At 40.5% G+C, this 72,089-nt stretch overlaps 3 protein-coding genes across 7 annotated transcripts; 2 read left to right on the forward strand and 1 right to left on the reverse strand.

The window, feature by feature from the left end:
- Positions 1 to 15,078: 15,078 nt before the first annotated feature.
- Positions 15,079 to 16,950, reverse strand: LOC141629579 (uncharacterized). Its single transcript, XM_074442555.1, has one exon. The coding sequence runs from the start codon at positions 16,948 to 16,950 to the stop codon at positions 15,079 to 15,081; it is 1,872 nt and encodes a 623-aa protein (XP_074298656.1).
- Positions 16,951 to 22,413: 5,463 nt separating this feature from the next.
- On the forward strand, positions 22,414 to 31,631 carry LOC141633279 (uncharacterized). Of its 2 annotated transcripts, XM_074445717.1 has the most exons (3): positions 22,414 to 25,313; positions 31,351 to 31,404; positions 31,523 to 31,631. In XM_074445717.1, exon 1 carries the CDS (start codon positions 22,443 to 22,445, stop codon positions 23,520 to 23,522), a length of 1,080 nt encoding a protein of 359 aa, XP_074301818.1. In that variant the 5' UTR covers positions 22,414 to 22,442; the 3' UTR covers positions 23,523 to 25,313; positions 31,351 to 31,404; positions 31,523 to 31,631. The 2 variants fall into 2 exon arrangements, with proteins under 2 accessions (XP_074301818.1, XP_074301819.1); XM_074445718.1 differs by lacking the exons at positions 31,351 to 31,404; positions 31,523 to 31,631 and adding an exon at positions 25,974 to 26,143.
- A 2,378-nt stretch (positions 31,632 to 34,009) lies between these two features.
- LOC141633280 (N-terminal acetyltransferase B complex auxiliary subunit NAA25-like) lies at positions 34,010 to 43,746 on the forward strand. Of its 4 annotated transcripts, none has more exons than XM_074445719.1 (18): positions 34,010 to 34,254; positions 34,370 to 34,526; positions 34,642 to 34,760; positions 34,846 to 35,014; positions 35,093 to 35,211; positions 35,653 to 35,723; positions 36,685 to 36,820; positions 37,059 to 37,234; positions 38,672 to 38,874; positions 39,372 to 39,502; positions 39,723 to 39,799; positions 40,288 to 40,362; positions 40,487 to 40,679; positions 41,013 to 41,132; positions 41,223 to 41,361; positions 41,772 to 41,809; positions 41,903 to 42,166; positions 42,668 to 43,746. In XM_074445719.1, the coding sequence occupies exons 1-18, from the start codon at positions 34,108 to 34,110 to the stop codon at positions 43,364 to 43,366; spliced, it is 3,033 nt and encodes a 1,010-aa protein (XP_074301820.1). In that variant the 5' UTR covers positions 34,010 to 34,107; the 3' UTR covers positions 43,367 to 43,746. The 4 variants fall into 4 exon arrangements, with proteins under 4 accessions (XP_074301820.1, XP_074301821.1, XP_074301822.1 ...); XM_074445720.1 differs by having other exon boundaries at positions 34,018 to 34,254; positions 41,013 to 41,126; XM_074445721.1 differs by having other exon boundaries at positions 34,028 to 34,254; positions 34,850 to 35,014.
- Positions 43,747 to 72,089: the final 28,343 nt, after the last annotated feature.

Genomic DNA, 72,089 nt, shown 5'->3' on the forward strand with positions numbered 1-72,089 from the left:
AAGTTCCAATCAGGAGCTACAAATATTACCAAAAAATGCACAGGTAAAAATTAAATATCCTAATTTCGTTTAATATAAATTGCAAATTAAGAGTACAGGAAACCTACCACTCTCCAAAGGAGGATATCTCAAATAATCAAAGCCTGACCCCAGGCTCTCAGTCCGGATAAACAGGAAAGACTTCGCCCAGCTTTTATCATCTCCAGAGTCCAGGTTAGTAATTAATGGAGACATTTTTTACTTAATTCTCAAATTAAAACGACCAGTAGAAGGATTTTTCATATGATATACTGCCTTGATATCATTAATAGTAATTACAAGACTATGCTTAGCACATAAATTTTCAATAGAATGGACAAGTTTTCAAACCATTGGCATGATTTGGAAAGGTGATACTTCCATAGCACGAATAGTATCAATCATTAAAGGAGTAAAAAGTAACTTACAACCTGCTTTGAACGCCCATTCATAAATACAAAACCAACCAGGTGACACCCAATTGGCTCTGACTGGACAAGACTCAGGAATCCAAACCTCAGCCGAATCAGGAATTAATTTTTTCTCCCTTAAAACCCTATCATAGTTCGTTTTCAATAAGTTTTCTTCAGGGAAATAAGGATCCAGAGATTGAAGAGCAGAAAAAATAGAGTCTTGATATTTAAAGGCTATAGCACGAGCAGGAGGATCAATTTCAAGCACCTCTTCCTCATGGATATCTTTGGGTTTAGGCTCAGCAGCAGCTTTCTGGGAAGCAGGACGCTTTTTGGCTCCCATATCCTTCGATGTTTTGTTTATAATGATGAATTTTATGAGAAATTATAAGTTAGCAAACTGGAATTCCTGGGAAATAGGGGAGAATTCTAGAGAAAACTTAGCAAGAAAAGTGGAAGAAATTTGGTGAAAAATAAACTCATCACAAATACCGTATTTATAGAGGAGGAGCAACGGTGCAAAAACCCTAGAAAACGCAAAACTGTCAGCATGACATCATACAGTTAGCCGTTGTAGTGTTTAACGGTCACTAGAAGTCTAAGAGTCCTTGAATAAATCTGATTCTTTTCATTTGTTTAGCCCGGTCAATAGACATCTCACACCTAGCCTGATCCAGCACGGGTAAAATGTCAAGGGGCAATTGTTAGGCCCAAATTAGCCTGGTCTGATTGTAACCTAGCCTGGCCTTATTAGGCTGATTGGGGCAACCAAAGTCCGGGCAAGTACAGTTATTATTTGACAAGAGAAGAACACCAGAGGATAAATAAGTTGTTAAGGTCCAGGAAGAAAAGCCTGATAATGATATTAAAGTAGCTTGATGGAACTCTCCACCAAGACGGCTGATCAGCAAGCAAGCAAGACAGTTATACACATGCCCTATTATCACGGAAGACCTAGTCCAACTCTAAGAATAGTATGTTTCCACGTACCATATCATGCAAAGGAATATAAGCCGAAGTTTGTTGAAGAAGATTGGGTCAAGCGGATAAATAGGATATGTGCCCTATTTTGTAGCTAACAACTGAAAACGGTCAAGAAGAACGTTGGGTAGCATCCAACGTTAATTTTTGAAGAGTATAAATAGCATTATTTAACATTTGTAAAGGATACACATTATTCTCTACTGAATACTCATACTTACATACAAGATTTGTAATCGGCTTATCAAAGAAATACAATAACACTACCTATATTCAATCTCCATCTATAATTCTTCTATAATCTTATCCCTAATTTGCAGAACTAGATACCCTAATTACTTTATAATCAAGCCGGATCCTTTCAGGGAAAGTCCTGCTAAAACAACTTAGATGTTGAATTTTTTCTATCTCATGCTTAGTTGATAATTATATATTTATTTGTGTTGAAGGGATTGTTAAATGATGTTGCCAAGTTGTTCCCTAAAACTGAACATAGAAATTGTGCAAGACACATATATCAACATTGGAAGGAGACTGCAAAGGCGATGAGCTAAAGATGCATTTTTGGAATGCTGTTAATGCATATTGTATTGCTGACTATAACTTAGCTCTGAAAGATATGGCCATGGTGTCGCCAAATTCAGTGGATGCTTTCAAAGTTTTAAATCCTACCTTTTTTTGTAGAGCTTTCTTGAAAATTGACACTATGTGTGACATAGTTGTGAGCAATATGACGGAAACTTTCAATGGTTGAATAATTAATGCCAGGGCAAAACATATCTTATATTTGCTTGAAGATATCAGATGTCAAATAATGGAGAGATTGTGCAAGAAAAGAAAAGAAATGCTGAAATGGAATATCATTTGTCCAAGGGTTCAAGAGAAACTAGAAATTGAGAAGGATGAAGCACGAAATTGTACTGCCAAACTCTCTGACATGATGTTATTTCAAGTGTCTCATAAGTTGGATATTCTGAAGGTTGATGTGGAAAAAAGACGTGCACATGTAGAAAATGGGATTTGATAGATATTTCATGTTGTCATGTTGTATCTTGTTCATTCTACCTAAGGCACAAGGCTGAAGAATATGTGGGTGATTACTTAAGAACAACAACATATGCTAAGAGTTATCAAGTGTCGATAGCTCCTTGTGTCGGGGAAAAACATTGGCCTGAAAAAAAAACCCATTAGAACCTCCTATAATTAAAGTGGGTCCTGGAAGACCTAGAAAGAATAGGCGAAAGGATCCATATGAGGATCTTAAGAGACCTGGAAAGTTGACTAGACATGGACAAGCGATGCATTGTAGTATTTGCAGAAGCTCTACTCATACAAAAAGAAAGTGTCCGGATAAAAACAAGGTGCCTGATCAACCTGCAATGAAAAGATGTAGAGGAAGACCAATGAAGCCTCAATTTCACAAGAAAATCAAGGTGATATACATAATCAAACCGATGTGTCAACTAGAAGAGAAGGCAGGGGCAGGGGAATCGGGGGTAGGGGTGCTTGATAAGGCTAAAGTCGTATCACCTTAATCAAAGTAAACCTAAATTACTACTAACTAATAGCTAGTGGTAACAAGTGTCGAATCCACAGAGAGAGGAGGTAATTATTCCAGTTTGTTAATATTTAAGTTTATCTTAAAGTAACCAATTTATGGGGGTTTGTTGATTTTGTTTCTAACAGCTAATAGCAAAGTAAATAAAGGATGAGTAACAATAGTAATAAAAATTATAGGGATTCGGGTTCACTAGGTAGTCATACGGGGTGTGATTTAATTTATTGATAGAGCTAATTATGTTGTTTAAGGTTATATGATCGGTCGATTCAATATTCCTTTAGATCAAATTTAACATGCAATCGCTATCATTAAATTATCTCTATTCAGTTATCGTGGCCTATATTGATTCTAACTCAGTTGGTGAAAGTCTCAATTCGCTATACTAGTCAAGTAACCCTGGCCAGTAATTAATTTACTAGATGAAGAACAATAACATGAACAACAACAAATAAGCAATTTTAACTATCAATTCATTAGTTTAATCCCCTTCTAACATCCTGGATCATCTTTCACCCTAGATTAAAGGTTTAGCTACTCATATACTAATAATAATAACAACAATAGCAATAATAGAAAGCATAATTAAGAACATAAAAGATGAACAAGTAATTGAAATAATAATTATTGAAAGATTAGAACAATACCGTAATTAAAGGCAATAGATCCGAATGCTAAATTAATGTAAACTAATCTAAAGTATTCTAAGAGAATTTATAGAGTAATTCAACTAAACCTACGGAAAATAAAGCGTTCATAAACTAGGGTACGAATCTAGGTATTTATAATAAATCATAACCTACGTAAGGAAAATTGCGGAAAATATAGAAATAGGGAGTTCCTCGATCGAGCCCCATTGTACTCGATCGAGTACGTGCTTCCTCGATCGAGCCCAGCTCCAATTGATCGAGGCACCACTTGTTTCTGCTCTTTTCTTCGTGTTTTCTTCTTAACTTCTCTCCCTTCATTCTTATGGATTCCCGTGCCATACTTCGTGTATTCCTCCATGCCTACTCCGCGATGCCCATTTCATTACTTTGCTCCTCAAATGCATCATTCCTGCATTAAACATCAAAAAGCGGAAGTATCGACATTCTAACATAAAAGTCATGTAAATAATATAATCTAGCACGAAAACCGTATCAAAAGAAATTAAGGGGAGGCATAAATATGTATACAATTATGACTCATCAAACTCCCCCAAACCATCTCTTTGCTTGTCCTCAAGCAAAGTAACATACAATACAAAAGGCAATCATACAAATGGTGAATAAACAACTTAGAGCTAATGTTGATGCAGATACAAATCCCAAGCTATCCTAATCTGTAACAAAGCAATGACCAAAGTATACCAATAAAACAAATTCAAAGGTATGGGAAATAGAAAACGTAGCTCAAGTCTGAAGTCACCATACTATAGACAAATGCCAAATACCTTTCGATCTTGCAAGACAAATTAGTCGGATTCTTGCGGATTTGACTCATGCACTCATAAGTATGTAAGGGTGAGTTATATGTGAAGATAGAAAGAAGTAGAAACACTCACTCGACTTATGAAACATGCATGCAATGTAATGTGATAGAGATTTCCCCAACTAATATGCAATCACAATGTAGACAAAAGTACATGTATCTAGGACAATAAGGATGGCAAATGGGTTAAAAGGGATGGAAATGGTTTGTGCCAAAGCACGTTATGGATATGTGGAGCTAAGACGGTAGTCGCAGCGCTAAACCAAAATCAAATATTATAATAACAAATGAACCCAACTTAGATAAATGATCTCAACTTTTTAACACATGAGAGCGAACGAAGTACTCTCCAAAAATGCATTAGACTCTACGACCATCCTTCTGATCCTTTTATAAAACCAAATGAAGCAATCTCTTTTCTTTTCTTTTCTTTTCGATTCCTCTCCTTTTTTTTTTCTTTTTTTTTTCAACTTTTCTTTCTTTTTCTTTTCTTTTTCTTTTTCTTTTGCTTCATTTTTTTTCTTTTTCCAACACAAGGATACAACACAATTGCTAAATAATTTTACTACACCCACAATAGACAATAATAGTCCTAATCCCAACCATAGTAGTAAAGTAGACATGATAAACAAGCAACTGCGAATGTCCCAATAAGGTAGGCAAATTCTTGAATTGTAGCTCATAAGATGTAATTTAAGATTGGCTACAAGGGGTCAAACGGGCTAACAAAAAGGATAATTGTAAGGCTTATATGAACTGTAAGAACCGCCTATCCCCATGTACTTAGTCAAATGAAAGCAATAAAAGCATCAAGAAATCAATATCACACTTATGCAATTTGATATTACATATTCCACAAGGAGAAACCACACTCAAGCCTAATTGACAAATGAGACCAGTTTATTAATGTTCCTGGCCTAGGAAGCTCTATAGATGCAATACCCGACATTTTTGGGACCCGTACTTAAACCTGGGGATGCGTGAGAGGACCTTTAGACCGATAAGAGATCACTCGAAAGGGAAGGATAGCCTTACACTAGACCTGAGCCTAGACCGAATGGTGTTGCAGCGGATCGAGTAGGTCCACTCGGTCGAGTGAAGGGTATACTCGACCGAGTGAGTCCACTCGATCGAGTGGAGTTATGCTCGGCCGAGTGAGTCCACTCGACCAAGTGGACCCGGCACTCGGTCGGGTGCCGCTGTTTTCAGAACACGGGATTTAATCCCTTTCACCCCTAACCCGAAAATCATTTCCACCTTTCTCCTTATCTCTCCAAACTCCCTCCCCTCTCTCTAAAACCCTCAACAACCCCTTCTACTTGGGATTCAAGCTTGGATTAGAAGATCTACCACCTTCCTCTTCATCTCCTTCACCTAGTAAGTAAAGATCTCTCCTTTTCTAGTCATTTAAACCCTAAATTTTTGGGGAATTCGTCATGGGTGATTAATTAGCAATTAGTATGTGTATTTGGGGTAATTAAGGGGTAATGATAAGGGACTTTATAGTGTATATTAGTATAGGATGTATTGTGATAGTTATTATGTGGTTTGTATAGGATGAGACGGTTCCCTGAGATGGTTTCGGTCCGGATTCGAGTAGCTTGAGAAGATTGCTAAAAGGTAGGTTAATCCTACTCGGTTTCAATGATGTAAAGTTGGCTATGTTGATGTTGTAGTTAGTCTTGCATAATTAGGGCATTTGCATTATAACATGCTTAGTGGTAATCACATCATTAAGAGGATGATTATGATATGTTGGTTGTGGTTCATGTATTGGTCATTATTATATACGTTGGAGGATTCGTTGTCGTTGTTGTTATTGTTTTGAGACGTAAGGCGGTTGGGAGACCGTCTTACACTTGAGTCGCCTCTTGGAGCTTCCCACTCCAAGAGGGATGTTCACATTAATGGCTTGAGTTTGGAAGGGCGCGTGTGGTTGAGACACGACGTCTGACAGAGGATACGGTTGGCTTCCGGACCCGGTACGTCTGGGCGTGTCCCGGTACCTATTTGTGGTTATCGCTATGTCTGGGCGTACCGGTGTAGTTGTCGGTATACCTGGACGTGTCCCGGTCCCGTGGTGGTGGTCATTTGGTGTTATGATATTCACATTAGTAGTCATATTGCATGTTCACACATAAGCCGTGTCATCTTTTATTCATTTATTGAAACTGACGTTTGTGTGTCTGTGTTTTGTCACCTGTCTCTTTTGGGGTGGCCTGTGTTGATCCATATGATGTCCTTTGGTCATATGGGGAGAAGGTTAGATACAGATTGTTGGATAGTGCACGGGAGATGGGACGAGCTTGATGAGTCACGAGATGAGTATCACTAGTTAGATGAGTATAGTAGCCATGAGTTGTATTATTAGTTACTGGTTTGTAATCACTAAACTTGTTATTTATAATAAATGTTCCTTTATTGTATCTCCGATTCACCGCCTCGGGAAACCTAGAAGGTAACATCTCCCAATTACCTTGGCCGGGTAAGAAGGGGGTGTTACAAAGTGGTATAAGAGCGACGATTTTGGAACCTAAACCAATGAACCAAAATGAACCTAGGTGTGTCTAATAAAATGAACCCGACTTGAGTGTGATAGGAGATCGGTTTTATATGAGTGGGCGCCCTCTTATCAAAACTAGTGCCTATTATCTCAGTTGGTCACTATGTGGGTGGTTAAAAGTATGGGTGAACGCTATGTGGGAGTTGTATAGGAGTATGCTTGCATGAATGTGTGATTCACGTTAATTTCTCGTATGATATAGTGCTTACCATGATACATGAAAGTGTGGAAGTTGAGTGCTAGGTTGTTATGAGTACTATGCTTAGAAGTAGTAGTATATGTTGGTATACGAATAATGACTTGGCTTTTGAATCTTTGCACCGTGTGCTAAATGAATGCATGTTAGTGTTTTGGTCAGATTTTACCGACTAAAGATTTGTGAGTCAATGCGGCAATTCTAATTAAAATACGATATTAAGGACTGAAGTAGATTATAAGTAAGAATACGGAGAGAACGAAATTAAACAACTAGTGCGAAGGAAAAACAAACGAAAAAGAAAGAGAGACAAATGAAACGAGCAAAATGGTGACGCGGGAAACCCAAAATGTGGGAAAAACCGCGGGGGGAATGGTATCCCACCAATGATCCACTAGTAGTAATAGTATTCGAGGGTAAACCTAGCTGGAACAATCAGGAGGAATAGCAGTAATCTCCAAATGACTAAGTACAAATGACACGAATGGTGTATATGTTTCTAAGTGTGTTAATTATTAATTGTTTGCAGGTGGTGAATGATATTTTTTCGAGTGGAGTGAATGAGGGATGTCCTTGAATCTGATGTTTGTTGCTCTTTTATAGCTTTTCTTGGAGTGGTTGCACGTGCTCCCTACATATGCTCAATCATATGCTCCACTCCCTACGAAATAGGAAGTGGTTGCTGACTTTGTCAAAGTTGTTGCTGATCACCTCAATGTTCCTGCTGACCATTTCAACGTTCCTGCTGGCTGTTTGTTATTTAATTCAAACGTGGCCTTTGCATCACTTGAATGTCCATGTTCATCCCCCCCCCCCCTTGTTCTTCCTTGCGTCTAGCAGCCTGCTGCCTCGTTATTGATCCGTGTGCCTTTATTTTATCCAATTGTGAGTTGCCACGTCATGATGAAAATGAGAGGGTATTTTTACCCATACAATTACCCCCAAGCAACTGCCAGGTTCTGTTCTTGCTCGATGAATGTTGGGAGTTGCTTCCCTCCTGGATGCTGCATGTAGTGGTGATGTCATAGCATGACGTCAGCCCACTTGCATTCTTATCCACTGAGACTGACCGTTTGGGGTCTAATCAGTCACTTCCCCTTAATAACTCCCCACTTCCCCCACGTTTCCTTTCCCTTGATTCCCCCCAACCTAACTCCCTCCCTTAACTCCCTACAGTTATAAATACACCCATCCCCCTCCCACTTCCCTTATTCTTGTCTTTATTAACCTTTTTCCCTAAAATCCTTTACTCTCCTTCCCTTCTTATAATCTCCCTATCCATCAGGTAAACTCCTCACTTTCTATTATCTCTCTTAATTTTTTTCGCCTTTAAACTTCGCAATTATGGTCAAAAAGTCTATCCGCCGTACAGTTCCTCCTCCTTCTCCCCATGGGGGTCCATCTGATACTGCTCTCTCTCCCTTACGATCCTCTGGGATCCTCGCAAATCACTATCTGTGCGATTCCAACTTTGCTGACACCCCCCTCGAGGAGGTGAGAGAGAGGTTTGGCCTTGGGCAGAAGGTCGACATTCACATTCCTCAGCCTGGGGAGGCGTCGGATGCCCATAATCCCGGTTGGGCATGCCTGTACGAGTACCCTTTTACCCAGGGTTTGTCTTTTCCCTTCCCTCCTTTGGTGCAAAGGATCTTGCGCCATTATAGGTTGGCGATCTGCCAGCTTGCGCCTCATGCATGGCGCGTTCTGGTCTCGCTCTGCATCCTTGGTGAGGATCACGCTCTGGGGATTGGTCTGGGTGACCTCGCCATGCTCTATACTTTTAGGCCATTTGTTGTCAGGCTTATCACCTTGAGGTCCTGCGACCGCAGCAACCCTAGCGTGATCCTTCCTCCCAAAGTGAGGGATGAAGGCTGGAATACGAAATTTATCTTTGATAAGATTGACTCTCTTACCCCCACCCCCGAGTACTTATTTGATAAGTGAGGGGCCTCTAAAGGTAATTTTAGTTTCTGGGTGTCTGTTATTTTTCTTTTACCTTAATGTTCTTACTGGTGTACTGCTGTAGGTTTGAAGCAGCCAGTTCCCTCAAGAGATCACAGTGTGGTTAGCCGTTTATTTGCTCTCCCTGTTGCAACCCGTTCTTACCCTGGTGTACTTTCTTCCCCTGTTGGTGCATCTGCCTCCGAGCCTCTTGACATTAGTGAAGGAGAGCAAGTGGAGGAAGAAGATAGAGAAGAAGAGAAGGAAGAAGAGGAAGTTGGTACCTCCACCAGTCAGCAAGAACCCCCAGCTGCCGAATTCCAGATGTCGTCTGGTAAGGCTTCATTTTTTATAGGCTATCGTTCTTGCTATATGGTCATTTACGTTTGTGTTCTAACTATGTTCCTGTACTAGGGAATACTCCTGTTTCTTCTCTTTCCCTGCTGGATAGAAAGAGGAAGCAAGTTGCTTCTGCTTCCTTTGGTCCTTCTCCTAGGAAGGGGCCATCGCTCCCTGCTAAAAAGGTGCCGGTTAGCACGTCTGTCCCTGTTGAGGTTGCTCCTCTGGCTGCAATGGCTCCTAGGCCACCCCTGCCCAATACTTCCACTGTAATCCGCCTTCCCAAGGGGTATGGCTCCAGTGGGGTGCCTCTCTGGCCTCACATGGAACAGTTCCTGCTCCCTGCTGCTGTCCATTCTCTGGGACATACCCCTCTTCCTGCTGTACTAGATGAGGCTCTTGGACGCGCCCTGCAAGTACCTTTTCTAATTTCCTTTATGTTTCATTGGTCTATTTTGATCATGCTGCTGACTGTTCCTCTTGTAGGTTTTGCAGGACGGCATGTTCCTGCGCAGGGAGGTTGCCAGATTGATGGGGGGAGGTGAACAACCTCAACGTCAACCTGGGGAAGGTGGAGGCAGATCTGGCGCTGGCTAGGAGGGACAAGGTGGGTGCCGAGAAGAAGATGGCTAAGGAGAAGGCAGCTGCCCAGAAGCAGCTGGATGCTGAGAAGAGGGTGGTAGAAGGGCGTATGGAAGAGGCTCACAAGGAGGTGGAGCTGCTGAAGCACCTGCTCTTGGACTCTACATTGGTTTCCGCCTGGGAAACAAAGATCAAATGCATCAAGGAGTTTGAGGCGGGTGAACACTCCAACTGGGACCTTGCTGAGGAGGAACGGTTGTTCAATGCTGCATATCCAATCAAGCCGGACTTCAGCCTCATCAACGACTTGCTGGGTGGTGATGATGGAGAGACCAGTGCTAGGACTGAACAACCACCTGTCGCGTCAGTCGAGGAGGTCAGGGAGGAAGCCCTCGTCGCCCAGGGAGGGGAAGGTCCATCTGGAGGAGAAGCTACTGTGGAGCCCAACATCCCTGTAGATGTTCCTGCTGATGTCGCCCCAGATTTTGCAGCTGCTGCCTAGTTTAGGCATTTAAATTTTAATTTTTTATCTTGATTTTTTGTTGGGCACCCTGTGTGGTGGCCCATTGTAATCCAACTCTTTGGTGCCTGGTAGTTTTGGGCACCTTTTAGTACTTTTGTGTTTGCCTCGTAGGAGGGGCAAAAATACTTTGTTTTTCAAGTTCCCCCTACTGAGAGATGTTTATGAATTTTCGTTTTGTTCCTTCTGTTGTTTTGCTAGCAATTCTTTTGTTCTTTCTTTTTGTGTGTCGGCTTCGTACTTGTTGAGGTGTCTATGGTTGTTCAGGGAGCTTTCTATCCATTAGGATACTCGAATCCCTCTGTTTCGACCACGCGCACATTGGGCACTTCCTGCAGGAGGAATAATTTGCTAGTTCCTGTTCATCAGTTAGCCTACTAGGACATTGCCTTAATATTCAACTTACCATATCCATATTCAATCCAAAAACAACGATAAACCTAAAAATGGAAGCAATTTCATAAATCCAAAATAGTTTAGGGAGCACGAAGTGTGTTCCCCCAGAGTTTTACAACAACTTAAAAGAAAGGGAGTTTCATTTTGGCCGTTTGAAATACTAAGTACGCTGCTTCCACATTTTGCTCCTTGTGACGCCTGTGAAGTTGACACCAAGGGAAAATAAGAAAAAGATTTTGACTCAAAGGATTTGAAAGATACGTTGTAAGTTATCATTCCCTTAGTAGTACCTGCTGAATTCAGGAGACTTAGCACGTGTGTACTGAACGAAAGACCTTGTCTGGTGACTTAGTTGTTCCTGCTGTCAAAAGAGATGTTACTGTTAGACCAATGCAGGTGGTACAGTCAGGCGGTATGAAACAAAATGATTAGTTCTTTGCGTATTTACCTCATGAGAGAGTGAGTTGTGGCTCCAGCAAGTGGGTTCTGGGGTTGTTCCCCTTCAAGCGATAGCTGCTTAATAAAAGACACTTTTAGCAAGTTAGTTCATGTTCTAAGGTTTCTGGAGTACTGAATGCTAGGATTCAAGGGTCTTGGAATGTACCTGTTGAAGGTGGAACTTCTGGGTCCTGCACCTGGAACCTCGGACATAATACTTTTTAAGGTGAATGATGTTCCAGGATCTAGGGACAACTTCCCCATCCATAGTCTCCAACTTGTATGCCCCATTACCCACGATGCCTTTTATACGGTAGGGACCTTCCCAGTTGTAGGTGAATTTACATGCACTCTGATTCTTGGTGTTTGGGAATACCTTCCTGAGTACTAGGTCCCCTACCTACAGCGTTCTCAACCTTACGTTTTTGTTGTAACTCCTGGCTGTTGTCTGCTTGTAGGCTGCCATCTTGATTTGGACGCTGGTCCTTGGCTCATCAATGGTATCCAGGCTGCTGGCCATTTCTACCTGGTTCCTCTCTTCGGTGGCATTGGCATATCGATGTGTCAGTTTTGCACCTCAGAGGGAATAATTGCCTCGACCTCATATACCAGACTGAATGGTGTTTGACATGTTGCCACTTTGGGGGTAGTTCTATCAGACCATAGCACGAAGGGGAGTTCATCTGCCCAGTTGGCTCCTATCTCCTCCACCCTTCTTTTCAGGTTGTTCATGACTATCTTGTTGCTGGATTCTGCCTGACCGTTGGACTGCGGATTCCTAGGAGTGGACTTAAACAGCTTGATGTTCCACCTAGCGCAGTAGTCTTCCATTCTGTTGGATATGAATTGTGACCCGTTGTCACATATGATTTCTGAAGGGATGTCATATCTGCAGACTATGTTCCTCTTGATGAAAGATATCACATGCTTCTCCAAGATCTGAGGTAAAGCTTATGCCTCTATCCATTTAGAGAAGTAGTCTGTCATTGCCAGCATGTACGTCCTGTTTCCAGAAGCACGGGGTAATGGTCCCACAATGTCCATTCCCCATTTCATAAAAGGCCAAGGCGAGATGATCGGATGCATATGCTCTGCTGGCTGGTGGCTGATAGGAGCGTGTCTTTGGCATTCTTCGCATTTCTTGACGTAATCTATGGCCTCCTTCCTCATGGTAGGCCAGAAGTAACCTTGTCTTAGTGTCTTGTTGGACAGGCTCCTACCCCCTGTGTGATTTCCATAATCACCACTATGGATATCACACATTACTGACTGTGCCTCCTGTATGCTCAAGCACCTCAGATAGGGTCCTGCCAAGGACTTCCTAAATAGGATACCATTAATGAGTACGAATCTGGAGGATTTCATTTTGAAGCTCCTGGCGTCTTTCTGGTCAGGTGGTAAGACCTCATCACGTAGCCAACTAATGTAAGGCTTGCACCAACCATCAATCTCTTCCTGGGGTGTGGCAGTACACAGTATCCCTGCTTCGTATGTCCACTGGGTGGTTGCAGCCTTACTGGCGTTCTGCTGTTCATTCTGACGTATAGCAGGTTTCATGACATGTATGAATGGTATAGTACCCACTGCCCCTGGAGTGAAGGCTGCTCCCAGGGTGGCAAGAGTATCTGCTTCAACATACTAATCCCTTGGTATCTGCTGGATGTGGAAGGAGGCAAAGCGGAGTTTGAGCTCCTTCGCCACTTCCAGGTAGGCTATCATTTTAGGATCCCTGGCCGTGTATACGTTATTCACGTGGTTTACGATCAGTTGGGAGTCAATATACACCTCGATGTGGTAGATTTGCAATTCCAAGGCTAATTGGAGTCCTAAGATCAGGACCTCGTATTCAGCCTCTTTACTCGTTGCTTTGAACTCACACCGTACTACCTGTATTATCTGTTCCCCCTAAGGTGATTTAAGGACCAGCCCTACCCCTGCTCCCTTCGTATGGGATGCCCCATCAACATGTAACTCCCATACCTGCTCCCCTTTAGCCTCACTTAGGGTCAAGATTTCACTGTCGGCTTGTTCTTGAAGGGTGGGACTAAAGTCTGACACAAAGTCAGCTAGGGCTTGGGACTTTATGGCTGTTCGGGGTTCAAATTTCAGGTCGTACCCACTCAGCTGGACAGACCACTTAACCATTCTCCCTGACAGTTCAGGTTTCCTCATTATGGTTCTCAGGGGGTATTTGGTCACGACTGAAATTGTATGTGACTCAAAATAGCGACGCAATTTGTACGAAGCAGTAACAAGTGCTAAAACAAGTTTTTCTAGAGATGTGTACCTTGTCTCTGCAGGTAACAGAGACTTTCTTATATAGTATACTGGTTTCTGCATACCTTCTTGCTCTCGTACCAGTACAGCACTTACAGCTGCTTCTGTCACTGATAGATACAAGTACAGCGGTTCTCCCTGTTCTGCCTTTGAGAGAAGAGGAGGGGTGCTCAGGTACTGCTTGAGCTCCCTAAACGCCTTTTCATGCTCCTGCGTCCATTCAAACTTCTGGCTCTTCCTCAGGATGTCATAGAACATCCGATATCTGTCTAAGGACCTTGATATGAACTATTTTAGGGCTGCTACCCGACCTGTGAGCCTCTGTACATCCTTTGGCTTCTGAGGAGATTCTAAATGAAGTACTGCTTTGATTTGATCCGTGCTGGCCTCTATCCCTCTTTGCGTCACCAAGTACCCCAGGAATTTCCCATAGGAGACTCCAAAAGTGCATTTCGGGGGGTTCAGCTTCATATAGTATTTTCTGAGGATCGAGAAGGTATTCTCCAGATGGGACATGTGTTGTTCTGCCTTCTCGGATTTGACTACCATATCGTCAATGTAGACTTCCATTGTTCTCCCTATCTCCTCCTTGAGCATTCTGTTCACCAGGCGCTGATAGGTGGAACCAGCATTTTTGAGGCCAAAGGGCGTCACATTGTAGCAGTACAAGCCTCTGTCAGATCTGAAGGTTGTTTTCTCCTGGTCCTTAGGGTCCATTTTTATCTAGTTGTACCCACTCCAGGCGTCAAGGAAGGTAAGTAGCTCATGCCCTGCTGTAGCGTCAACCATGGAATCAATGTGCGGCAGGGGGAACGGGTCTTTTGGGAAAGCTTTGTTAAGATATGTAAAATCAACACATACTCTCCACTTGTTTTTCTTCTTGGGTACAACCATAACATTCGAGAGCCATTCTGGGTAGTTAACTTCTCTGATCTTGCCTACTACCAGGAGGTTGTCTACCTCCTGGTTTATCACCTCGTTCCTTTCAGGAGCGAATTTCCGCCTTTTCTGCTAGACTGGAGGAAAGCCAGGGTCTATATTTAACCGGTGTTTAATTGCACTTAGATCTATGCCAATCATATCGCTATGGGACCAGGTGAAACAATCCATGTTAGTAAGTAGAAATTCAATTATCTGCTCACGGATATTACCTGTACAGTCAGCTCCCACCAACACTGTTCTTGCTGGAAACTGTGGGTCCAGGACTACTTCATCGAGTTCCTCCTGGGGAGGTGCGATATACTCCCTCTAGACGCATAGTTTCTGTAATTGCTATGCAGGACCAGCTGCAGTGGGTTTGAGAGCGTTCTTGTAGCAATCCCGAGTGACATTTTGATCTCCCCGTATCTCTTGTACCCCCCAGGGTGTAGGGAACTTCAGGCTCTAATGGTACATCGATGGTATCGCTTTTATTTCATGGATCCAAGGCCTACCAAGTATCACGTTGTAAGTTGACGGACCATCAATGACCAAGTACCGTACCTGTTTGTTCATACCCCCTGCAAAGGTAGGTATCACTATTTCTCCAAAGGATTGTTTAGTTTCTCCGCTAAAGCCTACCAAGGGTACTGCCTTCTGCACCAGGTCTTTCTCGCTGAACCCCATGTTCTTCAAGGTTTCCAGCATTATCAGATTCACATAGCTTCCTGTACCTACCAATATCTTTTTAACAAGGTAATTCCCTATAGAAAGGGTAATGATCAAGGCGTCATGGCGGTGTTCTGCCTCATCGGGTATGTCTACTCCATCGAATGAGATTGCTAGTAGATCCTGTTTACTGACCCTGAGAGAGAACTCTGGTTTATCTCCTTTAGTCTCGGTTGCATGGCGCTTTGCTACTGAATAAGTGAGACCACATATCTCCGACCCCCCTGTGATGACGCTCAAAACCTTTGAGTAAGGTAGAGGTGGGGATGGTTGGGCCTGGTCAGCAGTATTGACCTTTCCAGATTTTGCCCCCTTGGGGAGCAGGTGATCAAAGCATCCAGCACTGTAGAGGTGCTTTACTTCCTTTCGTAGTACTACACAATATTCTGTATTGTGGCCAATATCGTTGTGGTATTCACACCTCTTGTTGGCATCTCTTCTGTCGTTCTCCCTAGGAGTAGGCTTCTTGGACCACCTGGCCCTCTGCCCTAGCTCCATGATTGCCTTCAATACCCCAGTAAGTCCAGTGGTGAACCCATACTCGCTGAGCTTAGGTGGAGCCTCGGTGCTCTCTGTTTCTCCTGAGACTTTGTTCACTGTGTTCTTGATGTAAGGTTTGGCTCTTTCATTCTTTTTCTCTGTTGTGATTTTTCTGCTGGACGACTCTGTTCCATACAGGTCCCTTCTATCCTCATCCTCCTCTAGGCGATAAGTAGCCTCTGCCATTTGCTTAACTTCCTCAAAGGTGGCGCATGGATGCTTGGTGAGATCCTTGTACAAATCAGAGTTGCGATGCAATCCCCTTCTGAAGGCGTTGACTGCTGTTGTAGGGTCGCACCTAGGGATAGATATTTTTTCCACATTGAATCTGGCGAGATAATCCCTGGTGGACTCCTCGAACCTCTGGACGATCCGGTATAGATCACTGGATAATTTTTCTGGCTTGCGACTACTTGCGAACTGCTGATTGAAAACGTTCACTAACCCTACGAAGCTGGAAATAGATTTGTTGGGAAGGTTAACAAACCACTGGAGTGCGGCTCCTGACAAAGTTGAACCGAATCCTTTGCACATACATGCCTCCTTTTCAGGCCCTGTTGCTGCAACCACCATCATTTTCTGTTTGTTCTGGTTGATGTGCTCCAGCGGATCCTCTGTTCCATCATACAACATCATTTTTGGCGTGGTGAACCTCTTTGGCATGCTGACAAGGGCAATGCTGTCCACAAAGGGGGAATCCGCATAGCACTCCGGGGTTGCTACCTCCATGGGACGTGGTAACCCTGGAACCTTACTGAGTAGGGACCTGATATCCTGTAACTGTTGTTCTACATGGCTTCCTACCCCCATACCCTGGTTGTGGGGTACTGAGTAGACCCCATATGGATTTGGTGTTCCTCCTGACATGTAAGGAGGGACCATGTAGCTTCCAGGTAATGGTGTTGAGTTCACAATAGGCCTGAGATGGCTGTCTGGAGTATGTGGCATATAGGAGCACATCCCGGGATATGCGTTTCTTGCTGACTGTTCCCATGGATTTCTCCCTGGTACCAATGGCGTACTGGTGGTTCTTGATATGGGATCTGGAGTCAGCGCTCCTAATCCCATAGGATTGAGTACCATGGGGTACGTTTACGGCATCCTTGGTGGTGGTGGGACCCCTGGTGGTTGGATCGTACCCTGGGTGGCCACCGTTCCTGCTGGATACACTTGCTCGGGTGGTGTGGTTACCCCTGGTGGCAGCATATCCATAACGAGCCTGGTTACTAGATTTTATGGTATCATCCTCCCTGAGTACTCCCTGGCATTCCCCTGGTCGAGTGTTGACCTTGCCATCTGCTGGGGCGTTCCCAGGGGTGACACTGCATCTATCTTCTCCTGCAAGGACTGGTTGTCCCTTTGTAACCCTATCACCGCCTGCAGCAAGGATGTCATCCCTTGGAGCAACTGCTGTACCGGATCCGCTTGTGATGCTCCTGGGAGACGGGCTCCTATCAGATGTCCTGGTGATTCTGGGCGCTGCGGACTCCCATCCTTATTAGACTTTGGCACGGGATTAATAACTGGTGATTTGCCAGCCTTCCCTACTCCCAGATTTGTGATTTTGGGGGAGTAAAGAGGCTTTGCTGATACTTGGGGCTGAGCCTGGCCTGCAGTCACTTTGGTGGTAGGGACCGCCGTTGTTGGAACACCGGAGATTGCTGGCGCCGCCCCTACTACTGGAGTTTGCACTGATCTACTGATGCGTGTCATTTATATGATGTTTTACACCTCATTTTACACGCATTTCAGAGCTCATTTGTGTAGTTTAAGCTACCATTTCCCCTATTTCCGTCTACTTTCGTGTTTTTGTACATTATTGCAGAAATGTGAAGAATTCAATGGAAATCAAGCTAAATCCGTCCCCGAGTATCCTGCATTGCATTCGACGTGAAGTATTCACTTAAGGAACGAGCTTGGTGCGCATCTCAAGGCCCAAAAGACAAATCCACAAGAAGTTAAAAGCGGATTACCAGCTAAAGCAGTCGATCGACTGGCCCCCTTAGTCGATCGACCAACCCACGGGATCCAGAAGCTACTGTTCAGCTCAGAGCAGTCGATCGACCGGTTACCTCAGTCGATCGGCCAAGCCGCTACTTCATACGAGAATTAAAAGATCGAGATTTATCAAGCCCATGAGTTATTAGGTTTAGGAATAATAGCTGCGTACTTTTCTTATATAATGTAGCATGAGTTTTCAGAACATCTACCGAGTTTTTAGCTAGTTTTTACCTCGTTTTACATTCAGTTTTAGTTTATCAAATAATTAGGGTTCGGGATATTATTTGGCATTGGATTTTCGTTGTGCTTTCAATCATTCCGTTACAATCCTTCTGCGATTTCGGTATTCCCTTACTCTTATTTCAGTTCATCTTTATTGCGTTGATAGTATAGAAATTGCTAGTTAGTTTCCCGAAACCCTAATCCTCGTTTTATGTTAATCGTTCGCTGTTTTATTTCAAGCATGAATTCTTCTGTTTATTTAGTCAATCTTATTGTTGTTATCAGTCTTAGTTTGAGTAGCTAATTTATTTGTGCTAGGATGTAGGGGAATTATAGTGTAGGCGGCGTAGAATGAACACGGCCTGAATCGCGTGTCAGTCGATCGACTGCCATACCTAGTCGATCGACTGAACACGTGAGGTTTTACCTTCGTTTTAATTGTTTTAATTCTTTATTCGACGAATCAAGTGCACACGACTAGTTGAATGTTTAGGATGTGACTGACCCATTAGATCGAGATATAGGGATAGTTGATTGACCACCAATTAAAATGACTAAACTATGCTGAGATCGAAAGATAGGTAAAGTTTAGATTATTAGTCACTTTTCAGGACGAGAGTCAGTATTAGTGATATTAGGGACTTATAGCGAGATCGAAAGATGCTATCTGTTGAGAGTGGACCGAGAGGACCTCTTGTTTTCCCGCCTCATGTGTTCGATTTAGACCGTCTTAGTTTGCTGCCGCCGAAACTATAATGAACCGACCATCCTAGTACCCTTCTTTATATTTGATTTAATATATATCTTTAGTTTAATTTTTATTGTTATTAGCTATAGACCAAATCAACTCAACCCCCACACTTGTTACCTTAGATTAAATTTAGACAACTTTTAATTACATTCGCCTCCTTGTGGTTCGACCCTGTTACCACTAGCCTAAGTTAGTTTTAATAGGAATTATAAATATTATTTTTGGTACTCACAACAACGGGTATCATCTACTCATCGGATCTGATACGTTCTGATTGGATCCTGACATGATCAACTATAGAGATGTTAGGATATTTTGAGAAGAGGTATTTTAACCAAGATTTAACCACAATGCCCCACAGTGGGCGCCAAACTGTTTTGGTAAAATTTTACCAACTAAAGATTTGTGAGTCAATGTGGCTATTCTAATTAAAATACGATATGAAGGACTGAAGTAGATTAGTAGTAAGAACACAGCGAGAACAAAATTAAACAATTAATGCGAAGGAAAAACAAACGAAAAGAAAGAGAGACAAATGACACAAGCAAAATGGTGACGCGGGAAACCCAAAATGTGGGAAAAACCGCGGGGGGAATGGTATATCCACTAGTAGTAATAGTATTCGAGGGTAAACCTAGCTAGAAAAATCAGGAGGAACGACATTAATCTCCAAATGACTAAGTACAAATGACACGAATGGTGTATATGTTTCTAAGTGTGTTAATTATTAATTGTTTGCAGGTGGTGAATGATATTTTTTCGAGTGGAGTGAATGAGGGATGCCCTTGAATATAATGTTTGTTGCTCTTTTATAGCCTTTCTTGGAGTGGTTTCAAGTGCTCCCTACATATGCTCAACCATATGCTCCACTCCCTACGAAATAGAAAGTGGTTGTTGACTTTGTCAAAGCTGTTGCTGATCACCTCAACGTTCCTGCTGACCATTTTAACGTTCCTGCTGGTTGTTTGTTATTTAATTCAAACGTGGCCTTTGCATCACTTGAATGTCCAGGTTCATCCCCCCTTGTTCTTCCTTGCGTCTAGCAGCCTGTTGCCTCGTTATTGATCCGTGTGCCTTTATTTTATCCAATTGCGAGTTGCCACGTCATGATGAAAATGAGAGGGTATTTTTACCCATACAGTTAGTGTATTTGTCGTATATGATCGGTGAATTATGTTGGTAGAATATTCATTAGTACTTCGATTTTGTACAAAAGACGGTAAAATGGGATGTCGCATAAGCTAACTCGGGTGAGTCACCGAAAGCCGGAGGACTCCCGAACCTTCTCTTTGTGTGGCAGGGATTTCATCGTTCTATTTCGACTCGAAATTTTGAGCCTTAAGAAACCACGCACTCTACCGAGTACGAGTCCATACTCGACCGAGTGATGGTGCACTCAACCGAGTGGACTACTTTCACGGAGGTGGAAACATTCTGGAAAGCAGGTCACTCGACCGAGTTGACTCCTACTCGACTGAGTAAAAGTTCACTCGACCTAGTGAACTCGCCACTCGACTGAGTGGAACTGGGCTGAGGATTTCACGGGTTTGGTTCCCTTCTTCTTCATACCTTATCTTCTTCATATCTCATTTTCACCTTATTGCAACAACACCAAAATTCCTCTAAAAATAATTCTAAAACTCCATTTTTAGTGATTTGCTACTTGGCTAAGTTTTCCACTCACAATTTCTGTCTCAAATCTCTCCTAATTAGCAATGTATGTAGACCATTATTCTTCTTATTCCTTCATCTTGAATTTGCTAGATCTACACTAGTGTGCTTGAGGTGTGTCAATTAATTTCATGCTTTTGCTTTCTCCATTATAATTGTTGCTAAAAAATCAAACTTGGTGTCAAAATTCCGGTCATCATCAAGGAAAACGAAATTTTGATGATAAATGTATATGTGGATTTTGGTGATTGTTGATGTGTATAATTGGACAACAAAGGCTTAACCTTTGTTGTTATGAATGGATTTTGTTTAATATGTGAAAATTTTGCCTTAAAACTTCGTCTTAAATTTTCAAATTTTAGACAAGTCATGCCCAAATTTTAAATTTTTATTTGAGTAAAAGTTGGCTTAATTGCCTTATAAGACTACCCTTTTAATTGGTAATGTGGTATGTGACCTCAAATGAAAAATTTTCCATCTTGAAAATTTAGTGTTACAAAATTTGGTGAAACTCCTGAAAACTTCCTAAGTATCCATGTACAATTTTGAATTTTGTCTTGAAAATGGTTTGAGAAGACTTGACAAACTAAGGAGTCGTTTGGTTCACCATGGGAAGATAGAATTCCCGGGAAAACTAAATTCATATGAAGTTGAAAATCATGTGAATTGTAGAAATCTTGTTTGGTTGGATGTGGGAACTTGAATTCATGTGGGAACTCCCACTTACCTAGGGGAGGCTAGGTAAGTGACTTCCTACATTATGTAGGAATTGGAGTTCCATAGGAAGTTCTACTTCCCATGAATTGGGCAACCAAACAAACCTTCATTTACCTACTTCCCATGATTTTTCAATTCCTATAAATTTGGAAGGCAACCAAACAACCCCTAAGAATTTGATGGTTATTACTACCCTATGAGGTGAGTTAAGAAAAGTGTCATCTTGAAAATGTAAATAGATTTCTCAAAATTAAGCACTCGCTGTGTCAAAAACTTCATTTTTCATGCTCACTACTTGGTCAAGTATTAAGATTGGAATTGGGGGAGAATTTCATCCGCTCCCAAAGTTAATCATAAGTCTCATCTTCCATATCTTGTGTGCAATTTATCTTGTAGCATGTCAAGGAACACGAGGAGCAACCGTGGGAGAAACAACCGCCAACCCTAACCCGAACCGGAGGCACCGCCCACCTTTACCCATCCAGGATACCCGGGGTTAGAATTCGAAAGTAAACCCCATAGGAATACCTTCTTAGCCCTCACCAAGAGACGTATGAACGCCACTAGGTGTGTGTCAGGGAGTGCCTTAGAAGCCTTGGGGATAGAGATGCACTTGCATGACATCTTTAGCGTACTTGGGATTGAGGGATTGTATAACTTAGCGGAAATAAGGTACCGCATCCTTACCGTGGAATTTTTGAGCTCCTTCCTCTACAAACCAAAAGACCACACTGTGAGCTTTTGACTCAAGAACACCTCATTTCACCTATCTAGTGATGTCTTTGCGGAGCGCCTAGGTGTAGGAAAAAGGACCACCCATACTCTTGACAAGGTGAGGAAAGAAATGAAAGCCACAAAATACATCAACCTTTACACGGGTAACCGCAATACCGACATTAGTGACATGAAAATAAATGATGTGGAACACCCTGTTTTGAAAGTTTTCCTTCGCCTATTGACCAACCTCCTTTACGGGAGAAAGGACCATAATAAACTCAATTCCTCGAAAGTACTACTTCTAAGTTCCTACCTCAATCCATACTATGAGAGGGGTTTTTACTTTAGCCCCGTGTCTATGGTTTGCTTAGCATTTGAAAGGATGACCAAGTTCAACAAGTGCTCCTTTGATTGTGGTGCCCTAGTGACCAGACTAGCCAAGAACCTCTTGGGTTATGAACCGGGGGCAATTGATAGACCCATGAGTACGGAGGTGCCATACTTCGACATTGCCTACATGAAAGGCATGTTTTGGGTTGTGGATAGGAAAGATAAAAAGAGGTACTCATTGAGAGTGAACACGGACTCCTATATGAAGCTTCCCGCAAACGGGAGATTGCCCGAAACCTCCCACTTGCTCGAACTAGCCCCACCTTGCCCTCCGGCCCGATCCTACCTCATTCCCAAGAGTCTTACTTACACTCTTGATAGTGAAGCGGTACGAGAGGAAACAACCCCGCGACTTATTTTCGATCCTCCTAGGACTTCTCCACATGCCCCATCGTCCTTCTATGTGCCCATGCCCTCGCCGCCCTTTGATCACCCTAGACACTCCACTTACGCCCCGTCCTCTTCTTTTACGCATGAACCCTCATCGTACCACGAACAACCTAGGAACTCCATGCATATGCCATCTTTCACCAGAGGATACAACCAACCTTCATCGACTTATAACCACCAATATCCCATGTCGGACCTAATTGAAAAGGTGAACAACTCCTTGGTCCTGAGAGACGTGCACGAATTCACCTATAACCAGGGAATCAGACCGAAGGAATGTCCTAGCTTTTGGTCAGGAGATGGGGACACTTCCGGGGTATTCAAAGCCTATGGTATTCAACCCTCGGATTGGGGTCATAGAGTTCCTCACGGCGATGGACACTTGCTTGGTCCTTGGGCGGGACCGCACTATACCACCGGGAGTTTCTTTAACGATACACACCAAGGTGTAGGCTATCAAGAGAATGTGAGTGGTGACTACCAAGGTAATGTAAACAGTACTTACAACGAAGAAGTGGGAGGTGTCTCTTATGAAGGCGAGGGTAATGTTTTCTATAGAAGCGAGAGTGGAGGAGGAGGAGCATCTATTTGGGCACCGGGACTTATGGAGCATAATGGCCTCTACATCAACGCCATAGTGGAGGATGCATCGATGAACACCTCGGGCGATACCAGGAGTGAGGAGCTCAGCATACAGAGGAAGGAGTCACCGGTAAGCAACCAAGGAGCCTTAGTTCAGTGGGTGAAGGGGCTTGGCAAGAGGAGGAAGTCCTCTTCTTAGTCTCGTGTGCTTATATGAAAACTCGTTTGATTTTGTGTTGGTTGAGTCTCGAACAAAATGACCGGATTTTAGGACTATCAGGTATCACTCGACCGAGTCCCGTTTTCACTCGACCGAGTGGCGGTTCACTCGACCAAGTGTCCCCTATCACTCGATCGAGTGAGCCGAAATCAAACCCTGGGGTCTTTCTTTAAGTGCCTGCACTCGACCGAGTGACCCTCTCACTCGACCGAGTACCACCCCTACTTGACTGAGTAAGCCTCCACCCGACCGAGTGGACTGTTCTGTTTCTGTTTTAATGGTTTTGAACCGACTCGGACTGAGTATTTTTATTTTGTGACCCTACTGACCACCCAATGGTTGTACGAACGTAGAAATCATCAACGAATAAACCGGAATGAGTCGTTTAAATTATTATGTGCCATTTCATATGTTGTAAAATGAAATATGCTTAGCCGATGGATGAGACTTAACATGCTTAGTAAGAATAATAATGATGAGGTAATTAGTGAGCATAAATGAGAATTCTATGAGTTTTACACGATCGAGTCTTGTGACAACTAGAGTGACATGATATGATACGAGGATGGATAAGAATACATGCGTAATCACGTGGTTTGTGCAACATGAATTTTGTCGGGAATAAGGGATATGGAAGAAAGTGAGCCCCAATAGGCGAAATAGTTGACCGCTTATGATTGTTATGTACGGAGCCATGCACTATACACGTATACATAGCATCACCAACTATAAATGATACGACTGGACCTTAGCCGTATGAGTGTTAATGAATGTTGATCTTGACTTGTACTCGAACCCATGAGCCTAGATCGAGTGAGTAAGAGAATCCTTCTTGCGAGAGATCGAGTGGCGAACTTCGGGACGAATTTCTCTTTTAGGGTGAGTGAATGTAACATTTAGGAATAAGAAAGGACATGAGAACACAAAAGAGCACGTACGGTAAAACACTAGCGAGAGAGACGAGCGAATGTGTGAGGAAGAGTCTTGGGGGTGAGGCATGACACGAATGAGACGAAAGAAAGTGTTAAGGAAAAGTGAGGATGAGGTGAACTTCGAGGATGAAGTTCATTTTTAAGGAGGGAAGATTGTAATACCCGACCTTTGTGGGACCCGTACTTAAACCTGGGGACGTGTGAGAGGACCTTTAGACCAATAAGAGATCACTCGAAAGGGAAGGATAGCCTTACACTAGACCCGAGCCTAGACCGAATGGTGTTGCAGCGGATCAAGTGGGTCCACTCGGTCGAGTGAAGGGTACACTCTACCGAGTGAGTCTACTCGATCGAGTGGGGTGCTGCTCGGCTGAGTGAGTCCACTCGCCGAGTTGACCCGGCACTCAGTCGAGTGCCGCTGTTTTCAGAACACTGGATTTAATCCCTTTCACCCTAACCCTAAAATCATTTTCACCTTCCTCCGTATCTCTCCAAACTCCCTCCCCTCTCTCTAAAACCCTCACAAACACCTTCTACTTGGGATTCAAGCTTGGATTAGAAGATCTACCACCTTCCTCTTCATCTCCTTCACCTAGTAAGTAAAGATCTCTCCTTTTCTAGTCATCTAAACCTTAACTTTTGGGGAAATTCGTCATGGGTGATTAATTAGCAATTAGTATGTGTATTTGGGGTAATTAAGGGGTAGTGATAAGGGGATTTGTAGTGTATATTAGTATAGGATGTATTGTGATAGTTATTATGTGGTTTGTATAAGATGAGACGGTTCCTTGAGACGGTTTCGGTCCGGATTCGAGTAGCTTGAGGAGATTGCTAAAAGGTAGGTTAATCCTACTCGGTTTCAATGATGTAAAGTTGGCTATGTTGATGTTGTTGTTAGTCTTGCATAATTAGGGCATTTGCATTATAACATGCTTAGTGGTAATCACATCATTAAAAGCATGACTATGATATATTGGTTATGGTTCATGTATTGGTCATTATTATATATGTTGGAGGATTCATTGTTGTTGTCATTGTTGTTGTTGTTGTTTTGGAGACGTAAGGCGGTTGGGAGACCGTCTTACGCTTGAGCCGCCTCTTGGAGCTTCCCACTCCAAGAGGGGTGTGCACATTAATGGCTTGAGTTTGGAGGGGCGCGTGTGGTTGAGACACGACGTCTGGCAGGGGATCCGGTTGGCTTCCAGACCCGGTACGTCTGGGCGTGTCCCGGTACCTATTTGTGGTTATCGCTATGTCTGGGCGTGTCCCGGTACCAGTGTGGTTGTCGGTATGCCTGGGCGTGTCCCGATACCGTGGTGGTGGTCATTTGGTGTTATGTCATTCACATTAGTAGTCATATTGCATGTTCACACATAAGTCGTGTTATCTTTTATTCGTTTATTGAAACTGACGTTTGTGTGTCTGTGTTTTGTCACCTGTCTCTTTTAGGGTGGCCTGTGTTGATCCATATGATGTCCTTTGGTCATATGGGGAGTAGGTTAGATACAGATTGTTGTATAGTGCATGGGAGATGGGACGACCTTGATGAGTCACGAGATGAGTATCACTAGTTAGATGAGTATAGTAGCCATGAGTTGTATTTTATTCATTAATTACTAGTTTGTAATCACTAAACTTGTTATTAATAATAAATGTTCCTTTATTCTATCTCCGATTCACCGCCTCGAGAAACCGAGAAGGTAACATCTCCCAATTACCTTGGCCGAGTAAGAAGGGGGTGTTACAATATACCTCAGATTTTAAGTAGTTTACCAACATAATTGTGTCAAATATAATCAATATAAGGCTGTCAAGACTTGAATTATGAGCTTTGTTTTCATGAATAACGGGTCAAAACAATGTACATGGACAACTATTTGGAATTCAAATGCAAAAACAATGCAATTTAACATCATTGTTATTAAATTCACCAAGACTCGATCTAAAACAAAGGAAAACATGTTTTTGTGTTCTAAAATTTTTTAATTTTTATGGATTTTTTGATATAAATGCACACAACAATAAGTAAAGGCACACAACATAATTAAACTCCTCCCCCAAACCTAAATGTCACAGTGTCCTCGTTGTGACGCCTAGAGCATAGCAATCGCACACAAATCTCCAGCAACCTAGAGGACACAGCTAACAAACGGAATGGAAAAGAAATAGATAATACAATAAAAGAAGGTACAAGGAAAGAGAATACCGGGTAAGAGCAAATAATTCCCCCAAACCAGCTACAAAAATAGGGGAAAAATCATCAACCACGCAATTCCTATTCATCTGGCCACGTTTCTAACTCAACGAGCAAGGTTACTCGATCGAGCCTGCCAGCACTCGATCGAGGAACCATCTGGCGAGCAATTCTGCATTTAACAACAATGTCATTCAAAGCGCTATCAATACAACTTAAAGCTCGTAATAGTAAATCAAAAAGTAGCGCATGTGCTACACACAAGCATAAGTAGCACTAATAAATAGTCCAAAAGAAAATAAATAACAAATAAAGTTACTTGCTCATCAAACTCAAAATCTAATGTAAAATATGAGCAATATTCATCGTTCTTCAAGTCATCGTCACTTGATAGGAGATAGGGCACTTCATCCGTCATAGGAGCTCCATCAAAAACTTTGACTGGCTCCTCTCTGAAAATCTCAGCTTCCAAAGCATCCAACTCGGCTTCTATGTCAATACTCTCATCACAGCTGTAAACCATCTCAGGAGGAGGTTCATCTCCATAAATCAACCTCTCAATTTCATCCACTTCCTTGCTCCATGGATATGATGCAGCAGCAGGGGCGTCAGGTGGATTCCTATCAAAACATAAAGTAAGACAATCATCAAAAGTAGGATCAAGAGCATTAATCATATGACAAGAAGCTTTTAAAACAGGAGGACGTTTTGCTTTGTTAAGACCAAAAGTGATAGTATCATCTCCAATGTTGAACGTAAGACTCCCATGTCTAACATCTATAACCACCCCTGCAGTATGCAAGAATGGTCATCCTAGAATAATAGGAACACGAGAATCTTCAGCTATATCTATCACTACAAAATCGACTGGAATGAAAAATTTCCCTATCTTAACTGACACATCCTCTAAGATACCCATAGGGTGCTTAATAGACCTGTCAGCCAATTGTATAGTCATGTTAGTACATTTAAGCTTAGTCATGTTTAATTGATTGCAAATTTTATACGGCATGACACTGACGCTCGCTCCTAAATCACATAAAGCATTGTCAATAGATAAAGGGCCTATAGTACAAGGGATAGAAAAACTCCCTGGATCCTTAAGCTTAGGTGGAGAATTGGCTTGTAATGCGGCGTAGCATTCATGAGTGAACGCGACAGTCTCCACTTCATCAAAAGACCGTTTCTTTGACAAAAATTTTCTCAAAAACTTAGCATAAGCCGACACTTGAGTTACCAATTTAGTAAATAGTACTGTCACTTGAAGATTCTTTACTACCTCCATGAACCTCCCAAATTGTTGTTCAAGTTTGGATTTCTGCAATCTTTGGGGGAAAGGTAGTTGGATTTTGATTTGCTCGGCTTCTTTTGCATTAGGAGTACGTTTAGAAGTATTATCGTCAGTTACAGGAGTGACTCGATCGATCCTGTAGTCACTCAATCGAGGAACCTATTTTTGTCCAATGTCGTAGCTGAAACACGCAAAAAATCACTGTCAGAGTGGATTCCTCGATCGAGCCCGAGGTGAACTCGATCGAGTAGCTTGGTTCCTCGATCGAGTCACCACGTCAGTCACCTCTTTTTCGTCTTTTTGCTTATCCCGTGTTTGATCCTTGCAAGTTTCTTTCTCGTCATCGCTCAACTAGAGGTTTTCCAATCTCTTAGGATGCATATAGGGAACCTCATCTTCATTAATAGGCATGTCCGGACCTTGATAAGAAGTACTGCTCCTCAAAGAAATAGCATTAAATTGCTCATGAGCTTGTTTACCTTGAAGAGGAAGACCGGACTATTTTGAAGGATTTTGAGCCACCATTTGAGCAACTTGGGTATCTAACATCTTATTATGAGCAATGAGTTTGGAGATCTGAGCCATTTGCTTTTGTTACATTGATAAAGTTTGTTGTAAGAGAGTTCTCAACTCGGCCATCTCATTATTAGGAGCTTGAGGAAGAGGTTGAATTTTTTGGAAACCTCCTTGATTTTGCCGAACAAAGCTTCCTTGTGGTTGGTTACCACGATTTGGAAGAATAACATAAGTACTTTGTGGCGGGGCTTGAGCATAAGTATTATGACTCCTCTCAGGGAAGAAGTTAGGATAAGGAGTACCTTGCTTGAAAGATTGGAAGGCATGAACTTGCTCAATGGTACTCATACACTTGGCCGCAGCGTGGCCATCTATCCCACATCTCTCGCAGGACACTTCTTGTTGAACCATGTGAACCATTTCCTACTTACCCAAAGACTAAGTAGTCTTCAACTCGGCCATTTGAGCCGTTAAAGCCTCCAATTGCGCTGCAATAGCATTATCTGACCCACTTCCTCTCTTACTTCCTCTGGGGTTACCATACTCAGTTGTGTGAGTAGCTATCTAATCAATCAACTTCCAAGCATTACCGTCAATAGTGTTATCTTGGAATCTCCCATTAGCAGCTGAATCAAGTAAGGCTCTATGATCATCATACAACCCGTTGTAAAACTGGTTGCAAAGGAACCAAATTTCAAAACCATGGTGGGGGACGGACCGCACGAGCCGTTTGAAACGAATCCAAGCTTCATTAAAATCCTTAGAAGGACCTTGCTTAAAAATTGTAATATGACTTCTCAATGCATTAGTTTTCTGTGGTGGAAAATACCTCTTGTAGAATGCAAGAGCTAGAGAAGTCCAATTAGTAATTGCGTCGGTCTCCATATCTAAGTCCCTAACCACTCAGCTACATCATCTCTCAAAGAGAAAGGAAATAAAGTCTGTTTCACTTGATCTTGAGTCACCCCAGCTGTCAAAGGAATAGAACAGCAATAAGTAACAAACTTCTCCATATGCTTTGCGGGGTCCTCTCCTGCTTTTCCTCCAAACATATTTCTCTCTACCAAGCTTATGTATGAAGGCTTGATCTCAAAAGTCCCCTTGTCAGTGGTAGGGAGCTTGAAGCCTTTAGGAATAGAAGCAACCATGGGTTCAGAGTGACTGACTAATGTTGGCATCTTTGATGTTGTAGGAGTAACTGGTGCAGAAATAAGAGTGTCCTCTTCAAAAGGACGAATCTTCTGCGAAAGTATACCGCTCGTAGTCAAGTGTACTCAAGTCTTCCACCTGACTTACTTCTCTTTGAAATTTTCGTCTGTACCGAAAAGTCTTTTCTGGCTCGGGATGAAAAGGTATAATATCTAACCTATTAGACCTGGGCATACATGAAAACAACAAGAAAAGATAAAACTGTCTTAGGGAACTGAAGTTCCCTTAAACAAAAGACAAACTAAATTAGAAACAAACAGAAAATTGTTGCCTCCCCGGCAACGGCGCCAAATTTGATAAGGCTAAAGTCGTATCACCTTAATCAAAGTAAACCTAAATTACTATTAACTAATAGCTAGTGGTAAGAAGGGTCGAATCCACAGAGAGGCGAGGTAATTATTCTAGTTTGTTAATATTTAAGTCTGTCTTAAAGTAACCAATTTATGGGGGTTTGTTGATTTGGTTTCTAACAGCTAATAGCAAAGTAAATAAAGGATGAATAACAATAATATTAAAGAGTCTAGGGATTTGGGTTCACTAGGTAGTCATACGGGGTGTGATTTAATTTATTGATAGAGCTAATTATGTTGTTGAAGGTTATATGATCGGTCGATTCAATATTCCTTTAGATCTAATTTAACATGCAATCGCTATCATTAAATTATCTCTATTCAGTTATCGTGGCCTATATTGATTCTAACTCAGTTGGTGAAAGTCTCAATTCGCTATACTAGTCAATTAACCCTGACCAGTAATTAATTTACTAGATGAAGAACAATAACATGAACAACAACAAATAAGCAATTTTAACTATCAATTCATTAGTTTAATCCCCTTCTAACAACCTGGATCATCTTTCACCCTAGATTAAAGGTTTAGCTACTCATACTAATAATAATAACAACAATAGCAATAATAGAAAGCATAATTAAGAACATAAAAGATGAACAAGTAATTGAAATAATAATTATTGAAAGATTAGAACAATACCGTAATTAAAGGCAATAGATCCGAATGCTAAATTAATGTAAACTAATCTAAAGTATTCTAAGAGAGTTTTTAGAGTAATTCAACTAAACCTACGGAAAATAAAGCGTTCATAAACTAGGGTACGAATTGAATCTAGGTATTTATAATAAATCATAACCGACTTAAGGAAAATTGCGAAAAATATAGAAATAGGGAGTTCCTCGATCGAGCCCCATTGTACTCGATCGAGTACGTGCTTCCTCGATCGAGCCCAGCTCCAGTTGATCGAGGCACCACTTGTTTCTGCTCTTTTCTTCGTGTTTTCTTCTTAACTTCTCTTCCTTCATTCTTATGGATTTCTGTGCCATACTTCGTGTATTCCTTCCTGTCTACTCCGCGATGCCCATTTCATTACTTTGCTCCTCAAATGCATCATTCCTGCATTAAACATCAAATAGCGGAAGTATCGACATTCTAACATAAAAGGCATGTAAATAATATAATCTAAGCACGAAAACCGTATCAAAAACAATTAAGGGGAGGCATAAATATGTATACAATTATGACTCATCAGTGCTAGAGGTAATCGAGGCGATGGTCGGAGAAACAATGTAAGATTTCACACCTTTATTAGGTCATTACAGTGTATTTATTTATTGCTAATTATGATAATAGTCATGTCTGTATTGTTGTTAGGTTCCAAGAGGATATGGAGTATTTGTCAACCGTGAGGGAACTACATTTGCTAATGTGAGCTTATAAATTCAATTGCTTGTTAAAACAAGTTCAAAGTTGTATCTTTTTTTTATTATTTTGATGCTCACTTTGTAGACCTCTGAACTTTTATTATTTTGCCGTCATTTTTCAGACCTCTGGACAAGGAGGACCTCTCAACATTTCTTCTATGAACATCTCCATGCAAGCTAGTCGAGAATCCATCACAACACTAACCTCGTCTCATCCGACATGTGTTTCTCGTGTTTCTCAATAAAAATTAGTTGATCAATTTGAATTTTTTTGTTTGAAAAATAGTAGGATTAAATCATGGAATATCTTTAGTTTTATGATTTGGAATAAGTGGATGCCATGTTAGGGCGTTTGGACGAGAAATGCAAAGATATGCTGATATTATTACATTTGAATTGATGAATTAATGTCTTTTGTACTTGCGGTTAAAATATAGGCAATAATAATTTTTGGGTAAGATGGTCTCACACTGTAAGATGATATTTTTATTGTAAAATTCATGTATAGGCAAAAGGGCCGTCTTACATAATGTTTTTCTTACACAAAAGGACTGTCTTATACTTGAGATCGTCTTATTGTAAAATTTGTGTATAGGCAAAGGGAAATTTCACGTTTCATCATAAAAGTGTACATGGTTTTTTTTTTTTTTTTTTTTTTTTTTTTTTTTTTTTTACACAGATTTGTTTACGCTTAACCTAGTAGGTGAAATTAGGATTGGGTTTCCTTCTTCAAAAAAGAAATTAGGTTTGGATTAGATGAGACCATTATTGTAACACAAACCAAAACTTAGGATTAATTTTGTATAAGAGAAAAGGTGGGATTATTTTTAGAAGATTGCTCAAACGTTGGATTATTTTTGTGTTATTTTCCCAATTATCATTTGAATGATATTTATATTGACGAAATTTGGAAATATTTTGTATAGACACACAAATATTATTTTTTGCATGTGCTAAAATCTTATGAATACAAAGAAAAATTAGAAGTAGAAGTAGAAACGCCAATTTGCTACTTCTACTTCTAGTGGCCTGGTTGCCAAAAAAAAAAAAAAAGAAGTAATGGTTTCATAAAAAAAAGTAATGATTTTTGGCACTTTATGTGAAAAGTAGAAGTAGAAGTGTGTGTTTGGCCTAATTTGTAAAAATGTTTTTGGACTCAAAAACACTTTTTGGCCAAACACATCATTTTCTAAAAGTTCAACAAAAATTTCAAAAGCTAAAAATCCATATTTTTGCCCATAGAAATAGAAGTAGCTATTTGTTGTTTCTGTTTTTGAAAAACACTTTTGAAAAATTAAGCTTCAAAGACAAAAACTCATTTTTGGGAATCGAGGCCAAACATGCTCTTAAGTAGAAAATACTTACTTCTACTTTTGTGGATCAATAATCAGAATCTGACTTCTTAAAAGTAGTTTAAAACCTCCATAATTTAGGGTGTTTGGTCTAACTACTACTTTTTGAGTTACAAAAACACTTATAAAGCTTGACCAAACAGCACTCCCTAAAAAATAGTGTAACTTCTACTTTTTCATTTACAAAAGTACTTCTACAACTAGGCCAAACAACACCTTAATAAGGTGTTGTTTGACCAAGCTTTAGAAGTGCTTTTGTAACTGAAAAAGTAGTAGTTAGGCCAAACACTCTAAGGTGCTGTTTGCCCTTGATTATGGAAAATGGTTTTTCCTTTTCAAAAGGAGTTTATTCATAAGTTACTTTTCGGAAAAATTTTAGTTGTTTGGCCATACTTTTGTAAAAGTGGTTTCTCACAAAATTTATATGTTTGGCCTAACTATTTTAATACAACTTTTGTTTGCTTATTTGGTTCTTTATATGAAAAGTAGAAGTAGAAGTAGTAATTATCTACTTCTCCTTTTGGGAGTGAATAATCAGTTTTTGACTTTTCAAAAGCACTTTTAAAACCCTCTAATTTACCATGTTTGGCCAAGCTACTACTTTTTCAATTGCAAAAGCACTTTTTAAGCTTGGCCAAACAGCACCTAATTTACGGAGTTTTAAAACTACTTTTAAAAAGTTAAAAGCTGATAATTAACCCCCAAAAGTAGAAGTAAGTATTTGCTACTTCTACTCTACTTTTCACATAAAGAGCAAAAAAAAGCAAAAAACCGCTTTTACAAAACTATGGCCAAATAATCAAAACTTTTCCAAAAAATAGCTTGTGAATAAACAATGAAAAGTTATTTTACATCAAAAAGGAATAAAAAAAGAAGAATAGTGAATGGGCTGGGCGGAACATGGGTCGGATATGGTAAATGGGCCACGCGTAGATAACAACGAATAAGAATAAGAATAAGGGGTTGTTTGGTTGCCATAAGGGAAGATAAATTCACATGAACTCCAATTTCACATGAATTGGAAATTCATGTGAATTGCATAAAAAGTGTTTGGTTGGCATATGGGTAATGAATTCATGTGGGAATTGCCACTTACCTAGGGGGAGCTAGGTAAGTGACTTCCTCCATAATGGAGGAACTTAAATTTCATGGGAAGTTTCACTTCCCCGTGATTTTAAGCAACCAAAAAAGTCATAATATCATAATTACATGGGATTTTCAAAATCCATGAATTTAATTTAAAAATGAACAAAAAGTCTAAGAATAAGTAAAAGAGGGGAAGCCGAAAAGAAGAGAAATTAGGTTAGCCTTAACAAATTAGGAGTAAAACAAGACAGCAGTTGCAGTACGATACGATGTCAGGGAAGATAGGTCACGCCGGCGGTATCCCGGAGCGTAAAGTCCGGCCAATTTGGGACGCCATTGATTCTCGACAATACAAGACTGCTCTTAAACTCTCCTCTTCTCTTCTCTCTAAATTCCCCAATCTTCCTTACGCTTTGGTTAGTTTCTTACTCTTTCTAGGGTTTACTTTTACTTGCTTTCTCATCGTCTTCATTTATTATTCACATCGGTTTAAGTATTTGGTGAATTAATTAATTATATTGTTGTAAGCAGGCATTGAAGGCTCTTATTTTGGAAAGAATGGTGAAACCTGAAGAAGCGCTCTCAGTTTGCCTTGAAGCTAACCATTTGCTTCATCATAATCTTTCCTTTTTAATGGACGATCTTACTCTCAGCACTTTACAGATTGTTTTTCAACGTCTTAACCGCCGTATGTTCTCCTAAGTTAAGGCGGAGGTCTTAATTTAACATGGTCTTAAGCAAGACTTTTTTTTTTTCAGAAATTCTCCTTTTTCTTTATAATAATATATATGTAAATTCAACAGTGGATTTGGCGACTAGCTTGTACGATTATGCATGTGCCAAAATTCCGAATAACTTGGAGCTCATGATGGGCCTTTTCAATTGCTATGTTCGCGAATATGCCTATGTTAAACAGCAACAGGTTTTCACTTCACTTCCATTTCTTCTATTCAATTGCGGATTGTGTTTTATTCAACCGCCTTAATGTACTCTCTATTTTCTGCCAGACAGCTATTAAAATGTACAAGCTTGTCGGCGAAGAGAGGTTCTTGCTCTGGGCTGTTTGTAGCATTCAGTTGCAGGTTAGCTGTGGTCAAGGTGCCCTCAACCTCTTAGCCTTGGCCGAAGGTTTACTTAAAAAGCATATTGCTTCACACAGTTTGCATGAACCTGAAGGTTTCATTTCCTTGCCTTTTCTCCCAATTCTTTTTTTTCTTTTGTTATCTGTATGCTAAACTCTGCCACACGGTGCAGCTCTTATTGTCTACATATCTGTGCTCCAACAGCAAGGCAACTTTAGTGATGCCTTACATGTATTATCTGGGAATTTGGGCAAACTGATTCTCATTGACGTTGATCGCTTACGCTTACAGGTAACTTCTCAGCTTTCTATAGTTACCCCTATCAGTTCCTGCATGGAGTGTATTAAGGTTTAGGAAGCTCGTTTTAGTGAATGCCTCAAATAACTCCGACGTTTGATAATGCTTGCATTGTAAACAAGGGTTATCTTACCCACTTTTCCGTCTAGCGAATCGTGGGCCATCATTTCTTCCATTTGGATCATCCATATTAACGTTTGATTAAATTCTATGCAACAAATATTCTACTAAGTACTTATAGGCAGTATCCGTGTTACAGATCTGTATTTGGCCCACTAAGAATTTGGCTACACTATTGTAAACTACAATACTCTTTGGTTTCTCAGTTTGTTAGTATCTACCAAGTCAAATGAGTATCGGGATCTCGAATCCGGAATAAAGCATATTTCTTATATCGTCGCTTATTTACTTATGCTCCTTTGCTTAATCTGGCAGGGTAAACTTCTTGCTCAGTCAGGCGACAATGTTGCTGCAGCCAGCACGTTTCAGAAAATCCTAGAATCATGGTATGTATGTGAAACCTTGGGGGGTTGTTTATTCTTGTTGTAATGTTTTAACTATATGAATACATGCGAGTACTTCAAATCATTGGATGCGTTATGGAGAGTTCAGATGACACTACTAGGGAGTAGGGACTGAAGTTACCATTACCTTTACCCTAATTTTTTTTGTTAGATGATTTTACATTTTTACTGTTTTATTTGATCTTTTGGTCCTGCTCACTCAGCTTTTCTCTTGAATCCCTGATACATTCATGCTGAATCAAGTGAATTATTTAATCTGAACCACTTAAAGATCCATTGAAGGCACTCTATGATGCAGTGTGTAGGGTGTCCAACAACTCTTGATTGGCCCATTGTTTTGCACTCGTTTCTGGGAATTCATAAGCTTAAATTGGTTCTGTATGTGAAAGGAATTTCACGTAGGTTGATTTGTCAAACATAGTTTTGTTAGGTATTGAAACTAAACTTGCTATTATGCCATGTTCTTGTATCAAGAAAACCGTAAATTTACCTCTTTTAGTTGTCTAGTATGCCATCTTCCATAGGTTTTGTATGATTGTTTTTGAAATTCTAAAAGAACAATTTCTTGCTCAAGTCCATTAACACACATGCACAGCCAGCTCTTAACGGTTGATATTTATTCAGCTACTCTTCTCTAATTTGTGTAGAAACTAGAAACTGTAGAGTTTTTGTGAGGCTGAAACTGAGGCATTTGTGGAAGTTGATAAGTATGTGTGGGTATAGGCGATCTTTTGATTGAATAAACTTTGACAGTCTCACACTCTCACTGCCTCTTATCTCTATAATGTTGTTTCATTTGGTCTTTTAGGTCATTGTTCTTAATTGGTTGTTTTTTTTTTTTTTTTTTTTCTAATAATCTCGTGGTCATTTTGTCGGGATGTATTTTTTTTTAACTTTGCTTTTGCCTTTTCCTAACATTGTTACTTTTCAATTGTACTGGCAGTCCTGATGATTGGGAGTGTTTCCTACACTATCTGGGTTGTTTGCTAGAGGATGACAACAGTTGGTGTGATGGATCAGCTAGTGGAACAAGGTGTCCTATATCTGTGGATAAACCCTCTCATATCACTGATGATTTGGTACGTGCCTAGATCTAGGCGATCATCTTTTTTTCAGTGAGATTAACCTTGTGCTTGATGCTGCTTTATGCTTTCGACATCTGTTTAGTTTTATTTTTTTCAACTAAAATTTAGAAAAACAAAAGTTTGCATTATATCTGAATATTATGAGATGTGTCCTGTAATTTCCGGATTTATGTATATCTAGTTTCCCGAACACCCAGAACCTAATTATGCATTTGGTTTTGCACTTCTGCAGTTTAATAATCGTGTCCAAGCTGCATTGTCCTTTGTCCAGAAGCTACAAACTAAAAATAGTGGTGACCCAAAGAGGGGCCCTGATCTGGCTTGTCTTGAAATTGAAAGGAGAAAACACTTGCATGGTATGGGGGATAAGCAAAAATTCATTGATGCATTGGTGCAATATTTTTCAAGGTGGGTTCTTGTATGTATTGTCCATTCAGGGTTACCGGATTCGCTTGAGTACCCTACAAATCGCAAATCGTAAAGAATGAATTCTATCCTGCCGCTTACTGAAAATACGTATAACAGACGTTATATAAGAGCGAATCGCGAATCAGGAAGGGTGTATTCATAGCGAATCTGGTAACGATGGTCCATTTAATTATGGTTGTCCCAAAACTGTAGGCACCTGTTAAATTTTATAGTACTCGGTATATTTTATCCACCATTGACTGTATGGATATATTGAAGCAATGATTGGAATGGAGTTAGTCTTACCTGGAACCAGCTGGAAGCGTAGTTAACTTAATTAACACGATTCTTTCAAATTGTTTCGGAAAACTTGTGTCGCTGCTTCCCAAATTAACTTGGAAATGGTTATTTTTGTTTCCCTTCTTCCCACATCACACCCCATTTCACCCAAAAAAATGTCGCGGAGTTTGAAAAGGTTTGTTTTTTGAATTTCCGATCTCTTTAGTGCATAGTTACTACAGTCGCGTGTCGACACGACATGGGACACGAGTCACAACACTGTATATGTGTCAGATACGACATGATGGGACAACGACTCTTGACCCGCTCTTGACTTGCTGAAGTTCTAAAACCAGAACTACTATTATGGAGATTGGATAAGAGGAGAGAGAAAGGAAGAAAATGAGCAGAACAAAGATGATCTACCGACTACTGGCAACATGCAGCGACTCCGTGGATAATAACTTGGAGAGGAAAGAGGAAAGAGGAGAGAGAGGCGAGGCTGCGAGAGAATACCTTACTGAAAAATAAAAAAGTAGGGCTCATATGTGGCGGTTAGACAAATAAGTGGCTTGAGGGTTTTATTAAAGATGAACATGATGGTCTTTTTAACCTCTCACCTGTATATCCTAATTTAGTTTGTTTTGGATTTTGGTTCCAATAAAACAGCAAAAGAATTACCACATTTTAACACAAGTACTTTTTGGCTGTGTTACCCCGACTCTCCGACACGGGTGTCGGTGACTCGGTGTCGGGTCTGACACATATTGAACGTCGGACATAGCTATTTTATGTGAATTTTTCGATTTTTTTGGCCTAAAGTGAAGTGTCGGTAATCGGTGTCGTGTCAGACGCGAAAGGTATCGTACACACGGCAGTCGGCACGGCGGCTAAGTGAAGTGTCGGAGCAACATAGCTTTTTAGGTAGCTACTTTTTATCCTTAAAAACTACAAGGCCTGCCGTACCCGTGTCTAAGTAAGTGGTTAAGACACGTATTTGACTGTATCATGACACTTCTCTGCCGTATTGGAGTAACATAGTTGTAGCGTGAACTTGTTCTATATCTTCTGCAGCATATGTCTTGTAAATCCACGTGCGCTTAGGCTCATCAAAAGTGTATTATCTATATGCAAACTTACTCATATTTTCAACTGCAGATTTGGCTCCTTAGCCTGCTTCTGTTCTGATATTGAAGTATTTCTTGATATTTTGGCTCCTGATGAGAAAGTGGTGTTGCTAGAAAATCTTATAACAAGCGCTGCATCCATGTCAATGGTACCTACCAAAACTTTGGCCCAGACTATTAGTTTGCAGAAAGTGCAATTGGAAATTGGCATCAACTCTAAGCTCCCTATTGCAGGTATTCTTATTGTGCTTTGCATTCTACCTTTGTTTAAAGAAGTCCCCCTCAAGTGCCAAGGCTCAGTGTAGCAATAGCCAAAACACCTCGATGTGCCTTTTATATGAGTCACAGCTAGTGAGTGACTCTACTATGCATTAAATGCACCTCGTAGATAAGTCGTAGTTAGGGAGGCAAACTACTATTCCCCGTAGTCCTTTTATTGTGTTGTGCTCCTTACCACATTATCTCTAGCTTTTAGCCTTTTACTCCGTTACATGATAGTCCTCTTTAAATCTATCAGATGGTATTCTTACCATAAAATTATTTTAAAAATACAAATTTATTTGCGAAAATAGTGTGCCTCATGCCTATGGGGCACGCGTATTGTGCATTGTGAGCCTCACGCCTTCTAAAACCGAGCCTTGTTCAATGTCCAACATGATTCTACAAGTTTGTGCTTCTTTGCAAAGTGGTATCTCAAGTATCACTAACTCACCAATTATTGTTTGTCACAGAACTTGAATTAGTGGCTGCAAAGATGGTTGGCTTGTTTTGTGAAAACCTTTCTCTTTCAAAGGATTTGGATCCACAAGAGTGCATGCATGGTGAAGAGCTTTTATCCATGGCTTGCAACATATTGGTCCAGGTAAGGTCGTTATTGTCCAAGTTACTAAAAATGGAATGGACTTGCCCAAAATGGAAAATGGATAGTTTGGAATGGATTGGAGATAGTATCGACTTATTTTCTTTCCATTGATAGCATTTTATCTTTGTGAAGTCCATGGCCTCTTATTTTTTGTGTCTAACCTGTCATAGCAGTTTTATTTGAACTGCTGCTTGTACTAACTGTGTACTACGATTTCCAGTTATATTGGCAAACTAGAAGTATTGGCTATCTCATAGAAGCTGTTATGATACTGGAATTAGGCTTAACTGTCAAGAGGTCAGTTAAATTAGTTCCAAAAGGTTTTGTTAAATTTAATTTTCGTTTTACATCTCTTAGTGGCTTCAACTGCACTTGATTGTTGTTCAATTCAACTCAAGTATTGATAGATTATGTTAGATGCAGTAAAAATTTAAATTGCTACTATTTACATAAAGTTTTTTGTGTACTTTGTTGTATTTTTCAATCCATTGATTCTTTTGTTGAAAGTAGAAGAACTTCATAACTGTTATTATACTTAATTAATCTTATGAGTTTAATCATCTCCTTCAAGGTTATAGCTTAATCAGTTCCTGAAAAATGAGAAATAATGACTTTGAAATCCTTGCTTAACAGACATAAATTTCACCCTACATTAATATGTTAGATGTTATTACTAGCTGGCTGGATTAGTGTATGTTTTTTTTTTGACAATCAGATTAGTGTATGTTGGTCACTGCACGAGTCTGTTTTCAATGTATAAGGTTTGTTTTTTGTTCGTGGAACAGATCTGTGTCACAGTACAAGATACTTTTGGTGCACATTTATTCATACTTGGGTGCTCTTCCAGCAGCCTACGAGTGGTTAGTATACTTATCATTGATCTGTGTCACAGTTTCTTTTGGGACGTGTGCTCCTTTTAAGTTCTATTTCTCTAAGATTGCTCTTTATTCATGTGGTAGATTTGTGATATGTACTCTCTTATAGGTATTGTTCTCTGGATGTCAAAAATATCTTGTTTGAGACTGTTTCGCATCAAATCCTGCCACAACTGTTGATATCTCCTCTGTGGGAAAATCTAAATGATCTTTTGAGGGACTATCTCAAGTTCATGGATGATCATCTACGAGAATCTGCAGATCTGACATTTCTTGCTTATCGCCACCGAAATTATTCAAAAGTAAGCTCTAGAATCAGCTGATACTTGTCATCCTGCTTATGGTTGTTGCATCAAGAACATATTTGCGTCATTTAATTCTATCCACCTAATATCCTTTGTTGTTTGGTTGTGAGTGACCTTTGGAGAATTGCTGATTTGTGTGATTTTTTAACACTAGTCGGGTTTCTCAGTTTATTCTGTATTATGCATCTGCTTTTAATTATGATGTCATCACCTGTGGGCCCTTTTTTGTGTTGAAACAATTGGGTCCATGTTTCTGTCATATGTTTTACAAGCCTGCTACATGAGTTCGCTGCATGTTGAGTAGCGTTGCTTTTGCTTCTCATGTTTCAGGTGATCGAGTTTGTACAATTTAAAGAGCGATTGCAACACTCTAACCAATACCTATTTGCAAGGGTTGAATCAGCTATCCTCAGATTGAAAGAGGAAGCCAATAATATGGAGGAGGTAGAGGTAACATTTATTGTAGTACATGTCCAAAACTCAAAAAACTTTTGTTATGTTGTTTCTATGTTTGAGAAAAGTGACATATGTGCTTCTCAGAGTATTTTTGAAGGATTGAAATGTGGAACACAAGTTGTCGAGCTTGTAAGTGAGACCTCGTCAGATTGTTTGACATTTAATGAAGACTTGGAGTTACGACCTTGGTGGACACCGATACCAGAAAAGAATTATCTTTTAAGTGAGTGAAACATGTCATCTACTCTTCGTAGCTACCAGTAATTTTGATGTTCTACCTTTATATTACTATTTTAGCATTCTGAGTGCTGACACGGGTTGGTAAATAGTAGATTAGTTAGGTCTTCTATATTTTACAGGTGAAAAGAATAATTAGTTTGACTCGAAATTTCTTTTCTTCACTTATATCAGCTTTAAGAATGAAAGATATAGTTCTATGTGCTCTTTTTGTCAATGCTATGATGTACTTGGCTCTCTGAGTTTCTTGAGTTATGTTCTGTTTTATTCTCCCCCCCCTTTGCTTTCTTAGTTTTGCTTTCTCCACTGGAGCTCATGTATTTTCTGGATTGTAGAATGCAGATATACCTGATGAATTGGATGTTCCTGTGATTTAATAATTTTATGGTAATGCAGGACCATTCGAAGAACTCTATCATCCTAGGGAACTTGCGGTAAGATTTAACCACCTCAGTTTATCAATTTAACATTACATGATTTCTGTGCCATATTGTTCTATCTAACTTTTCTGATTCTGAAATGCACAGCAAGAATATAGGAAAATCTGGGAAACAAGCGTGCAGAAGATTGTTAAGAAAAGATCTTTGATTCCTCGGTTGGTCTATCTGTCTGTGCAGTTTGTGTCAACGTTTGTGAAGAAAAACGTAGAAGCCAATGGGTCTGCATCTGATTCTAGCTGCTGTTTGGAGATGAAATCTTTGCTAGAGACCTATGCAGAGACCCTTGGTCTTTCGTTAGATGATGGTATAAAACTTGTGCTTGATGCCGCTGAGGGTGAAAAACCTTTGGAGGTGTGTTACAAAAAAAACCTTCCTAGTCATATCTAATAATTTTTTCTATATTGCTTTCTAATACTGCATTTTTTTTTTCTGGTTGCTATCTGATTTCTAAATTAGCATGACCCCTTCAGTTTTTGTCACTGTTAATTTTTCTGGGGTATGAGTGTATTGGAAAGGTCAAGAAACTTGCATACTTGCCCGTTACCACCAGACAATCTAGTGACTCTAGTCACCCTCTGCCCTCTGGCCATTTCAAAGCTATGGTTTGTGTTTCACATGCCTTGAGGGTTTACAGATCTTTGTGTCTCACAGCTGGTGCCGCATAAAATCTCCTTATTGCTTTTGTGTGCCATTTAGCCTTCAAAGTTGGGTGCAGTTTTTGTGATGTTGTTACTAAGGTTTTCCGTGGCAATAAATTTCACTTGTGCACCTGTGATTTTTTTTTTTGGTAGCCTTTCTTTCACTGTATTGCTTGCATTGTACCTTTTGCCAACCAATTTGAGATGTTGTCAGGCTTTTGGGGCTGACTTAGTGGAATGGATGAGCTTTGCCGTGTTTCTTAACTCATGGAGCCTGGGTTCCCATACATCAGTATTTCCGGAGAGCAAAGGGCATCCGGCTGCATGGCATGTCATAAATTCTTTGCTACAGAAATGTATAGTAGAGATGGTCAGAATAACATCAGCAGGTCCTTTGATATGTTCTCCGGGAGGTGATCTACCAGTGCTTGTGCAGCTAATCACGGAACCTGTAGCTTGGCATTGCCTTGTTCTTCAATCTTATATTCGGTCATCTTTTCCTTGTGGCAAAAAGAAAAAGAAGAGTGGATCTACAGACAGTGCAACAACTTCATTAATATCTCAGGCAATCAGGGATTCAGTGGTTTCGGTTCAGAGCACCATTGAAGTGGTTGCAAAATGGCTGAAAGAAGAGATGAACCGAAAAGAAAAGGAAGCACTAGACCAATTACTATCCTCTATAGAAAGAGAGACAAATGAAGGTCCTGGTCAAGTATTCCGAGTTGTTAGAGATTCAGTAGCTGTTGCAAATAAAGCCGATGTGGGGGATCGAATCTTTGAGGCAATCAAGTCTTGGAGTCCTACGGATGTTGGCAGGAATATGATAAAGAGCCAATGTAAGATGCTGTTAGATTTTCAGCAGATTTTTGAGTCCAAACTAAAATTATTGGAGATATTGAAGCAGCAAATGTAGGGCTGCTGCCTGTATTATTACCTTTAGGATCATTCGTTTTCAGAGGGAGGGTATCCTATGAGTCTGATCCCCAGGGCGGTCTGCAGATTTCAGTCCAAGTTTTCAGTTAATCTGTTTGGAGTGTTCTGCTCTACCGGGGGAATTGAGTTTGAACCATGTACATTAAATAAAGCAATTTTTTCAATTTCTGGTACATAGAAGGAAATGTTTGTAGTTCCATTTCTTATACAAATTTTGTTAATTTTCTATGAATTTAAGTTTGTTTGACCGATGTATTTAGCGGCAAGGATTGCTTGCTGTTGACATTGACTGAGATGCCTTGACCTTTTATTCCAGGGTGCAGTCTTATTCTCTGATGAAGTCTGCACATGTTTTGCTAAGGGCACTAGTTAATAGTTATAGACAAATGTCAAATGAGGTGTGTTAGAGCATCCGCAAAGGTGAGGCTCCCCATATTTTCTCTTTCCTTTTTCTTATTTGTCCACCTCATTTTTCACTAACTTTTTCATTTATCCTCCACATTTCATAACTACATCTATGCAACAATGGAGTTCCTCAATTTACACCCAAAAATTTGGGAACCTCCCCAAAAGTAACACAAATCGCCTTACTTTTTTTTTTTGGGACCTCTCCTAAAAACAATGAAACCTCAAATGTTGGGGAGCTTGATGCAATAATGAGGAGTCCAATATGAGAAAAGAGTGTATATGGGGAGCTCGATTTCCACCTTTGCGGATGCTCTTATGCCACATTATAAAATTCACAAACCTTTTAATAACAAACCTCTATACAACAATAGAGTGAATAGGCAAACCTCTCAAAAGTAAACAAACCCCTAAAAAGTCATCCTTGTAGTTAGGGTTGTAAATGAACTAAGCCTGCTCGACAAGCCCTCGGGATCGGCTTGGTCAAAGCTCGGCTCGAGATCGGTCAAACTGAGATCGAACTCGGCCCCGAACTAAGCTGAGCCCAAACCGAGCCGAGCTCGAGCACACTAAGGCTCTGCTCAGGAGCTCGTTATTTTTAAAATTACTTAATGTTTTTCAATATATTTACTTAAATTGTATCAATTTTAAAATAAATAAATTAAAATATTAGTTTATAAGATAAAATTACATAATAATTGTTATTATAAACTAACAAAAAGATAATATTCTTGTTTGAATTTGAATTTTTAATCAAAAATTACGTTATAATTAAAATAATGCTCGAAAAAATGGTATGCAAACAAAGCTCGGGCTCGGGTTCGGGCTTGTAAAATATTATATGAGCCGATCCGAGCCTTGATTTCAAGAGCTTGGGTTCGGGTTCGAGCTCGATTTTTACAATATGAGCCGAGCTCGATCATAGGTAAGCTCGAGCTCGGCTCGGCTCGGTTACGCCACTACTTGTAGTTGAACAGAATTGAACTTAATAGAGCTGAACTGAAGTGAAGTAAGAGTTAATTTGTGAAGAAATAAGCTGAAGTGAATGAAACTGAACAAAGCTGAACTGAAATGAGCTGAAATTAAGTACAAAAAAACAGGGCCTTATTCATGAACCAATAACCAATTACAACAATAGGGAGGTTTGTTAATAAACCTCTAAAATAGTGGCCAAATCACCTTTGATGAACCTATATTGCTAATGCCCTAATGTTCTGCTTTGACTTCTTATGCTAGCATCAACTTTGGATCAGTGTCGGAAGGTTTCCATCTCTGAAGTCTGAAACCTATAATTAACGGTTTTGGGGTGACTGGGCCCTAGAATATACGGTCCAAAAATTCTTGTCGCAATTAAAGTCCCAATAGGTCTTGGTATAGACGGGTGGGGCGAACAGACGGGTTAAAACCTCTAATAAAATGGGTAGGGGGGGACAAGGTGAGACACCCCCATGTGTTTTCCACTTTATGGCAAATGAGTATTTTATGAGGGAAAATGGTATCCGTCTATACGTATAGACGGATAGTATCCGTCTATAATGAGAATTTGTGTTAAAGTCCATACTATATAAAAATGTCCGAGGGTAACAGAAAAGGATACTTGACTGTAGACATCAAAGGGCGTTAAAGAGTTTGAGTCGTCTCTGATATAAACATAGCATGTTGTATACTACATTGAATGTTGTTTCAAAGGGTTGGTGTTCTAAAAATTTAAGGGGAGTATTATCCAAGGTACATATGATTCGAAATATACATAGTATTTTTAAAGTCGTGGTGGATATAGATAAAACAAGTTGTATACTCCGTCAAAATTATAATCTCCTATAGGTTTATCTTACCGACTTCTTCATGGATTGGGGTATCATGTTCCCTTATCTATGTGTTGTTTGCTTTAGTTCTTGGGTTAATAATGACAAGGGTAGCTTTACATCCGGTTTGTGTTGTGCCCATCTCTATCCGGACTTCAGAGATGGTTTTGGTCAGGGGGCTGTTCAAGTGGTTTTCTTCAGCTATTTACTTACTCGGTTTTCTGGGTTACGAGCTTCTTGTCCGTAGTGATTGTGTTCCAAAGTGTAGGAGTTTTCTCTCCTTTGGAGGCAGACTTTCCTGGTCTGTTTTCAGCCGTCCCTTTCTACATTCGTGTGGCGTAAGTACACTTTGCTCTCTCTCTCTCTCTCTCTCTCTCTCTCTCTCTCTCTCTCTCTCTCTCTCTCTCTCTCTCTCTCCCTCCCTCCCTCCCTCCCTCCCTCCCTCCCTCTCTCTCTCTCTGGATTAAGGGTCTCGTTGGGAACCAGATGATGTGTATCACAGCCAGGAATGAATCTCCGAGATACACTATTGGGTCTTGTTGCAGGTATTTCTCCGAACCTTTGTTTAAAAATATGAGTGAAGATTTGTTCTATCTTTTGACCATCTCTCCTCGTCCCTCCAAGAATGTTGCGGATGATGATGTTAAATTCCGTGTTCAGTCAGCCGTACGCCATCAACACATTTATGTTAGCCGATGTAGTTACTGTTTGTCTTAGCTCATGGTATTAGTAATATAAGTGCATTTGACAATATGAGTACAATGCCAATTGTATAAGAACCTTTTTTTACAAGCTGGAAAAAAAAATCATTTCATTGGTTACCGAGACACATAATATACATTATTAGTTTTTTTGGGTAGAGAATAGACATTATTAGTTAGAGTGGCCATACTGACAAAGTTTCAGCAAAAAATACGACCAGTGTCGAAAATCACCTAAACTGCCTATTCTAAAGGTTATCATCTGAGATCGTTGGGTGCTACTGCTGGAACTAAAAGTAAAAAAAAATCACAAAACGGGAATTTAGTTTGAAATAAAGACATCTAAAGGGCTGAAGAAAACTATTTGAGTCTTGTGGTATACAGACGAAACATGCTTTTTTTTGACAATGATAAACTGAGATTAAAATAAAAGAAAGTCAGTTACAGTACGAACCTCGGGGTACTGGAGTCCTTTAGAGTACTAGAAACCTAACTAACCGAACTAACGTTACATGAGTATGAAACGGAAAAAGTAAGACGACACTTCTTGTAGGGAGGATGATAAAATTCATCAAAGTGGAAAAGGTTTGCCTCCTTTCTTTTAGCTCGCTTAATCACGACATCTTCCTTGGTGATTCTGCAAAAAACAAGAGAATAATTGACACAAACTGAAGATCTTTTCTTCATACGAATACTAGCTTGAGTCACACGACTGCGACGGTGGGAATAATCCGCCTTACGTCTACAACTCATGGTCTTGTTTACTCTAACCGCAGCAAACTGGAACTGTACCGCAGATACCTTGCTAACTTGAGCAGAGTCCGATAATACTCGCTTCTTTTTAGCAATTTATAAAACAACTTCCTTGGGCTCGTCTTATGCTACCCTTGAAAGATTTTCATGGGGAGTTCCCTTCTGGATAGAATCTTCAGGGATGAGGGGTCGAACCCTCATGAAAGACAAAGAACCTACGTCGAAAAAGGAGAGATATTTTTCGGCTAACAAATTATCATAATCCTTCGACAAAATATGTAATTTATTTTTAGCTCGCTTTTTATTAAAAGAGTATGTTGTCGATTTATCATCAGAGAAATGAGGGGTAGGGTCATTACTCAAAGGTGGGCCAGACTCACAGATGGTGTCAATGACCATCAAATCTGGGTTGGAACTTAATTCAGTGATCATTGGCTCAGTACTACACGAGGAACTACATGAACTACAAGAAGCTACTACAAGAAGCTGCGGCAGCCACATCAACATCAACAGTAAGAAGAGGCTTTTTACCTTTTTTTTCGATGCCCAACGGGTCAAGCGGAGAAGAAATACGCTTACCATTGGGGTTCATTGCAAGTCTGTCAACCACATTAAGGAGCTCACGACTAGCTTCTGAATTAATCGGATCAAGGCGCAGAACATGCTCAAAGTCAACCCAAGCATCATTGAGTAGATTCAACTGCTTATAAGCTAACCCTTGATGATATAAGGCTTTGACATTGGAGGGGTCAAAATGCAAAACAAATTTACAGTAACGGCTAGCAAGATCATAAAGGTAGAGTTTCAATTGGCAGGTTGCTAAATTAAGCACAAGGTATAAGCCTAAGGCAGAGGTAGCATTCTGATCACAAGAGGGCAGAAAACCAACATAACACAAAAAATTTAAGGCCTGTTTGTAAAGACTAGATGCAACGGATATATCGCCTTTTTTGAAAAGGGAATTTCCCCTCTCTTTCATGAGTTGAATAGAGTAAAAAGACGGCTCTCCTATACTCATGATTCAGGTAATCAAATCCGCATCTTCCCCAGCATCGTCATCAAAGATAAACAGCTCACTAAAATTGCAAATAAAAGATTGATAATGCATTGAAAATAAAAAGCTCGCGAAAAAGAAGAAAACTTAGCAGGAAAGCTGTATAACCTACAAGGAGGAGAAAAACACAAGTCTTAAAAGAAGAAAAGACGAAGAAACCTACTACCACCAACCGGATACCTCCACAATCAACCCTAAAACATCATCCCCTAAGCTGCATAACCATGGAAATAAGACTAAGCCACCATCAAAAACGAAGGAAACCAACGACTTCCACAGAGCGCAAAGGCCCAAGAAATCATAAGTCCGGGAAAACAAACCAACTAGAAAACGTCTCCAACAAGCGCAAACCAGGCAACAAAGGATAGAAGTAAGCGTAAGTAACTCAAACTCACTGGTAAAGCCAAATAAAACACACCAAAAACCAGAGAGAAAGAACGACCGGAATCAAAGTCCAAATGATGTCCAACAAAGGAATGACCCGTTTTTATAAAAATGTTGCTTTACATGTATAATAATATTAATGTTGATAAAAATATCCGTCTTAAGTTTTTAGTAGGTTTGAAACGTATTTTAGTGAAAAATCGACTCAACTTAAGTTTTGGGCTTAGGATGACCATTGGGCCTTTCTCTTATTTTTTTTCTCTCCACCTAACTCATAATCTAAAACCCTACCATATCCTTTTCTCACCAAAATTTCAGCAAACTTCATCCTCTTCACCACCTCCATTGTTACAATTTTCACCATTTCACCAAAATCTCCATAACTAACTCGTTTCTCAACCAAATAAAGTGTTTTTCGTGCCTATTTCTTCCTCTCCTCGCCCTCCATCTTTCTAGGTAAGAAAGACACCCCCTTTCTCCCTCTCTCGTGGCTGCCATCCTCCATAAGGCTCGGTTTTTGACTAGTTTCGTGTGTCTTGGTGTTTGGGTGCAAGCTTGGATAACCCGGAGTGATTTTGAGCCGGAAGCGTGTTCATTGAAGAGCTAGCAAGGTAACGGTGATGGGTTACTCGATATTATGTCAATTTGTGTGTTGTATGTTGTGAATTGTTCCTTGTTGATATAAATTGCTAGTCTTTATGAATGGTTCATGTAGTATTCGTTTAAGACGGTTTTATACAAGTTTTACTTGACTATTTGAGAAAAGATGGTATCTTTAGCTTCACGGTGAATTGGGTAAATGAATTGGGAAATTTAATTGGATGGATATTATATTTTTCAATCTCAAAATTTCCTCTTAAGACGGTTTCACAATAGCCTTTGGACCGTGTGGTAGAGCCGTGTTTATGGTCTGTTTAGGTCGACTTATTGTTGTTTATTTGAGCCAATTTTCTTGCTTCCGTCTCAATTATATATACATGTGTGAATTGGGTTGGTTGTATATGAGAATTTCCATCTTTTTCATGCTCAAAAATTCGTCTTAAAACGGTTTCAAAGAAGGTTGTTTAGGCGTGTGTTAGAGCTGTGTTTGGGCGACTTTGTGGACTGTTTTGGGCGCGATTCTTGTTTTGATTTGAGCCAATTTACTTGCTTCCGTCTTAAGTGAATATACATGTATGAATTGGGTCATTTGTATGGGTAAATTCCGTCTTGTTTCATGTTTAAAAATCCGTCTTAAGACGGTCTCACATGAGTTGCTATGTTGCGTTTTGGGCTGCGGTTTTAGCCTGACTAGTTTTCGTAAAATGGCCATAACTCCCTCATTTCTTGTCCATTTCCGGCGTATGACTTACCGTTAGAACCGTAAGAGGATAATATATCAACTCCAATTGGTTTCACCTCATTATAATTTTTAGAACTCGATTTATAATCGTTTGAAGTTGATCCTTGTTATAGCCAAGTTCTAAACTTGTTTTGAATTGGGATTTTAGTCCCCTGTTTTCTCCCTTGTTGGCCGGCACCACCACCTCCCTTGGCCGTGCCTGGACTGCCCTAGCCGTGGGTGGCTTGGGTGGGGTGGTCCATGGTTGTTTGTGGGGTAGTTTTGAGCCGTATATGGGTCGACTTGGAGCATGTATGTATTACTTGTTTGGCGCCATGTATCCGTGTTTGAATTAATTAAATTATGTCTCGTGTTTTATATAATGTAATTCATTATTTATCGTTATTTATATGTTTCTCACACGAATCATAATTCGTTACTTATAGTTTATTTATGTATATTTCACATGACTCGTATTTGGATTTTATACGTCTTGCTCTAGATTTTATATGAAGTAATTCATCTCTTATTGGCTATTTCTACGCTTTTCATATATCATGTTAATGTGGAATTTATTATTTAAATTATGGTAAAATCATATGAAATATCTAAGTTTATTCATAATATGAACTTTAATTAATTTATTCTCATTTATTTATCGTATTTCAATTATGGGTGATTTAATTTACTTGAATAATTGGATGAGCCGTATCCATGTGAAATTGCCACTATAGTTTACTTTTGCTTGACTTATAATTATATCTCACTTGTGCTGTTCTGGTAAGTGCGGGTTTATCTCATTCTTTGCCCACCTCTTTCGTGCTATTCTGACGAATTTGGTATACCTAGCTTCCGTTCTGTTGCCTGGGTCTTAGATGTGAGATGTTTATTGCATACTGAGAAGGTAATGATCTAGTGTGATTCTTGGGTGACTACTTATGGTGGTGTCATATTGTGTAGCATACTAGCTTGACTATCCTTACGCCTCACTTGTGTTGTTCTGGCATATGGGGGTCTAACCTACTTGAGCTGTTCTGGCAAGTATGGTTTATCTCTATCCTTTTTCGCCCCACTTGTACTGTTCTGGCAAGTGTGGGTTATCTCATTTTATTCCGCCACTTTCGTGCGGTTCTGGCGATTGAGGTACTCGATTTCCGTTCTGTCATCGAGTCTTGGATGCGGGCTGTTCTGCCGCATGTCGAATCGGAAGTGTACAATCCGAGAGTCTGGCCAGATTTAGACTAGGACCGTATTATTATCGTAGTCCTACCAGCGGAATTTGAGTTTTAGAGAGTAAAAGTCTTGCATAGTTATGAGTCTTACATATGCCATTTACCGTGAAAATGATACCTTTTGATTGTTTGGATGGTAAGAGTCTTTTGGTCCTATTGAGCACTAGGGGTGAGATGCATGCCACCTAGTATCGATATGATCGGCGGGATTGATGTTCCCATTCGTATTTATGGTGAGATGCAAGCCATAGATACGCCTGTGACATTAGTAGCCACGTCCCGTCTTTGTATGTCAAAATGATTTCAAAGTAAATGGCTACAGTTTTCCTTTACATATATTATATTATTGGCCTCTTGTTATCCATATCACACGATATCTATGATCGACTTACAGTTGTGTCACCATTTATGATGCATTGGTCGATTTATCTCATATGTATGTCTTATATGCCATTGTTCTTGTTTGACCTAACATGTATTGAATACTATTCTCATGCTGTAGTACTTATGTCACTTGGTTATATTTCACATGCTATAATATGTCCTTGTTCATCTGTGTTTTGATGTAATATGGCTGGGAGAACCCTGAGTTACTCGCCACTTGATACCGTCGTTTTAGTACCAAAAATAATACCTAAGACTACTAACAGAAGTTAGTGGAAGTAGGGTTGATCTCCACAGGGAGGCTATGTTGCTTCTACTCGCTAAACTAAGTTTGTCTAAGTCACTGTATTGGGAGTTTGATTTTGTCAATAAACTACGGAGATTAAGAGAGAGAAATAAAGCAAGAGAAATAAAGAGGAGAGTTTAATGAAAGCCAAGTAAGAGAAACAGCCAAGACATTCGGTTCACCATGATTCTTAAGGAGTGTAGTCTAGGGTCTTAGGTCAATGCAAATTCGATCTACAGGGTAGTGAAAAGGTCCTTCCGTTCCGCTATTCGCCCTCAGACAATTCTAACTTAACTTCCGCCCTCATTAGAATGCCCTAATGTTCACTGCAGGTCTTACCTTTTCCAATGTTCCGATCTAGGTCAAGATGTACCGAGGTTAATTATCTAATTGCGTCGACTCAAGTAGACAAGAACAGTTATATGCAGCGATTAACAACATAGATTTAATTTGTATCAAGTTCTAATTACCTATTCATAATTCCTTTAAAATCATGGCTCCCCTATGTCTTAGCAAAGGAATTAGTTATGCATAATTATTAGGTAAACATCAACAATATATAAACAATAGAAATTAAGCATAATTGATGATCTAAGAGGAGAATAGAAACAATAGAGATTGAGAGAACAAAAGCAATAAGACAAGAATAATTAATTAATTAAGAATAGAGAGTACCGATTACAAGGAAAAGTAAAGGAGAAATAAGTTCCAAGTTTCCAATCCTAAGGGAGAGCAAGGGCAGAGAAGTCAAAGAAGAGAGGAAGAGAAGAAGGAGAGAGAAGAGAGAACCCCTAATGACTTAATTATCTCTTTATATAGTAGAGATATTATTATAAGATAAGCTAAAATAAGGTAAACTAAAGTCTCAATTAAAATAGAGCTGCGTCCGACTTAGTAGGCTCTCGATCGAATAGGAAAGAGGTCAATCGAGAGCTTTGGTGGTCAAAAGTGGTCGATTTAGGGGTAATATGGTCGATCCAGTAGAGTAGTTGGTCGATCGAAAGGTTTGTGTTCGATCGAATACAGCGCGTACTTTCTGCTTTGCGCACTGAGTTTCAAATGGTCGCCATTTCTTCGTTATTTGGGCAAATTAGGCATTTTCGGTGGCGTTGGAAAGATAAGAGGATAAGCTTTCATCTCCAATTGGAATCATCTGAAAATCAGTTGTAGAACTCGACATATGGCTCTTCAAAGTAGTGACTAGTAATTTGAAGTTCTTATTTTGTCCGCTAAGCTTTCTTACTTCCATGCGCATCACAATTAGTAGTTTTCTAAGCTCCGACTCAACTCATATCCTAAATGAATGCATAAGGACATGTATTAAGCTTGATTATTCTCCTTTCCGGTTCATACCTGCAAATAATACAAGACAAATCAAAGTAGACAATTCGAGGGACATTTGTAACTTAATACTATGTAATATGCGTAGAAATGCGTGCAAATACGGTACAAAAAGTCTCTATAAAATGCACGCATCAAACTTACCCAAACCAAACCTTTGCTTGTCCCCAAGCAAACTAAATGCAACTAACTAATGGAACGGAATGGAAAACTCAGAGCTAGCTAAAAATCGTCCACCTAAACCATTTTAATGCAATGAAATCAACACTATAGCAATATTGTCAATGCAAACGAGTTATAGAGGTCTATAATAAAGCTGAACCGTCGACCTTGCAATAGCTTTAATGATGTACTCTCACGGGTCACTCTTCTCTCATAAAACAAAGGGTAAGCATATGAATTGTAAGAGAGAAAGAAATATAGTCGCTCACCTAAACTACGACCCACATAAACATGCATACAGCTAAAATGATAGACAATTCTGATCACCATACACACATTCCAACCAATCAAAGTCCGTCACAGCTGAGGGCTTACAAAAATTATGGGAAAGTGAGGCAATGGGTAAGAAAAGGCAAAAATAATTATGGGATTGTGAGGCAATAGTCAAGCTAGCTACCTAACGAAACCATACTAAACAAATCCGATTCTTAATCCAATAAAATTAAGCACAAGTGCCCTTCATTTGGCACACAAACTCACCCAACCAAACAACAACTCCTCATAAAATAGTGATAAAGCATAGGAGTGAAACCGTCAACAACCAAAAATTTTTTCCTTCTTTCCTTTTCACGGTTTTTTTTATTTCTCTTTTTTTTTTTCTTCTGATTCACGTTTTTTTCCTTTCTTTTTTCTTTTTTTTTTTCCAGTTTCAATTCTTTTTTTCTTTTCATCCTCTTTTCTTTCATAAATTACCAACTCCAAGTCATCAAATACAAGCCAAATTTGGCACAGTAAATTATATACCGCAAAACAACCACTAAACTAGCTTGACAAGGCAGGCTAAATTTGGATGTAGTTAAGGGTCAAAAGGCAAATATGGCTTATGTGGAGTTTATGGGTAAAAATGGAAGAAAAGGAAATGTAAGCACCTCCCTGCATGTGACACCAACTACTAACCCGGATATATGTAGGCAAAAAGCAATTGAATTTCATATATGTGCAAATTAATGATACATGCTATGCAAGGAGTAACTACTCACAATCCTACATGAAACTGGTCATAAATGACACCAGTTTATACGGCTCTAAAACTTAGAATATATGAGTAGGTTGCCAAAATTTCAGGTCAAGTCTATTCGTTTAGCTAAATTAGAACAAAAACTCGTAGGTTATGCAAAAGACTATGCTAAAAGATGCTAATTATGCAAGGCTTAGGTAAATAGAGTGCAATTTCCTCATTGAAAACTACCGTTCCGACTCAACCTATATGCTAAAACAAACGTGAAATTTTTGAATTTTCTATTTTTTATGGGATTTTCGTGTGTTTTTTTTTTTGAATTAAATAGCAGTGCATACCGAATATAAACGTGCAAACAGAAATACAATAAAAACAATATGCAGACAAAGTATGGATGCATATACCCTCCCCAAACCGAACTGTACAATGCCCTCATTGTACTCAACAGCTAACAGCAGCAGCAAATACGGGAAAGGGAAAATGCAAACTGAAGGAGATAAGTAAAGAATAGGAGCTAAGAAACTCACAAGATAGCGCGAAATAGACGGACCTCCCCAAACCAGCCAACAACAAGGGAGGTCATAGCTAGCAGCATCGGATCAGCTAAATTCGCGAAAAGAATGCAGATGTACCTGCAATTACGCTAATAGCAACCAAAAATACCACCAAAACCAAGTCTAAAATTTTTCGCAGTCTAAAGTCGAGAAAGCTAATTATTAAGCACACAAGAAAAACTGAAATGTTTAAAAGACCAAACAGAAAGTTTTAAACTCTGGGTTGCCTCCCGGTCAGCGCTAGTTTCAGATAGGTCCCAGCTCGACCTTCCTTTTTTCATCCTCCAACAAAAATTAATGGCCCACAACTAGGCTTCTGACTGGATGCAGTCGCTTTAGCGTCCATCAGCTTTACTTCTGGCCTCCATAACATAGCAACGGAAAAACAGCGGCTCTTTACAGCATCATAGACGTCACTATTAGCCTTCTCTCGCGCCTTCTTTTTACGCGGGATAGATCCTTCAAATGCTCCTCCCGGGTCTTCTAACCTGTCAATACCTGTATAGGAAGAAACACGACGACATTCCTCTAACTTGCTCCCAAACTGGGGCGGAGGCGTTAAATCAACAGCAGTAAATGATTTAACGGAAGGAATAGAAAGAATCTTATCGGAATCAACTAAAGGAATAGCTATACCTCTAGTCCGATAGGATTGGTCTTCATTTACCTTCTTAACGCCATATGGAATAGGCATGAATGACGAATCAACACTGTCCATAGCTAATAAATTCGATCGAAAGCATTCTTCACCCAAACTGCTCGATCGAACAGCCCCTGTGACTATTCGATCGAGGTCTTCTTCCTCATCAATCCTCGATCGAACAGTCTCTGTAACTGTTCGATCGAGGTCCTCCTCAAATAAACTGTTCGATCGAACAAAAGAATATGTTCGATCGAGCTCCTCCTCAAATAAGTCATTCGATCGAATACTGAAGCTAGCTTGATCGAATTTTTCATACGGAACAACATTGAAGTCTTCGTTTGATGCTTCATTTTCGACAATATCATCAATTTCCGAGTCATACATATCAGCATCTTGCTCGGCAGCTACTTGAGCCAAATGAAACTCAAGTCTTTTGATAGAAGCATCTCTAAATCTCTCAGATTCTTGCACACAAAATGCAAGTGTATGTACTAACGACTTCAACTCATCTAACTCTTCTTTGTTGATAGTAGAGGGAGGAACTTGCTGTTGCGGCGGTAAGGAATATGAAGGCTTTTGAAAGCCTCGTTGCTGATAAGGATGTGGCAGCTTATAGTAATTCTGCGGCGGAAATAGAGAATAGTTTGGGTAACCTCCACTTTGATAAGTATAATGACCTTGCCTATATTTCCTATAGGCGTAGACTCGGTCATTCTTCGCAAAACAAATAGCAACATTGTGCCCCGCAGCACCACATCTCTCACAAAACACCATCTGCTGCGCCATGGGATGGAATATAGGTGGAGGATCTAAGGTACTCAAGCCTTCCCTTTGATGATCTTTTTCCAAAATCCTGTTTAGCTAGACCTGTAAGACCTATCAAAATAACACTAAAGGAAAAAGATAAGAACTACCTCAAGGAATAAATTCCTTGAGGCTAAAGACAAACCTAAAATAAAACAAGCAAAAAGCGTCGCCTCCCCGGCAACGGCGCCAAAATTTGATACGGTCGTTATGTACCAAAAATAAATACCTAAGTACTACTAACAGAAGCTAGCGGTAAGTAGGGTCGATCTCCACAGGGAGACAAAAATGAGATTTATCTATTTTAAATTAGTCTAAGAGTAACGGGGGTTTGAGTATGATTTCTAAGCTAAGAGAGGTGGCAAGAGAAATTGAGCGATAAAAATAAAGGGATTAACAATAAAGAGAGAGAACTAGGATTGTCGGGTAATCAATGAATGTCAGATAATTGCAGCTAAGGTCACAGATCGGTCGCTTGTAACGGTCTAAGGGGCAACGAATATCTCCTTCCGGTCTCAATTCACCCTAAAACACTATTAGCTTAGCTTCCGCCCTCACTAAAGCATCCTAATGTTCACTATAGGTCTAAATCCTTCCAACCTTCCGGTCTAGGTCAAGGCTTACCAAATCAATTAGCTAGATGCGTCGACTCAAGTAACTAATTGCAATTATATGCGGTGATTAACAGCATAGACAAGATTTTAGCAACTGATTTGCGAACCTAATTAGCAGCTAACATCAACTCATTGAATCCCCGAAATCCTAACAGGAGAATTAGCTAAACATAATAATGAATAAAGAAAAAGAGAAAGATGAAGCAAGAACAAACATCATGAAGAAATAAGCAAAAGAGAATTAATATAAAAGAGAGAGAAGAAAGGTTAAAGAAGTTTAGAATCCGGCAAAAGAACAAGGTAGCAGCAGATATTAAGAGTAAAACAGTATGATAAGATGTTTTTAACCTAATCCCCGACTTTCTTTATATAGGGAAGTGATTATTAACATAAAATAAACCTAACACGGAATAAAAATCTCGAGTATATAAGCTAGTCACTCGATCGAGCAACTTTATATCACTCGATCAAACAAATCTAAGCTAAAACCTCTCGATCGAGGACTTTAGGTACTCGATCGAACACTTATAAAAAAAGCACATTCGATCGAGTAGAAAAAAGGACTCGATCGAACAAGATAGTACTCGATCGAGTACTTTCCAGCGCACAATTCCTGCTTTGCGCACTGAACTTCAAACGACCGCCATTTCTTCGTTACTTGGGCAAACAGAGCATTTACGGTGGCGTTGAAAATATAAGAGGACAAGCTTTCATATGCAGTTGGAATCACTCGAAAATCGGTTGTAGAAATCGAGATATAGCTCTTCAAAGTAAGTACTAGTAATTTGAAGTTCTTCCTTTGCTCGCCTCGTTATCCTACTTCTTTGCGCATCTCAATTTGATACGGTCGTTTCTGTACCAAAAAATAAATACCTAAACATACTAATGGAAGCTAGTGATAAGTAGGGTCGATCTCCACAGGGAGGCAAGGTATCTGTCATAAAGTCCGTCTATCTAGGTCACAAATGGGGGTTTTAGTTTGGTTTTCTAAACTACTGATGGTCAAAGGCAAGAGAAATAAAGTAAGAGCAGTAAAGCGAGAAAATGTGATAAAAGTGATCAGATAAAAGAGAGTACGCAGGATTTCGGTTCACATGGTAGTCTATCGACTCAGTTGCAAATAGCCTAGACAATCTACTGTGAGAAGGGCAATGGAAAGGTCCTCTCGGTCCGCTATCCACCCTAGACTACTACTAACTTAACTTTCGCCCTCATTCGGTAGTCTACTGTTCATAGCAGGTCTGTTCTCCCCAATCTTTCGATCAAGGGGTGAATTTAACCAGGTTAAAGTTATTTAGAAGCGTGCACTCGACTAAACATGTTACAGTTATATTGCTACGGTGATAGATTCCCACATGTAAATCGTCTAGTCTATTCACTACATCGTCACAATTCTACCATGGATCCCCTAGTCCTAACATAAAGAGAATTAGCTACTCATGTTTTTAGTGTAATCAACAATAATAACAAAAGGTATGCTAATAAGAGACATAATGAAAAGATGACAACCAAGCATAAAATATAACAAGGACAAGAGTAATAATGAAAGAACAAGAAATTAATGTAAACAAAGTTTTGAGATTAAGAGAAGAGAAATGATTACAATCTAAAAGAATCCGGCGTAGAGAACAATCCACCAAAGAGCAAAGACAAGGGATTAAGCAGTAAAAGTGATTAAGGGAGATTAAGCAGAAAATTTAGGAGTAAAAGAAGTGATCAGAAGTCCCTAATGACCTAATTACGTCTCCTTTATATAGGGGAGCGATAATTAACATAAATAAATCTATCACGGATTACTAAAACCCGTGTAAACTAGCAAACCCCTCGATCGAGTACTTTCAGACTACTCGATCGAGGTCTTCTCCAACAATTGTACTCGATCGAGCACTTCAGGCTCTTGATCGAGTAACTCCAATAAAGCACATTTCGATCGAGTAAAAGGAACCACTCGATCGACCTCCTGTTCCAGCCAAACCACTCGATAGACTCATAATTCCACTCGGTCGAGTGAAAATCCATTGCAACAGCCACAAATACGTCTTGACAGCTTCATATGACCTCCCTTCGCGCACTCCAAGGTACGGCTCTTGCTCCAAAATATCCGTCTCCTTACAATGCATGCTAAATGGGACGAATAAGGGTCGATTCCGCTACTTTCGGGTCCATTTCTGCAATTAAGACAAAACAAACCAAAGTAGCCAATTCGGAGCATTTTGCAATACAAAGCGATACAAAAGGCATAAAAATGCATGCAATAAGAGACTAAAAAGTCTATATAAATTGCACGTATCAAATCTCCCGAAATCGAACCTTTACTCGTCCTCGAGTAAACTAAATGCAAACTAATGGAACGGATATGAAAACTCAGAGCTAGCTATAACTTGTCTACTTGAACCAATTTAATGCAATAAAAAATTAACAGTTACAACTACAGCAGTCAATACGCAAACGAGTTGTAGGATGTCCATAAATAAAGCTGACCTATCGATCTTGCAAGACCGTCAAAATCAGACTCTCACGGGGTCACTCTTCTCTTATGAAGCAAAGGGTGAATATATGTGTAAGAGAGAAAGAGAAAACAGTCACTCACCTAAACTGTGACCTACATAACATGCATACAACAAAAATGATAGACGATTCAAGTACTATACATATATTCCAACCAACAATGTCCGTCATAGCCGAGGGCTTACAAAAGATATAGGAGAGTGAGGTTACAGATAAGAAAAGGCAAAACAGATTATGGAAATGTGGAGGTAAAGCGTCAAGCTAGCACCTAAACAAGACCATTTAAGACTATCCAAATCTCAGCTGTCTAGAAAATAAAGCACAAGTGCCCTTCATTGGCACATAAATCACTACCCAATACATAATCTCCTTAAAAAAGATACAAATAAGAATGGAGGAGTAGACCGTTACAAACTTCCCTTTTTTAACACGGTCTAATTTCTATTTCAAATCAACCTTTTTTTTTCTTTCCTTTCTTCTTTTTCTTCAGTGTTCACGTTTTTTTTCATTTTCTTTTTCTCTTTTTTTTTTTGTATTTTTCATCCTTTTCCATGCTTTTCTCATTTCCCTGCCCACGTTTCTTTCTTTTTCTACCAACTCCATATAAATGAGAACAAACCAACTAGCAGCAATAAAAATATACCACAAAAATTACACTAAACTAGCTTGTCAGGCAGGCTTAATTTGGGTGTAGCTAATGGGTCAAAAGGATATTTTGGCTAATGTGGAGCTAAATGGGCGAAAATGAAAGAAAGGGGGAAATTGTAAGCACCTCCCTGCATGTGACACCGACCACAAATCCGAATGTATTTAAGCGACGAGCAATCGAATTTCATAAAAGTGCAAAAGTGATAAACATGTTATGTAAGGAGTACTACTCTCAATTTCTACATGAACTGGTCATGAACGTCACCAGTTATATGGCTCTAAAACTCAGAAATTGTAAAGTAGGTTGCCAATTTATCAGGTTAAGTCTACACAGTCAGCTATATTTTCAACATTAACTCGTAGATATGCGCAAGACTAAGCTAATAACTATCAGTTAGATGCAAGGCTCAAGTAAAGATGACAATTTAAAGTGCAATTTCATCACGGAAATCTACCGTTCCGACTCAACCAATATGCAAAATGAAACGTGAGTATTTTTGAATTTTTTTGATTTTTTTGGATTTTTTGATAATTTTTTATGAAATAAATAAATACAAATGCAAACAAAAGAGTAAACGTGAATGCAAAAACAATACAAAATGCAGACTCAAAGGATGTAATACCCTCCCCAAACCAAAATGGACAACGCCCTCGTTGTCCTCCAGCATACACTAGCAGATATATAATGGGAAAGGGATATATACAGCCAATAAATGAATGAAAAACAATAAATAAAAAGGAGATGAAAATAAAGAAAAGAGCAAAAAGTACATACAAAATGACGAACTTCCCAAACCAAATTTAAAATCGGGAAGTGAGTAGACCCAAACTACTCGTCGCCCTCCTCCTCCTCCTCTACCACCACGAAGTCAGGATCTCGCTCCTGTTCCCTCCTCCTCCCCTCCTCAGATCGTACTCTCTCCTCCTCCTCAGCGGTGTCTGCCTCGCTGGCTGGCTGTGGGTACCCCTCCGCCAGATACCGGTAGAAAGACGGGTGCATCCAGCCCTTAGGAATAGGACGTCCTCTCCTTATGTGATACTCGTACAGAGGGAACAAGGTAAGTGCAATGTCCCGCTCCATACGAGCCTGCCTGGTAAGAAGCTCGAGAAGCAAACCGTCATGGCGCCCTTGGTCAATGAGCTCGGACGCCTCAAAAGGTGGAGGAGGAATATAATTAGCTGGATAAACTGACTGTGTAGTGTCAGGAGTGGGAATAGGGATCGGTGTAGGAGTGGCCGTGGAAGTCTGGCCACCCGTAGACGGTGTGGATCCCTCTCCAGTCTCAGGTCTCTTCCGCTTCTTAGCAGTAGAAGTAGTGGTAGGTGGAGTGAGTGGAAGGTGGTAGAAGGGCAAAGGTGGAGGTATCCTACCCCTAACAGTAGGCGAAGGGACAAGACGGGGTAGGGTGGTGCAAGGTAAGGGCTCGGACAAGGAACCACAAATCTTCCAAGTCCGCTGGTCAGAAGCAAGCCAAAACATAGATAGCATGGTAGAAATGTCGAGGTACCTATCCCTATCAAGATGTGCTAAGTCACGAGGGAAGTCGGGGAAGATAGAACGGGCAAGAAAAGTGGCTATGTCAACACAAAAAATGGTGCCCGCCGTCTTCTGCCCCACAGTATAAAAATACTGAGCAGTCAGATAGGCAATGTTAAGCACAAAGGGGCCCTCGCTATCGATGTTCAGATAGCCCCCAAGAATAGACAACTCAACATTATTAATGTTGTTGGGTTCTTTACGGCCAAAGATCATCCCACCAATGAGACGCAAAAAGTAACGGGCTGGGGGAAGGTGGACATGAGCGAGTCTGCGCTCCTCAAAACGAGTCTGTGCCAAGGTCCTCCAAAGAATACGTAGGACCTTCCTAGGAGGGTCCGAGTCACCGTGGGAGGAAAGACCTAATCTATTATCAAACTCAGCTAGGGTCCAGGTCGTAGTCTGGTTAAACAACCGGAATGAAACACAAGAGCTACCCTGGTCAGTGGCGTAGGCACCAGCAGAAAAAGTGAAGGAGCCGAAAAACTCGAGGGTCAGCTCCTTATAGGTCGGGGCACTCATAGTAATCTGTCCGGACATCCCCGTCCCGTTCAAAATCTCAACTACATGCTCGTAAATACCCAACTTTTCAAGTGATTTTCGACATAAAAATTTAGTCGAAGCAAAGTCACAGCGCTCTAAAGCATAAAAACGGGTACGATGCATAACATTGATGAAACGTACCTCGGGGTAGTCAGGATGCGGTTCGAGAGAATCATCGGCACGGAACGTAACACGACTAGCAGTGGGTGTGCCTCGTCCTCGACCCCGTCCATGCCCTCCAGTACCTGAAGAAGAAGCCCGTCCAGTAGCGGGGCGAGGTACTAGGACAGCCCAGAAAGCAGCTGTGACAGCTGGTGACGACGCAGCAGGGGTCGTTGATACGTGCCTAATGTATAGTCTTTTTAGCCTATTTCAGCACGTATTTCTATGCATTTCTATACTGTTTTTGTGGTATTTTGCCCCGAATTGACTACTTTGGTGTATTTTGTCCTTTTTGTAGGAATAATCGCGAAAGTAGTGGAACCATACTCCTTTTCGTCCTTTTTGCACGCATTTAGAGGAGACGGGATTGTCCCAGAGTGAGGTACTGCATTTGGAAGCGCCGTGGCACGCATTACGAGGCACTTAGACGCAGACGTGAGCTGAAATGAAGTCTAGTCACTCGATCGAGTGGTTTTCACACCCTCTGACACTCGATCGAGTGGTTTTCATATGCCTTGATGGTCGATCGAGTAACATATCACTCGATCACTAAGTTGCACAAAGACCATCTACTCGATCGAGTGATTTCTTGGTCGATCGAGTAGCTTTTGCTGGAGAGTTGGTCGATCGAGTGGTTTTAATCCACTCGATCGAGTGGTTTCGTCATTATGGGCTTTTAATCAGTCCGTGTGATGTTTTATTTTGAAGCCTTAGTTACTTTTTGTATTTAAATCTATGTTAACTAGGTTAAAAAACATCTTTTTATCTAGCTTTTACTCTATCTTTCACAGTAGAAACTTTACTACGTTACTTTTATTCCTTTTCACTGTTACTTTGCTTTGGGGTTATTATTGCTCGGATTCAGTTGTTCTTTACGCCGAATTCGCACTGATTGTAATCCTTTCTCTCCCTTTATTAATAATAATCATTTGTTGCTTTAATTTCTCATTTGTGTTCTTATTTTCCTTTGCCCTAATCTTCATTATTGCGAGTTTTAGTTTATTTATAATGTTCTTTCTTTGGGAAATTGTATCTTTGTTAGTTTAATCACTGATATGAGTAGCTAAATTCCCTTCATGTTGGGATTAGGGATTCTACGGTAGAAAGATGACGATTTTGTAGATGAATCAGACGAATTAATCACGAGACTCTGTCACTATAGCAATTTAACTGTAATTCCCGACCTAGTTGAGTGCACGCTTCTATGTCACCCATTAAACTGGCTAAAATTAATCCTGGATCGAAAGATTGGACTAAATAGGCCTGCTATAAACAGTAGACTACCCTAATGAGGACGAAAGTTAAGTTAGTGGTATTTTAGGATAGAAAGTGGACCGAAAGGACCTTTTAACATCCATCTCACATTAGTTCGTCTGAGTCATTTACAGCTGAGTTATTGGACTGCCGTAGTGAACCGAATTCCCGACATGTCCCTCTCCTCTTGATAGTTTTAATCATATTTTATTGCTTTTACTGCTCTTTACTTTAATTTCTCTTCCCTTCGAACTTCGTAGTTTAGAACCAATTTCAAACAAACCCCCAATTGTTACCATAGGATTAGAAATAGACATCTATAATTACGTTACCTCCCTGTGGATTCGATACTCGACTGCCTCTGCTACATTTTAGTTGAGACCGTTAGGTTTTATCTTTGATAGGGTTGCGATAGCCGTGTCAAATTTTGGCGCCGTTGCCGGGGAGGCAATTGTTCAATTTATTAGTTGTTTCATTTTTAATCCTTCTCAGTTTAAGGAACACCCGTTCCTTAGACTATTCTTATATTATGTTCGTAGTTTCTTCTTATGCGCAGGTCACAAGGTGGTGAACTACTACCGTTCGATCCAGAGATTGAGAGATCTTTGCGTGTAAGGAGAAGATTGTTTCAAGATCAACAGTTAGAGGAAGAGTCTAGTTCTCATTCCAACTATTACGAGAACGAACTGTTCGAGGATAATACACCTTCTTCTCCAGTTTCACACTCATCAGTTGAAACCGTTATTTTTCCGGACTTTCCCGAAATGGCCGAAGAAGCGACCATTGCCACTCATTCTGAACCCACAGCTGAGGATCTCTATAAGGGATTTGTACTACCAGGGGAGGCAAGAAAATTCGAACCGAAACCTGCTTATATCAGCTTGATCGAGAGAAATCAGTTCGGGAGCTGCAACTGAAGATGCAGCTCAGCATATGGAGACCTTTATCGATTACAGCTGCTCCATACCCCCTCCCACTGGCGTGACAGCGGATCAGATAAAAGAAACCATGTTCATTTTCTCACTCCGCGATGCTGCAAGGGAGTGGTATAGGGATTTGGACCGAACTGCTCACGGTATAACTGACTGGAATTCACTGGCTTTAGCGTTCTATAAGAAGTACTTTTCTGCATCGAGGACTATTACCATTAGAGCTCAGATAACGAGTTTTAAACAAGGGCCTGACGAGAACTTTCACGAGGCATGGGTTCGATTTAAGAAGCTAGTGCGTACCATACCGCACCATGGTTTCGAAAAATGGAGTTTGTGCAATCATTTCTATAATGGATTGTATGGCGATCAGAGGGCTATTTTGGATGCTGCAGCCAATGGCCGATTTGCTGAAAACTTGGGAGCAACCAAGGGGTGGAAGATCATAGATGATTTGGCCATTCATAAGGCTGAATATGGGAACTCGAGAGGAAATCAAAGAAGAGCTGCTGAATCTTCTTCTGTAGCTGAACTTGAAGCTCTCACTGCAAGATTTGATAAATATGAGTTGGGAGGAGCTTCCAAAGGAGGCATGTATCAGGTTAATGCTATGACAGACGGTCCTTTCGTCTATAGAAGATGTGGAGGAGAGGGGCATGTCTGAGATCATTGTCCCAGTCCTTTTGAGCAATGCGCTGCCTTTTAACATTACAGGCAGAACAACACTTATTACGAGCCGAACGTCCATCCCAATTTGAGGTGGAGCAATCAGAATGTGCTCAATCCCACTGCTCCTCCAACCCAGCAGCCGTATATTCCTCCACACAAGAATCAACAGGGCTATCATAAACCTCCTTCTTTCAACCCTCCTAACCAAGGTGCATCATCTTCTAGTGGGGTGAGTGAAATGGGTGAGCTTAAGTCCATGTTGCAGACCATTACAAAGCACTTGCAGCTAAATGATCAACAAAATCAACAGAAGGACGCGTCATTTAAGGCACTTGAGACTCAAGTTGCCCAACTTGCTGCAAATCAATCTTCGAGAAAGCCCGGTCAATTACCGACTCAAAATGAGAAGAATCCACATGAGACGGTAAATCTGATAGAATTAAGAAGCGGTCTTTCTTATGAGGGACCAGAAGTGCAAAAATCAGACCCTAGGGAAGCCATTACTGATGGTCAACAGTGTACTGTTGAGAAAAAGGGGCTCACGACAAAGGAACTACTCGATGTACTGAAAACTGGCCATCGATCGAGTGAAAATGGTGAAGAAACAGGTCGGTCGAGCAGTTTTCCTGCTCGATCGAGTGAACAGGAAAGTACAGTTGGTCGATCGAGTGGAAATGTTACTCGATCGACTGACAATGAAGAAGAAACTGATCGATCGAGTAAGGAACTTGGTCGATCGAGTGGTATTGATGACGAGAAGCTTATTCGAGAGCCTGCTAGTGCTCGTTTAAGCGAGAAATCACCGGAAAGACCTCGTTCGAGAGGTAAGAAGCGTCCAAAGGATACTGAACTTGCTCCGGAAGACACTTTGGAAGAGATAAACAAGGGACTCGAGATACCAATCACGGTTCCCTTCCCGAGGCGGCTGCAGAATACCAAAGTTAATCAACAGTTTGGCAAATTTGTCGAACTTTTGAAGAGCTTGGAAGTCTCCGTGCCGTTCACTGAATTGCTGACTAAGGTGCCCTCTTATTTAAAATTTATGAAACAAATTTTAGCACGTAAGAGGACTATTAATGACAGTGAGACCGTAGCTTTGACTGAGGTGGGGTCAGCCCTATTTCAAAATAAGTTACCCCCTAAGCAATCAGACCCGGGTAGTTTTTCGATTCCGTGTCATATCGGTATGCAATTGATTGATAATGCGCTATGCGATTTAGGCGCTAGCGTAAGTGTCTTACCTTTGTCTCTGGCTAAGAGACTTGGTTTGACAAAACTGAGTTGCACCAAAATGACTGTCCAGATGGCCGACCGTAGTCTATCACGGCCATTAGGTATAGTAGAAGACGTACCTGTTCAGATCGGGAAGTTCTTTATTCCCGTTGATTTTGTCGTCTTAGACATCCCCGAAGATGCACACACCCCTATCATTTTAGGGAGACCATTTTTGTCCACTGCCCGTGCAGTAATAGACGTCAGGAGGAAGACTTTGACCTTTCAGGTAGGGGATGAGGAGCCGATTTTTCATCGATCCAAGTTAGGAGAGCTCCCATGCAAGCCCAGCCTTGCAATGCTCTCTCTTCTATTGTTCCTATTATTGACACTCCAAATGAAAATTTGGAGAATTGTGCCGCTATTGTTAACCCTCCGCCTCAGATTGAGAGCAAAAATGAGTAAAGTTTGTCTGTTTTCCTTACTGCAGGTACAGATGAAAGCAAGGATGGGGCTGTCAAGGGACATGGTGTAGCCATTAGCAATCAAATTGGAAGAAAGGATGCCAAAGAAGATGACAGAGGAGCAAGAACGAAGCAAGTTCGAACCTACATAGATTGGAATTACATTCCTCCTACTGTTTCAAAGGATAATTCAAGCTCATGGAAGATGAAGAGGACGATCGGCGTTCGAGGTGGCGTCCTCGATCGAAGCCCACGAAGGGGCTACTGAAATTTGATGGGAATTAAACGTGTAACACCTTGTAATAGACAATTTTTGAATTTCTTTTGACTTTGTTTTATTGCGTTTTAATTAGGACACTTAGTTTTAGACAATTTTTAGCATAGACGTAAGACTATAGACTGTGTTTTTGCGTATTTGGTATTTTGGGAAACTCTTGGATGTGTTTTTATGCAGGTTTGGGGAAGTCTCACGCAATTCAAGGAAGAAAAGACGAAAATTCAAGAGCCTACGAAAGAAAAGTCCTCGATCGAGTACTTTTTGTACTCGATCGAGTGGAAATATGGTCGATCGAGTAGTTTATCTACTCGACCGAGTGAAGCAAAAAGGAGGATTGGTCGATCGAGCATCTTTTTACTCGACCAACAGATGGACCATCAAAACCCCTCGATCGAGTAGTTTAAAACCACTCGATCGAGTGGAAATGAACAGGACACGGGAGTTTTCTAACTTAAACTCTTTATTTCCTTTTCTATTTCATTTCATCCCTAAATTTCGACTAACACTCCCTTTTTGTGCGATTAATTTCTTCCCCAAATCCCCATTTTCTTGCCCAAATCACCAAATCCGTCACCTACATTTCACTGCTTGCATTTTAATCTTCAAAAGCCCCTTGATTTCCCCTCTATTTGTGTCCATTTTCGCGGTTTAAAAAGGGATTTAGGGTTTGCGGTTTTTCGACTGAAAAATCGTTTGTTTTTGCTTGATTCTTGAGGATTATTTGCATTTGTAGGTCGTTTATCATCAAGTAAGTGTTTCTTCATTCCTCTTGCATTTTAATTTCAATTATTTCGAATTTTATGAGGTAGAAGTAATTTAGGGTTTCGAAAATCCATGTTCAGTCGAATTTTTCGACTTAATTGCCTTCATATGCCCTTAATTAGCTGCTTGATGATCTCATCCCAATTCCTTGCTGTTGTTGCTTGCTTAATTCGAAATTTGCGTGAGATTTCCGCGATTAGGGCTCCTAAGTCGAATTTTTTCGACTGTCAGACGGTCTTTATGCTGCCTTGTATTGTTTAACCTCAGTCCTTTCTTACTAGCTGCTGTTGTTAACTGCATTTTCCGTCCCCTATCGCCATTACTTGCTGTAAACTGCTGGGAAATCTTGTACTGTGAGTCGGAATTTTCGACTGCTAGGATTCTTACATGCTTCCATTTGCGGTTTTCACGCTGTTTTAGCCTCCATTAGCAGTCATTACGTTGTCACATTATCACCATTCACGTACTGCTATTTCGAAATTTCAGAGGAATTGTTGGATTTTATCTGCTGAAGTCGAATTTCTCGACTGATTGGGCCTTTACGTGCTGTCACATGTTGGTTAACGTGTTGTTTTAGCCACGGTTAGCAGCCGTTTTTCTCATCATGCCCTTTACCATGTTGCAGGATGGAGTCTAGTACTTTACCCTCCACCAGTACTTCCTCCAGGCCGTCTTTGAGCGAGTCAGTGGCCCCTGCTGTTGCCACTAGCTCCGCTCTAGTCACCACTGCAGCCCCAGTCTTCCTTGTTTCAGCTGCAGGGACAGTTTACGCTCCAGCTAGCTCAGTTGGTAGCTCAGTTTAGGCTACTCCAGCCACCACTTATGCCACCACTTCTACACCTGTGGCACACTCACCAGCAGCCTCAGCTGCCTTCAGAGCTGCTTTAGTTCCTTACACAGTCCGAGAGCGGGCCGCCGCTTTGCGTTCCAGAGACGGAGGCCGGGGTCGTAGACTAGTCAAAGCTACACCAGCTCCAGCTACTTCCACCTCCACCACAGCTAGCCCTTCCACAGCTGCTACCCCCGCTTCTGCTTCTACTTCAGCTGCCGACCCGCCTACTTCAGAGACAGTTATTGTCCGAGGGGACACTTCCTTGGACTCTCACCCGGACTACCCGCAGGTATTATTCGTCAATGCTTTACATCGCGATAAATTTTATAACCTGCTGAAGTGTGAACATATGCCTTCCCGATTTTTAGACAAATCGGCATTAGAGAAACTTGGCCTTTACGAGTCAGTGTGTGATTTATTACGGGTCACGGGGATGCCTGGCCTCATTACCATGAGGGGCCACACCCTCTTAGAGTTGAGTCTCGAGTTTCTCAGCTCTTTTACCTTCTCCTCAGGGGCATACGCTACTGACCCCGACTGCTCGTCAGTCTCTTTCCGGTTATTTAACCGGACCTTTCAGATGCCCCTGGTTGAGTTTGGTAGGTTGCTCGACCTTACCTCCTCGGGTGTGACGTCAGACTCGAGGAAGGTTTACAAACAGGTTTGGCGGTGCTTGGCCCAGACCCGCTTTCAGGAGCGAAAGCTCCACCAGGTCCACCATCCCCCCGTCCGTTGTTTTCTCAGACTCATGAGGAGCTCTATTTTCGGCCGAAAGGAGCCGAATAACATCACGAACCGCGAGCTCTCCATCATGGGTGGTTACCTGAATGTCGACTGTGAGGGTCCTTTTACCTTCAACATTGCCTACCTCACCGCCCAGTACCTCCACGACCAGGGGAAGAAGGAGACGGGAACCATTGCCTGCGGTGGCATAGCCACCATTCTTGCCCATCGCCTTTTCTATCCTTTGCCTCGTGACTTGCAGTACCTTTCGGGAGAGAGGTCACTGAGTCTGCCTGCCATGCTTTCTCAACATTGGCTTGTGGGGTAATATCCGTATAAAACCCTTAAATTATAGGACTATAACATAAATTTAATATGTGATTTATTGTCATAAACGAAAAACAACAAAGAAACGATAAAGCATAAGAAATAACCTCGGGTCCTTTGAGATGCGACCTAAGAAAAGAAATCAAAGTAGATTTCCTCCTAATCGATACACCCAAGACCGTCTGAGACTATGCCCTTGTGCTAGAAATGTATTCTCTAATTGCCTTGCAATATTGAGAGAATTGTTGTGAATTTTACGATGTGAGATCTAGAAATTTGAGAGGAAAAATGCCTCCAAAACCCTAATGTTTTTTGCAAATGAAAAATGAATAGGTTAACAAGGAGGAGAGGCTCTCCTTTTGTCCTTTCATTCGGCCAAACCGAGATCCACATGGGGAAGTGGGCTTCCACTTCCTCTTATTTTTAACTCGTGGTCCGACTCGAAATTTGCTAAATGTATAAGACGGGTTTTTAATTATAAATCGTTATCGGTTATCGGTTATTAAAATATCAACTAGTAACTTGACTTAGTCGAAATATTAATACATGTCCGACAAAGACAATATCGTATAATTAATTTATTCAATATACATTAATCAAATATAATCGCTTATATTTAATTTACGAATTAACCACTTAATTCGTCTTAGTCATTATCATTTAATCCGTATTAAATAATTATCTCAACATCGCGTTTGACTAATTATTAGTCAATAACTCCGACTAACTGCTTAGTCAAATTAGGCATCAATATGACTGTATTTTCATACCGTCACATCTCTCAAACGTATCCTATAGGTGTGACTTTTAGGGACCAGTTGATCACCGCCATCTCTATGACAATAACGTCAAACTTATCTAGCAAGCCAACCGTTATTGATAAACGTGGACCAACTGATTATAATACAAAAGTATACCCTTTGATCCTTTTAAAGATTTATAAGTCCTTGCACTAACTGTAGAGGACACCAGCCCCAACAAGCACCCACTTGTCCGTACAAGTGTACGTGCAATGACGTTATCCGCACTCACTGGAGGACACCACCTCCAACAAACTCCCACTTGTCCGTACAAGTGTATGTGCGATAACCGATTCTCATATTCATTTAAAATTTCTCCCACTCAATGTAAAACAATTTGCAGATCCGGATCCGCAAAGGTCGTATTTTACAATCGATCTGTATCAAGAGTGGTTTCCCCGACTAGAGAGTAACTTAACTGATAAAACGAATTCGTATTCGAGCATGGCCATGCATTTCGATTCTGACTCCTCGAGTGGCCCTGAGAAATATCGAGTACCTGATAAAGGCTGAATATTTCCTTCAACTCGACTCCTTCCGAACTAAGCACAGCATGAAATGACCCAGAAAAATCTACTTGGCCCCCTGTTACGGATGATCGTGAGAAAGAAACCAAAGTCACCCAAAATCTGCCTTAGTCTCAAGAGACAGTCGATAGTCAAAAGAATCGACTCTTAGGATCACCATGGAGGTCCTATCCACGACCGGGCACCGAATGTTGTAAAACATTTAGGACTCCACGTCGATGTCACAATTGTGTCCTACGAAATATCCGTATAGATCGCCTCTATGATTGGTCAGTCAACCTTTTGACTTATGGCTCGTTGAACCCACCATCAACCAACATCACAAAATAATTACCTTGAGTTATCAGCTCACGTGGGCAATTAAGGACCAAAAATATAATGTTTGTTCAGTTCACTTTGTGGTGTTCAAAATTGTCGTACAAAACCACATGAAAAACAAAATATATAAATATCAAAACGATGATGTCGTATAGAGTACATAAGAGAATGAATCTAATCCATAAAAGAGTACTACAACTTAGGAACACGTTTAATTCCCATGGAATTAACATGCCCTTCATGCTTATCTTGTCGTAATGGTTTAGTGAGAGGATCTGCTATGTTATCATCTGTAGCAATCTTTTCTATCACTACTTCCTTTTGCTCCACGTAATCTCGGATTAGATGAGCTTTCCGTTGTACATGTCTAGACTTGTTGCTAGACTTTGGCTCCTTAGCTTGGAAGATGGCACCTCTATTGTCGCAATAGATGGTGATCGGGTCATTCGAACTAGGCACTACTGAGAGTCCTTGTAAGAATTGACGCATCCATATCGCTTCCTTTGCGCCTTCGGACGCGGCATAGTACTCGGACTCGTCGTAGAATCTCTTTGTAACACTTTGTTTGGAACTCTTCGGTGATCAGCGCCATTAAGAGTAAAAACGAATCCAGACTGAGATTTCGAGTCATCTCGATCCGTTTGGAAGCTAGCATCTGCGTAACCGGTTGCGCATAGCTTTTGATCGCCTCCATAAGTTAATGCCCAATCTTTAGTCCTCCGTAGGTACTTAAGAATGTTCTTGACAGCC

The sequence above is a fragment of the Silene latifolia genome, chromosome Y (assembly GCF_048544455.1).
Source record: "Silene latifolia isolate original U9 population chromosome Y, ASM4854445v1, whole genome shotgun sequence".
Classification (NCBI taxonomy): domain Eukaryota; kingdom Viridiplantae; phylum Streptophyta; class Magnoliopsida; order Caryophyllales; family Caryophyllaceae; genus Silene; species Silene latifolia.

Excerpts from the sequence above, each read along its gene's own strand:
- LOC141629579 (XM_074442555.1), bottom strand. The coding sequence starts at position 16,950 with ATGGGATTAGGAGCGCTGACTCCAGATCCCATATCAAGAACCACCAGT.
- LOC141633279 (XM_074445717.1), top strand. The coding sequence starts at position 22,443 with ATGAGTACGGAGGTGCCATACTTCGACATTGCCTACATGAAAGGCATG.
- LOC141633280 (XM_074445719.1), top strand. The coding sequence starts at position 34,108 with ATGTCAGGGAAGATAGGTCACGCCGGCGGTATCCCGGAGCGTAAAGTC. Across the intron at positions 36,821-37,058 it reads CTCATATCACTGATGATTTG|TTTAATAATCGTGTCCAAGC; the intron begins GTACGTGCCTAG and ends GCACTTCTGCAG. Across the intron at positions 37,235-38,671 it reads TTGGTGCAATATTTTTCAAG|ATTTGGCTCCTTAGCCTGCT; the intron begins GTGGGTTCTTGT and ends TTTCAACTGCAG.